Source organism: Microplitis mediator, chromosome 7, assembly GCF_029852145.1.
Source record: "Microplitis mediator isolate UGA2020A chromosome 7, iyMicMedi2.1, whole genome shotgun sequence".
Taxonomy (NCBI): Eukaryota; Metazoa; Arthropoda; class Insecta; order Hymenoptera; family Braconidae; genus Microplitis; species Microplitis mediator.
Genome location: NC_079975.1, coordinates 4,688,082 through 4,760,170, shown reverse-complemented (window position 1 = coordinate 4,760,170; position 72,089 = coordinate 4,688,082). Strand labels below are relative to the sequence as shown.

Below are 72,089 nucleotides of genomic sequence, written 5' to 3'. Positions count from 1 at the left end.
TAAACTCGACTTGATTCAACTAAAAAGCGATGATTCCATTAAAAGTTATACAACTTATGTGTATTTATTTAACAAGAAAGGGTTATTGGAAATTACATTCGCGCATAATTTACCACGAGGCAACTATAGTCTATATTTAAAGTATAATCGTGGTGAAAACTCACCTAATGCTACACTCCACGAGTGAGTAATTTTTTATGTAAATAATTGTTTGTCACATAGTTTATAAATAAAACTTCAATTGCTTAATTAATTTCCATTACACACTCAAGATGGTTAGCGCTCACAAATTTCGATGACAATAATTTTGATGAAACCAATAATCACGCAATTAGAATATGGATCAGAAAAAACGCTCTGGGACATGGGAAATACTTGATGGAAAATATTGAAAATTTAATGAAAGCTTTTAAAAATTATACTGGTATCTCGTACAATGAAAACAAACATGTAAAATTTGATTTTATTGTACTGCCCAAAAGTCACATGTCCAAACGTAGCGACGGAGACTTTATTTATGTCGAGTAAAATTTTTATTTTTTTATCAATACACGGAAAGAAAATTATGGAAAATGTTCCCATAATTTTGTGAAATATTTTTTCTATACCATCATAAGAATTACAACCATAAATTATAAGAGCAGTTCCTATAATTATAGAAATGTTTCCCATATTTATAGGAATAGATCCCATAATTATAGGAATGATACCCATAACGTTATAGGAATGGTTCCTCAAATTATAGGAATGGTCCCTATAATTTATAGGAATATTTACTATAATATTATGGTAATCATTCCCATAATATATAGGGAATATTCCTATAAATTATAGAAACCATTCCCATAAATTATAGGAACCATTTCCATAACATTATAGGAATGGTTTCTATAATAGTATGAGAACTATTCCTATAAAATTATAAAGCTTTATTCGAATCTCTCCATATCATGAGAGAAATTTCTACACTATTTTGCAAAAAAAATTTTATAATATTATGGGAATGGTTCCCATAACATTATGGGAAAAGTTCCCATAATATTATAGGAATAGTTTCTATACCATTATGGGAACAGTTTCCATAATAGTACGGTAACAGTTCCCATACCATTATGGGAATGGTTCCCATAACATTATAGGAATGGTTACCATAGTATTATGGGATTGGTTCCCATATTGGTATAGGAACTATTCCCATACCATTATAGGAATGGTTCCCATAATGGTATAGGAATTGTACCCATACTATTATAGGGATGGTTCCCATAATATATGGGTACAGTTCCCATATCATTATGGAAACTATTCCCATAATGCATAGCAAAACTTCCCATAATTTTCTTTCCGTGTAGAGCGAAAAGAATGAGAACGTGAAAAAAAATAATCCAGTGAACCTTAAAAAAAATTCTAAAAGTATATGTGGCTTGCAATAGTACACAAATTTATCCGAGCTCAGTTATAAATATAGGTGATACTTTGTAGGGCTCACTTTGATTTTTTTTTTTTTATGTTTTCGGCAAAGGCCACTAGTTATTGATATTGAATAGGAAATAAATTTATTTTATAGTGAAGAATTATTTGTTGATGAAGAATACATGGCCACAGATGGTAATGAAAAATTGTTCCGCGACATAACAGAATTAATGATCAATCAAGCATTCGAATACTTTAAACCCAATCTATTTTGTCCATACGGACGACTAACGTTTCAATTAAGAGAATATCTTAAGTATTGCATAATAACTAAGGTAAAGTACAATTATCAGTGACATACATATAATCACCCTTAGCTGTTTCAATAAGTCACAGAATTAGTATCTTGTAACAAGAGGTGGGAGACTTTCATACAAATATTAATCATTATTTATTGCCGGTCATTCGATTTGAACTGATTAGAATAAATATCAATCGTATTTGAATAATAATCAATAAAACATAAAATATAGGCTATCATTTCATGGCATTTAATGGATGACTATGTTCGCTACCAAAGATATCGTATATTTGAAAATGATTACCTGTACAGTCATTTAAATGAATACGTTTTATTCGACAATTATCCAAACGGTAGGTAAACAAAAAACTTCGTTTTAAATAGTTATTATAAGTAACCGAGTTCATAATGATGACCATCACTGCAGGCGGTTTAATAATACGTATGGTGATACATGTAGTGGGGGAAGAAAATTTTATTGATGCATTGCAAGAGGATCTCAAAAGAAGGTATCTACGATAGCAAATTTATATGCAGTTCAATTATGTTCATTCTTAAATTTGTGTAACTCTAGAAAGAGTATTCAGAATACTGATTTATTTTCAAATTTGATTGACATTCCGCTTAAGAAAGTGTTTGACAGTTGGGTCAATATGAAAGGATATCCTGTGATAACAGTAAACAGAGATTACAACAGTAACAAAGCGATTATAAGGCAATCACGTTTTTTGAGAAAAAGAAATGAAAAACAGTCAACTAAGTACTGGATACCAATGAATTTTGCGAGTGAAAATGATGCCGATTTTAATAATACTACTGTTACTGATTGGTTTGATCCTGAAACGGCATCGGTCGAAATTTCAGCACCCCCTCGAGATAAATGGCTCATAGCCAATAAACAACAGTTCGGTATGTAAGAGATAATAATGCGTGTATAGATCGAATGTGAAATTGTTTTTTTTCTTTAGGCTACTATCGCGTTAATTACGATGAGGAAAATTGGAAACTAATTATTCAGTACCTCAAATCGAATAATTATCATAAAATTCATGTGCTCAATCGTGCACAGCTCATCGACGACGCATTCGTTTTGGCCGAATTTGGATACCTGAATTTCAATATCGCTTTTGATTTAGCGAGATATCTCATATTAGAAACAGAATACGTTCCATGGGCTACGTTTTGGGAAAAAATGTTCCGTTTGTTTCAATACTCCTCGATATCTAGTTCTCAATATTATGAAATATTCACGGTGCGCATAAGTAATAAACTTTATTTTTTCTACTATTTTCTTATTAATCATGAACAGGTTACAAATCTTGTACATCACGAACTATTTTATTTATTATTCTGTTCCTATGAATTTAAGTAGCAATTTCTTTATATTATATAAGAATATTGCATCAAGTTGTCGTAACAGTAATTATGAAATAAATATTCTTTGTAGAACATGATTTTTGAGGTATCTGAAAGCTTAGAAAAAACTATCTTGTCCGATGAAGTATCAACCGATAATGATCGGATGAAAAGACTTCAAAAAATATCATTTATAAAGTGGACTTGCTTCTATGGATCGAAATTATGCAGAAGCTATGCACTCACTAAACTCGAAAATTGGCTCACTGACCCAGTTCAACATCCGTCAGTTCAATATCTTTATCTCATATCCATATAGATTGATTTAAAAATGTCAATAAGTCTTTTGTTTCTGTTTTTCCATGCAGACTTTTGCCGGATATCCGGCGAGAAATGCTTTGCGCTGGAATTCGAGGTGCCGATAAAGATACATGGAATAAATTACTAAGCAAGTTTTTAATTAACAGAGACAATGACGTTTTGTTGGCACTCATGTGTTCATCAGACAATCAACTGTTGCGAAAATTAATGACAATGTTTGTAAAGGGTGAATTTATTGTCAGAAATTCGTGGTTATTTTTCCTGGGAATTGCGCAGTACAGCACTAATGGTGTAGATGCTATTTTAGAATTTATCGACAACAATCAAGATTTACTCCATGAAAAGTAATTTCGACCACAAAATACATACTTAACCCATATATAGGGGAGAGCCGAGCCAAATTGATATCCAAAAAGTTCTCAATCGTATTTGCATAGTATCTTATTTTGCTCGTGCGCTTCTCTATACCCTGTATAGTAATTTTTTTTGTACATCCGTCAATCCACTTTTGTTCCAGCTCAATTTATAATGGCATTATGAACAACGTTTGCGTTGTAATCGAACAGTTTATCAGTAATGATGTTCAACTTGAAAAAGTAAGCACTGACACCTTATAAAATATGGTTCCATGCGTTTTGAGCACCTGACAAAATATCCCCGACAAAATATCTCTGGACAAAATATCCTCAGCTTTGTGTCAGTTTTTTTGGCTTTTTTCACTTTTTTTGCTTTCTTTTCATGAGGATATTTTGTCCGGAGATATTTTGTCGGGGATATTTTGTCGGGACGTTTTGTCAGGTGCTCAAAACGCCTGATACCATAAAATATAAGAAAAAAAAAAAAAGAAATTTATTGTTCTCATTATTTTCGCAGTTTCATCGAATATTGACTCATAATTTTGGCTCAATTGGAATTGCAAATTCTGCTTTGCATTTTGATACTGCCACAGATAAAGTACATCGTTCAAATAAGGTGTTTAATTTGATGAAATCTTAATACAAATCCATAGTCTAATAAATTTACAATAAATAAATAATAAAGTTTTATTTCTGTATCATTAATTGAAAAAAAATTAAAATTTTTACTGATAATAAATATGTAATAAATATAAATATAAAAATTTAAAAAAATTCTAGTATGTGTTTTTATTTTTAACGAACTAATTTTTCTTTTAATTTTAATCACTTAACAGTAGATTGATATTAACAAGCGGACTATGTAGTCATTATTTGTCAAGCGCAATTGCTTGATCATAATCTTAAGGTGGACACATTAACGATGAGTGCTAAAGACATTGAGTTTTACGGATAATCATTTAGTGCTCATGTACTTTATTGAACACATATCTAGTTATCATCTCGATTAAATTAACATCATACAAAATCAACACACCCGAGTATTGTTTTTTTCATAACAGAGAAATTTGTTAATGCGTACATTGATAGTGAACCAATGACAGATTAATGGTGTAGAAGTAGATGAATTATTAGTCAAAAAACGTTAAAAATTTTGATATTGTCCCGCATTTTATTAAAGACAATTAACTTATAAAATTTTTTTTAGAGGGGCGCACTTTGACCCGCGTTTTAAGTTTTTATGGCTGGTTTTCACGTACTTGGGATTTATTAATTGCCTGTAGCATTTTTTTTTTCTCTTAAAATTAGTATCTAAAACTTTATGATGTCATTCAGATATAACATAAGTGAATGTGGTGGGATTTTATTGGACAAATTTTTCATATAAATATGGCGGTACTCGAAATGGAGACACAGTAATAGTAGCGATAGCTGATGAAAGTCTTCAATTGTTCATTATTGTGAGTATTAATAATAATTTTTTTTTTTTAATTATTTTATCATTAAAAATTTAATTATTATAAAAAAAATTAATGTAATTCTATAAAAGTTTCGGAATTAAATTCATAGATTGGATAATAATAGAATTAAGATATAAAAACAAATTATTCAATTCGACAGCACATTATAACATATTTATGTGGTTGTTTTTATCATGATCGAGATAAAATGTAACTACCTTTTAAAGTTAATGTTCATTAATTACTACAGTTTAATGAAACTACGCAGCATCGTCACTATTCAACTTTGGACGACGAATTAATTTTTTAATTTAACTACAGCATTTTTAAAATTTTATTTTATCATTTAATATTTGATTACTCTAGAAAGACAATCGAGATGTTAATTTTGAAACAAAGCGCGGGAGTCATGATAACAATACTAATATGTGGAATATTGATTCCGTCAGCCGTATTTTCTGATTCGGTAGGGACTCAAATTTGTTCAGTTTATAAAAAGGTTGATATTAATAATACCAATAATGCACTCAATTCTATTTCTGAACCAACATCACATGTTTTTTCGGCAAACGGTGAGCTCTCAATGGATATTGAAATAAAACATGAATGTGATACATTAATATTTAACACGGAAAATCTTGATAAACTCAACTTGATTCAACTAAAAAGCGTTGATTCCATTAAAAGTTATACAACTTATGTGTATTTAATTAACAAGAAAGGGTTATTGGAAATTACATTCGCGCATAATTTACCACGAGGCAACTATAGTCTATATTTAAAGTATAATCGTGATGAAAACTCACCTAATGTTACACTCCACGAGTGAGTAATTTTTTATGTAAATAATTGTTTGTCACATAGTTTATAAATAAAACTTCAATTGCTTAATTAATTTCCATTACACACTCAAGATGGATAGCGCTCACAAATTTCGATGACAATAATTTGGATAAAACCAATAATCACGCAATTAGAATATGGATCAGAAAAAACGCTCTGGGACATGGGAAATACTTGATGGAAAATATTGAAAATTTAATGAAAGCTTTTAAAAATTATACTGGTATCTCGTACAATGAAAACAAACATGTAAAATTTGATTTTGTTGTACTGCCCAACTTTCAAACGTCGAAATATAATGGTGGAGACTTCATTTATGTCGAGTAATATTTTTATTTTTTATTATTAATCAAGGAAACATCGGTACATGAGTACCGAAAACTATTCGGACTTAATTTTTTTGCGCGGTTCTATTCAATATGTTATACCGCTGATATAAACGCATGTTGCCATAGAGCAATTTGATGTCATATTGTTTAAATACATATAAAAATAGTTTTATAGCTTCCAATTTTTTTTTTTTTAATATTCTTCATACTGTTGTCAATAAAAATTTCAAGAAAACGTTATAAGATAAGAAGAATTAAGATTCGTGAAGTAGAGAGAACAGTGCAGAGTGAGTCAGAGAGAAACAGCGATATTACTTAAAAAATGGGTGACGAAGCCAGTGAGCGCGTGTGATAAATGACTGAAAAACAATATTAACATATACCATTTTTATTATAATTTGATAATTTTTTTAACTAGTATGAAGACTATAAAAAAAAATATTTATCATATCTTATCATAATTTTTAATATATTTTCAATGCATCGAAACTATTCTGCATTCGTCATTTTATATACCTTGAAAAATTCATATCTCTTTATATATTAAACTTATCGTGAAATCGTAAAAAGTTATAGGCTTTGTTTTATTTGAATTTAATCATTAAATATATAAAAAAAAAAATTTCCAGTCTGAAAATAACATCATGCAATTGAAGAGAATCGCACATAATTTGGAAGTCGAATATTTGGCACTCATGGTCTGATACCTCCTCGCCTATATATATAAATATAGCGAAAAAAATGAGAAAGTGGAAGGAAAATCCAGTAGACCTTAAAAAATATCTAACAAGTCTATTTGACTTACAATAATACATATATTTACCTAAATTTTGAATGTATTGATGACTGATTAATTTCTAAGGGTCACTTTACTCCACTTTCTTTTTTTTCAACATATGCCAGAAAATATTGATGTTAAACAAGAAATCCATTTGTTTTATAGTGAGGAATTATTTGTTGAAGAGGAATACACTGCAACTGTTGGCAATGAAAAATTTTTCCGCGGCATAGCAAAATTAATGATTAATTATGCATTCGAAAACTATAATCCTAGTATATTTCGTGAATACGGATTATTGACAGTTACTCTTAAAGAATATCTGAGCTACCATATAACCGATGAGGTATAGTAAAATAATCAGAGATACATATATAATTAAACAGTTACGCTCATAGTGTAAATTACGTTATCAAAAATTAGTTTTTGTTACATTACATCTACGTCAATTATGCATATATAAATATACACGACACTTACAAGTATATTGCATCGGGTGGGAGACAGCGTAGCTCGTAGTGGGGGTAAACAATTTAGAAGTTCTAATTAATGGAATTTGACTGTATAAATCTGATTTTTTTTTCTGGGTGGTATTCCTAAAGAAATCATTTACAGTATTCGAAAATTTTTTACACGGAAAAAAAATTGCGGTTCTGCCAACAAGAATATTGTCTCTGATTAGAAAATACGATTAATGACGATTAAAAATGTTTTAATCGTCATGAATCGTCAATTGATGATTAATAGTATATTGTGTGACAAGGGATGAAACAAGACGATTTCAGACTAGGGTGAGGTTGGCTGCCCGAGCCGCAGGTGAGGGCTGACATCACCCTAGTCTGAAATCGTGTTTTATCCTGGATCACACACTATATTTTTCATGATTACCTGCATCGGAACTTGAAGATTCAGTGTCAGCAGCCAGTCAGAAACAAGTTAATTTCAAGCCGATAATGCGTAGAACTGTTAGAGAATGAGAAATATGTGATGTACAGCCACTTATTAAATAGTAAATAAGACAAAAATATTATTTTCACTCATTTTTCAGTACTTTTATTTGGTTGATTAAAACTGTCACTTAAAAAATGAAATGAGTAAACTCAAGTGACAAGTAAACAAATGAGAGTAATAAGGCTGCAAATGAACATTAAATATAACTACACTGTAAAAAGAGCGGTGTTAAAAATGGACTCATTTTAACTCCGCCCGGTGTTAAAAATACCGGTGTTAAATCGGGGTAACCGGTGTAAAATCGGAGTAAAAGCAGGGTAACCGGTGTAAAAACGGAGTAATATCGGTGTAAAAGCAGGGTAAACTGCGTCCGCTTGGAGTATTAACTTTAAAGATTATAAAATACAAAAAATGTCAGTTCTTTATGAAAATTAATAAAAAATATCATTTATTAACAAGTATAGTGATCGAGTAAGTAAAAATATTCACAAAGTAAAATATTTTAACACCGGTAAAGAATATCTACACCAGCGGTGGCGTTATTTTAACACCGGTCTAGAATATTTACACCGGTGGCGGCGTAATTTTAACACCGGTACAGAATATTTACACCGGTGGCGGCGTTATTTTCATACCGCTTTCGGGGGTAAATTTAACACCGATAATTTTAACACCTACACCGTTTGGACTTACCCCGGTGATTTTTTACAGTTTAACACCGGGCAAAAACAATTGTGTTTCTTCCCAAGGGAAGAAACATGCATTTTTCTGCCCGTTGTATGAAGGTATTTTTGAATTAAGAATTCGCTAGCAATTGTTTGCAGCATTGGCTTGAAATTAGCTTGTTTCGACGGGCTGTAGAGACACTGAAACTTCAAGTTTCGATGCTGGTATCATGAAAAGATGATTAAAAACGATTAAATTTTTATGTGGGACCAGAAATTGCGATATTATTTTACGATCAAAGACGATTAAAAATTTCAAATCGTCATGAATCGTCTTTAATCGTAAAATAACATTGCAATTTTTGGTCCCACATGAAGATTAAAAACGATTCATGACGGTTTGAAATTCTAATAGTGATTAATCGTTTTTAATCGTAAAATAATAAATCGTCTTTTGACGATTAGAGACGATTAAATGTGAAAAACTATGACGATTAAATTTTTAATCGTCACAAATCGTATTTTCTAATCCGGGGTAGTAAAACATTGATGATTGTAGTTGGCATTACTACATGTGAGTTTGAGGTTACTTCAAGTTAGAGTTGGCATTTCCTTACTCCAACTTGTAGTAACCTCAACTACAGATGCTGTTGTAGCAACTACAATTTTTTGTCCGTGTAATTATATAATATCTTAATAAAATACAGGCTTTGAAAACATGGAACTTAATGGATGTATATGCTTATCGTCAACGATTCGGTATCTTTGAAGATGATTATCTTTATAGCCGCAGGAAATACCAGGGTGCAAATTTTTATCCGAAACGTATGTTAAATCTATCATTGTTAAATTTTTAATGAATGTCAAAAAATAAATACTCAATTGTAACAATGATCTAAAATATAGGTGGTTTCTTGATTCGAATGCTCGAACATGTAGTTGGTGAAAACAATTTCAAGAATGCCGTTCAAAGTTACTTACAAAACAGGTATACATATATATCAGATAGAATGGAGAGAGATCGGCTACTAAGGCAGTATCTAAATTTCTAAAATAGATATGAAATTAAGTTCATGTGTATTATTTCATTAGTATAATTATGATTTTTCTTTTTTTTTTTTTATTTATTTAAAGTCGCATCAACCAGGCGGTCGTTAGCGGCTAAATTATGATTTTGAACTATTTCCTATTCCATTAATAAAGTTAAATATTTAGTTACTTTCTCTACTTGTAGTCAATAAATGATAGTATTACTAAAATTAGTGCTCTGAATAACAGCCTGACTCTTCTCACTCTGACCATATTGTATTATATATTTTTGTGCAAAAATAAATTACTGATCTATGTTTTTATTTTATATTACGAAATGGATCTAGTGAAGAGATTCGAAACACAAATGTTTTCGTTAAAATAATTAATATGGCTAACGGCAAAAAGGAAATTGTGGATAACGGTTTTAAAAGTTGGTTTACCAAAATAAAAATGGCCATATTAACAGTAAATAGAGATTACAACAGTAGCAAAGCGATAATAACGCAGTCGCAGGTTTTGGAAAGAAAGGATACAGATGTAGCAGCTAAATACTGGTTACCAATGAATTTCGCAAGTGAAAGTGATGCTGATTTTATTAATACGACTGTTACTGGTTGGTTTGATCCTGAAACGGCATCAATTGAAATTTCAGCACCCCCTCGAGATAAGTGGCTCATAGCCAATAAACAACAGTTCGGTATGTAATTCGGTCTGTAAGAGATGATAATGCGTCTATAGATCGAATGTGAAATTGATTTTTTTCTTTAGGCTACTATCGTGTTAATTACGATGAGGAAAATTGGAAACTAATTATTCAGTACCTCAAATCGAATAATTATCATAAAATTCATGTGCTCAATCGTGCACAGCTCATCGACGACGCATTTGTTTTAGCTGAATTTGGATACCTGAATTACAAAATCGCTTTTGATTTAGCGAAATATCTCACATTAGAAACAGAATACGTTCCGTGGGCTACGTTTTGGGAAAAAATGTTCCGTTTGTTTCAATTCTCCTCGATATCTAATTCACAATATTATGAAAGCTTTAAGGTAGACATAAGAAATAAACTTTATTTTTTCTACTATTTTCTTGTTAATCATGAACAGGTTACAAATCTTGTACATCACGAACTGTTTTATTTATTATTCTGTTCCTTTGAATTCAAGTGCCAATTTTTTTTTTCATATAAGATATTGCATCAAAAGTTGTCGTAACAGTGATAATAAAATAAAACTCTTTGTAGAAATCGATTTTGGAGTTATCTGAAAGCTTAGAAAGAACTATCTTGTCCGATGAAGTATCAACCGATAAAGATCCGATGAATTTTTTGAAAAGACTTCAAAAAATATCATTTATAAAATGGACTTGCTTCTATGGATCGGAATTATGCAGAAGCTATGCACTCACTAAACTCGAAAATTGGCTCACTGACCCAGTTCAACATCCGTCAGTTCAATATCTTTATCTCATATCCATATAGATTGATTTAAAAATGTCAATAAATTTTTTGTTTCTGTTTTTCCATGCAGACTTTTGCCGGATATCCGGCGAGAAATGCTTTGTGCTGGAATTCGTGGTGCCGATAAAGATACATGGAATAAATTACTAAGCAAGTTTTTAATTAACAAAGACGATGACGTTTTGTTGGCACTCATGTGTTCATCAGACTATCAACTGTTGCAAAAATTAATGACAATGTTTGTAAAGGGTGAATTAATTGACAAAAATCCGTGGTTATTTTTCGTGGGAATTGCGCAGTACAGCACTAATGGTGTAGATGCTATTTTAAAATTCATCGATAATAATCAAGATTTAATCCACAAAACGTAATTATATATGCAAAAAAAAAATAATGAAATATATATTTCTATACGTTAATTTAATAAATTAAACCTTATTAATTTCCTTTATTACAGCAACAACCCACTCAACCTGGTAGACGATATTTCCGTTGTCATTGAGGAGTTCATCAAAAACGATGATCAACTTGAGAAAGTAAGTATTCAATGATTATTTCACGCCTCGGAAGCGAAGCGGAGAGGTTGTGCTTTATAAGCGACCTGTCAAGGTCACACGATTTCCACTCATTAAAGTGCATATATTTTTTTTCTATTACTCTTACACATTATGAAAAGCACATCAATATAAAGCTGAAACACTAATAAATAATGCTGATACTTTTTTTAATTTGTCTAATATGTATTAATATAAAAAAAAGTTCATTAAAAAAAATTTATCGTGGACGTCCATTAGTCTGTGGTTCAAAAAAACGGCGTGGTACGGATATCTCGAGAACGACTTGACGAAACTACTTAATTTTTTTTTCAAAATTTTCAGAAATAAGCAAAGAAGGTTCCTTTCGAAAATCACTACTGTAGGCCTTCTCGTTTTTTTAAAAATAAATCATTACGGTTAAAACCGGCAATCTTACATGTAAACAAACACACACTGCCGCCATTTTTCATTAGGAATGTTCTCCTTATTTATTTTTTTTTTACTTTTATTACCGTATATTTACCATGGAAATTTCTATGGGAAAAGAGCGGGATATTCAATTTTATTCGAAATTTAACTTTTAAAAAAAAACATAACATGAGCGTTCGAGGCGTGCACTTTTGGATTTTCCAAATTTTTTATCAATTTAGAATAACGATTTTAATTTTATTTTTTTTTCTAGTTCGAACAGATGTTAAACAACTACGCGGATTATATTACCGCAGAGAGTGCTCATATGCATCGAGATACCGCTTTATACAGAGTAGAACATGCGAATCACATAGTCCACTCATTTAAAGCTTAATTTTTGGTGCATTGATATATCATTTTCAAGCAATTTATGTTCATATAAAATGTACATCAATACAATAAACAGTAAACAAAAAACTCCATGTTTTTAATGTTCAAATCATTCAATCTTCCTGTAATCTAATTGATGATTTAATGATGCGTTGATAAGATGATCAATTTTTTCTTGCCTCGCTGAAACAATAGTTCTCAATTATAAAAAAACGTTAATTAATAGATATTATAAATGTGTTTAAAATAAAGTGTATCATTATCGTTTCGATGATTATAAATTTGTCGAATCATTCTCAGAAATTTCTTATATCTTCAATTTTTTAATTTGAGTTAAACGACTCATTCTTTAAGTCTGTGATAAATAATAAAAATGATATCATCGAATTTTTTATAAAAGTTAAATTATAAATTGATTCTTTCTTATAATTGGTTTTTAATGATTTTGATATCATTTTTAATTATAGATTTTTTTTTTATATTTTATTTATCTATTGGAATTGTGATGACTTGGAAAGTAAAGTCGTTTATATATATATATGAAATAGTCCGAGTAAATGAGTCATGGTAGGGCACCAATTAGATTTGAAACAAAAAATAAAACGACAGAAATAAATTTAACTGACGAATCAAAAATCAATTTTTATGATTTTATTTGAATGGCGTCTCGATTTTTTTTCAACTTTATTTCAAAATACTATAATATAATAAAGTTTTGTATTTTTTTTGTCAAACTGCTCATGTTCTAAACAAATGAATTTAATTTTCATTCAAATCAACCCAGACGTTAAAAAAACAAATTTTGATATTAATTTTTTTTTATTCCAACGAAATTAATACTTGGGATAGAGACTTTAAATTTTTAGGATTCCAATTTTTAAATTGTTTTTGCATAATATAAAAATGTATTCAGCTGTGATCAACACCCGATGAAAAAAGATTTTGTCTAATCATTATATGATCATGCATAATTGTCTATATATGATCAGATCCAAAAATTGGCCAGGTCTGATCATACATAACTTGATCTGTTTATATATGAACAGATATGATTATATATAACCAAGCATGAACGAATATAGTCATTTTTAGAATCTCATTTAGAACATCTGTAAATTATTAATTAAGTAATTTAATTAGGATTTATTGTCTTTATCAATATAAATGTCGGTTACAATTAAATAATAAAGAAAAATTATTATCCGTTGACTACTATTTTACTACGAGGCCACCCGTCCAATGAATGTCCCATGCCGATACTGCTTAACTTTAGTTATCGATGGATTGTAGTCTGATCCTCTAGTTTGTTCTACACTTATAATTAAGAAAAGTTTATGGCATTACTTAACTCAAATAATTAAATTGATACTTTATACTTTTAAATTGCTGCCGAAACCTTTGAACATTTTTTAAGTATTGGGGATTTAAGTTTGATTGATAGTTGGCAGAATAAAAATTTAATAACTTTGATATTAAAAAATTGTCATATTATTTTATATATATATATAATTGGCGACGATACTTTAGGATTAGATTGTAATAATCACTGCCTAAGTCGCCAATTACCAAAGAGTGAAACGTTGTGAGAGAGGATGAGAAGAGGAGAGATTGAAAAAGGTATTTGTGGGGAGAGAGGCGTTTCGTCTAAGTATACGATAGCTGAGACTCCTCAGTTAGGTGTGTCTATCGTATACCCCACCTAAGACGCCGTGTTGGAAGTTACATGTTGGAAAATGTTATATATTGAAATAGGTGTAGGGACGAGATACTGCGAGAGGCGCGAGTTGTAGATGCCATCTCGCGGAATGAAGCCGAACCACCACATATATATTTATTGGAACTATATACTTAATTAAATGTTTATAGGTTTCATATCAATAGTCTGATTAGATTTAATCATACATGGACATATATAACTACATATAAGTTTATATCAGTCATGTCTGATCAGATCCAATCATATATATTAATTTATGCACGACTATACATGAATTTATATTAGCCATGTCTGATCAGATCTAATCATGTATAGACTTATATATGATTATATATGGGGTTATAACAGCCAGGTACGATCATATCTAATTATACATAGACTCATGTATGATCAGATCTAATTATATATAGACTTATATATAATCAGATCTGATCATATATAGACTTATATATGGGCTTATAACAGCTAGGTATGATCAGATCTAATTATGTATGGGGTCATATATAATTATATATAACTTTATATATGATTATATATAATCATATATGATCATATATATGAACATATATAATCATATATGATTAGACAAAATCTTTTTTCATCGGGATATTTTGGCAAAAGTATGGATTAGTAGAATATCTTCATTATTATCAATGCTGACCGCTGAATCAATAGAGCTCTTCAACAAAATATGAAAATTGAAAAATAAATAAATACTGTTCACTGTCTTAGTGTTTACGTTAAATCATTTATTATATTTGCAACACATATACATATTGTATTAACATCATACATACATCTTTTAATTGTTACATCTATGATCTCTTTTTTATATTTATATATTGTTTTGCTGACATCTATTATCAATGTTATTCATGTTAACTTCATTTATATTTACTATATATTTTTGCAGATTTTCGATAGTATTATTTTGCGATATGTTGTAGAGATATGGAAATAGTAGTTTGTATATCGAGTCTGATTGCATGTAAGATGCGAGTTGTAAGGACTGTCAACACCCCGAGCATATTATATGGAATTTTATTAGATATATACATTAGTTTTTCTAAGAAATATATTTTCCACGAAAATTAATTTATATATATCTCGTAGAATCGAGTAGACTCGAAAAGTACGCCAATGAGTTCCTATAGGCAGCAGGTTATCGGCCGCCGGTAATAGGCTTTGAAAATATGATGAAAAATTTTGTCGTAAGATGACGCGATGAGTCACTTTGATATTTTTCGCACGCTTGCTGTAGTGGATACAACTAAAAAATAATATTTTGAACACGGCTGACGTCATAAAGTAAGAGATCAGGTACAGCCGAACTCCATTACACATACATTAATAGTAAATGAGACGCCAAAGTATCTTTTTAAGAATATTGTAAAACTGAACGATAAGCACTGTCATAATACTAGAAGCGGAATTTCGATCGATATTACATCGACAAGGACACATTCTGCTGCAAAAAGTATAGCCTACAAAGGCTTTAATTATTATAATAAACTCCCAAATTGTCTTAAATTGGAGAACAGAATGTCTCATTTCAAAAGATTGTTAAAAATTTTTATAGAGAGGAGTATTGACGCTAAAAATTTAATACTGTGTAATTTTATGTAGAAATGCACGGAAAGAAATTTTCTTTAAAAATTACCGTTAAATTCACTGTTATCGTGGGACGAATGGCACAACCTAAACATTTGTCGGTAAGTGAGATAATTTTTAACTTTTTTTCAACAAATTTTACCGTAGTCTACTGTAAATTTTATTCGGTTTTCGGTAAGTTTTATGAAGTCTACCACAAAATAAATAAATTTTTTAGTAATTTTTATTTCAAAAATGGTAATAAATAAAAGCGCTGCATTATGTCCCACGGTTACAGTGAATTTAACGGTAATTTTTAAAGAACATTTCTTTCCATGGGTAAAATAGCTGCTGCTAAACAAATAAATTATTATTATTATTATTATTATTATTATTATATCGGAACTTCCCCTCAACCTCGATCCCCACTAGGAGCTACGCTGTCTCCCACCTGATGTTATACGTTCGTATGGCTCTTTATATATTCGTCTATGCATCATTCATTTGATGTAAGAGCGCATGCGTCATAGTTTACTTTTTAAGGGAAAAAAGGCATCCGTTAACTCGGAAATTCCAACAAATTTCGCTTTTCCGTAGACTAACTATCCCAGATAATGGAGATCGACTGGATTTTCATCACTTGCTGTTATATATAATATTTTTAGCTGCTGCCAATAGGCGATTAGTGACGGACATTTTGAGTTCGTTAAAAAAAATGTTAATCAATACTATATTTTTGTGCGCAATAACTTTTGTTATCAATTAATCGTCATTATTATCTGTTAATTATCAAATGAGATCAGACAATTAATTGTTTTTTATTATGTTTGTTTAGAAATATCTGCAAAAATATATTTTACAATTTAAAATAACACACTCTTGTAGTCGTTTTCTTTTTTTATTTAACCAATAATTCATTTACTATTTTCTATCCGTTAATTTTTTAATCACTCTCATAAACTCTCGTCCTGCAAGAGTGTACATTTTGTTTTAAATTTATTAAATAATTTTCTTTGTTTCATTATTGACACAAGTACACATATTTTTGTTAACTGCATACTACATAATTATAAACTATAATAATTATAAATTTATAAATTTATTGTCCTTTGACTATTCAATATATTTATGATCCTTTTTTTTTTATTCCATTACATTATTTTTCATTACTTAAATAATTTATTATTCATATCGAAATGAAAATAATTCTTAATTATTGCCATTAAGAATTATAAAATTTATTTTTTAACTTAACCTTGAGCCAGAGGTTAAGAACTGAAATAAAAAATACGGTTAATACAATTAATCAAATAATTAATCGATACTTTACATTAGTAATTTTAATTCCACACTGGTTATTAATCATATATTTTTTTTTTCTAAATTTCAAGCAATTACATCACACAATATATTTATATTTATTTAAAGCTGATGTATATTCATCACAGTAATATATATCTATGCTTTTTACTCTACTGTAATCATAATAAATTACTATTTTTTTTTTCTTTGTTTCATTAAATATGTAATTAAAGTATTCCACAAAACATCAATTTATCAATTTTTATTCTTTTTTTTCGAAGCAAGTTAATTTCAGTCCAATGCCGCAAAATATCGAATATAGGGTAGAAGTACCATTTGTGGCCACTACTCCATTTTTGGGCATTTAATACTTTATTTTAAATAATTTAAATGTATTAAAAAAAAATTTCATCGTAATAGTGTGATAAAAATATATTCAAACACATTTAAAAAAATTAATTATGTTTTTGTGTATTTTGCAAATTATTTTATTCAAAATTTCTAAGTGGCCAAAACTGGCCCTAAAGTGACCAAAACGGTACTTCTACCCTATGTCTTACGCCAATAATAGTAGTTTATCGATCGAGTGCGATCGTACTAGATAAATACATTAGTTTTTGTGACAGATATTTGAAATTTACTACATTTAGTGCATATAAATGGCAGGTTATAAATCCGCGTTTATTTATTTGGTAAGATTGTTTTGAGTATTTGTTGAAAATTAGAGAGATGTCGGTGGACGAATTAAAATGATGATCAATTTGGTCACAAGATGGCTCGTTAAGTTACTTCGATATTTTTTGGTCGTTTGCTATCGCACATGTAACCAAAAAATATTTTTTGATCCGATGATGACGTCACTAATCGAACGATTAGGTATCTTTTTTACCAGCTGTATCTTATCTAATATTTTTAGCTGCCGTCTATAGGCGCTAAATGTCGTACATTTCAAGTGTCTGTCACAAAAATCCGTTTTTTGCAACTCATGGTAAAAAAGCACGTCTCTGATTGGTTAAAAATGACGCTACAAAGAATAAATATCGTGAAGAATGTCCACATTATTCGTGAAAAATATGACAAATCTACACTTTATATATATATATATTAGACTGGGCCAAAAAAATTGACTATTTTTTTTTTTCATAGCTATATCGAAAATATTGTTCAGAATGACAAAAAAAAAATTTCATGAAAGTTTGAGCCCTTAAAATTAGTTTTAAGAGGTCTATCATCGCAATTTTTAATTTTAATTCATAATTTGATGTTTTACGTCAGAACTGCTAAAACATTCGATTTAAAAAAATTCATTTCCTATTATTCTTATGTAAAATTAAATTCCCTACAAAAAAGGTCTGATTAAAAATTTTCGTCAGACAAGCCGTTTCCGATTAATTAAGCTTAACAAATTGATATATTTTTTCGATTTAACATTTTTACTTTTGAATTTTGTAACTGACAAATCAATAAATATCTAATAAAGACCATGACAGATTTTCAAAAGAAATTTAAGGCTCTACAAAAAAGGCCTCTTAACATATTTTGCTAAATTCACTCCTTCGAAAGTTATTTACGTTATTGAAATCGTTTTGACTCAAATTCAACCTTGAATAACTTTCGAAGGAGTGAATTTAGCAAAAAATGTTAAGAGGCCTTTTTTGTAGAGCATTAAATTTCCTTTAAGAATCTGTCATGATCTTTTTTAGATATTTCTTGATTTGTCAGTTACAAAATTCAAAAGTAAAAATGTTAAATCGAAAAAATATATCAATTTATTAAGCTCAATTAATCGGAAACGGCTTGTCTGACGAAAATTTTTAATCAGACCTTTTTTGTAGGGAATTTAATTTTACATAAGAATAATTGGAAATGAATTTTTTTTACTCGAATGTTTTAGCAGTTCTGACGTAAAACATCAAATTATGAATTAAAATTAAAAATTGCGATGATAGACCTCTTAAAATTAATATTAAGGACTCAAACTTTCATGAAATTTTTTTTTTGTCATCCTGAATAATATTTTCGATATAGCTATGAAAAAAAAAAATAGTCAATTTTTTTGGCCCAGTCTAATATATATATATATATATATATATATATATATATATATATATATATATATATATATATATATATATATAGATGTACTATTTATTAGTCATTAAATGATCCAACAGAACACCCAATCAATAGCCGTCTCGAGTTAAGACAACGGAAAGTCCCAGACTATAGAAAATTATCTTACTGTATTTAATTATAATGTACAATTCACTATATGAACCTTGACTTGAAACTCTACTTTTTTTTTGCTGAATATCAATATATTGAAAACAATAAAAATACTTTTGAATTATTATAAAAATCAATTAAATCATATTTCATTGTTACTATTATTATTTAACAATCTTTTGCATCAGAAATAATGCAGGAATTAATTTTATATTAATAAGATTGAATATTATTTTAGGTTAATTAAAAGATTGAGTTTAACGTAGTGTCCTTTTTTACCAATAAAAGACATTCTTTCTTACCATTCGATGCAAAACCTATTGTAACGGATTGAGTGGAAGGTGCTTTCGACACTCGTCTGTTGGCAACACTCGCCTAACGGCTCGTGAACCAATCACACTCGTTGTTGAAAGCACCTTCCACTCAATGCGTTAACATACTATTTTCTGTGTAGTTTCTGCTTAATTATAAATTGCGAATCACAATTTACGCTTACACTAATAGTTGATGACACCATTGGTCTTAAATTAACTTGTTTCTGATTGGATGCTGGCACTGAAACTTTAAGTTCCAATGGAGGTAATCATGAAAAATGTAGTGGGTAACTCCGGATAAAACACGATTTCAGACTGCGAGTGATGTCAGCCAACTTCATTGTGGTCTGAAATCGTTTTGTTTTATCCCTAGTCACACAATATACTATTTAATCTCTTGTTCCATAACAGACTATTTTTAACAAAAATTGAAATTATCATATTTACCATCATATTAAACTATTTAATCATTCGTCATAACGAACGAACCCGATATAAATTTATTATATGTAACTCAATATTTTGCTTCTTAACAATATAAAAATTAATGTCTCATAAATACTTAATTAATTTTACTTTTGCTTATAATCTAAATATCTACAACTACTTTCTGATTGTACACATAAATTCAAATGCACGATGCATATAAATATCAATCACATTTATTTATTTAATACAAACTCCACAATTTTATATTTCTATATATACCAATATCTATATATATTTTATTTGATATATATTTATAATTTTTTTTGGATTATCATAACGAATTCTTATCTACTTAAATCTATACTCATATATAGTCAATATCTAAGTGTATTTATTATTCATTTCAATTATTATATATTTTAATAGATAATATACTTTATTCTTCATCGAGTTTTATTTTTCTCAGTCAGAAAATACTCGGGTTTTTTACTTATAAATGTATCCTAAAGCTGTACCAAGTTTACTCAGGCATAAAGATTTTTTTTTTTTTTAACAAATAATAATAATAACATATAATATACAGTAAGTGTATAAACTTCTCTATTATATAACATGTAGTTCAATGAAATATTATTTATTGTCCCATAAAATTTGATTTTCTGATTCGAAAATTAAAAAAAAAAAAAAAAAAAAAATGACGGTAACTTAGTTATGATTTTTCAAATCTTATGTAACATAGGACATATATATATATACATGTATATAAATATATATTAATTAATTAATAATCAAAGTAACGAATTATTATTCATTTTAAATTTCCTAAATGAAAAAAAAAAATAAAATAAAATAATAAATATGAATAAATAATAATATTTTATAAAACTGACTTTCATTAATTACTCGAAGTAGTTTTAAAAATTATAATTTTAATAACAATAGTTATTAGCTCATTATTTATTTACTTAATAATATGAACTTCGTTATTTATTACTGTGGGTAAATTCATTATTATTATATATTTTTAAAACTCTTCCATTATTGTAATATATAATTTGACTTGTTATTAACATTGACTTGACAGGAGTGATTACATTATTATTATTATTATTATTATTATTATTATTATTATTATTATTATTATTATTATTATTATTATTATTATTATTATTATTATTATTATTATTATTATTATTATTATTATTATTATTATTATTATTATTATTATTATTATTATTATTATTATTATTATTATTATTATTATTATTATTATTATTATTATTATTATTATTATTATTATTATTATTATTATTATTATTATTATTATTATTATTATTATTATTATTATTATTATTATTATTATTGTTATTATTATTTTTTTTTTTTTGCTAGAAGTCTATTTAAAATTATCATTATTATACTTTTATTATTTATTATAATATGCACTGTAACTATCATGTATGTAATTTACAATAACAATTACTTAGTAATTAGTAATTATAGCATCTAGTTTGTGCGCAAGATTTCATTACATTTCAAAATAAAAGTCAAGCATTTATAAACATAAATTAAAAAAAAAAAAACTAATCGTTTTCCATCACAAATAAATTGTATATAAATTAAGTATTTCTGATGCTATATAACTCAAAATTTAGCGTGAAAAATTAATGTTTCAGTTAAATTGAACGTACGTACAGAAATAAATTATGTTCAATATACATTAAATAATTATTTGATTACCTCTATAGCTCCTCTTTAACTTATTAATTACTTTATCACCTATCATTATTCTTATACATTATTCTTAATTATAACTTATGATACTTATTGTCCATCTTGGAACATTTCCTTAATATTAAGTATTGTCTGTTCACACAGTATTGTCGGTTATTATTATTATTATTTCTATAATATAATAATTAAGTATATCAACTTATTTTTTAAAAATTAATTGTTGTCTGGATACTAAGGAAGACGATTTAGAGGAGGGAGGGCCAAAACGGGGTACTTAAGAAATACCAAGTTTTCGAGGACTCAAATACACTAAATCTTTTTTTTTAATAATATTCAAAGTATATAAGTAGAAAAAAATTCCATTTACCGTGAAAAAAAAAAATTTGTAATTTTTGCGGGCAAAATGGGGTACCCCCTAAAAAAAGTAAAAAAAAAAATCCTGGATTTCAAATGAAGTTGATTGAGTTAATTTTTTTATAAGTAATTTACATGAAGAAAGATTATATTTTACATGGTTACTGGATACAAAAGAAGAAAAACAAATTTTTAATAGTTTTTGTTAGGGGTGTGCGAATATCATTCGAATAGAATTGAATTGAATAGTAACATTCGATTCGAAATTCGAATCGAATACTCGAATAATTCGAATAGTTCAAATAATTGTCTTGTGCTCTTAAATTAATCGACTTCGATGGAAAAGTTGTCTTGTTCGGGTGTATTTGACTCAATTTCAATATTTTTCTCATAGAACTCATCACTTGAATAATAAAAATTTTATTGTAAGAAAAGTGTCATCCGGTCATATCCGGAATGAAAAGGTAAATTTCGTATGTTGATTCGAAAATTCTACATAAATTAAATAAAACATGCTACACGGCAAAATTTTTCTAAATTTCCATGTCAGACAGTCTGCAAGATCTCTTAGAAATTCGAATTACGAAAATTGGACCGAAACCAATAACTTCCCGAATTTTCGAAAATTTACAATTTTTTTAGCGGGAAGTCAAAAATGTTGATAATTACGACGAATACGAATTCTTCTTTAATTTAATAATTAGTTTATTATTTGGTTTGAATTCATATTATTCGAAAAATTCGAATGATTCGAACTATTCGAATAATTCGAAGTACTTGAATTATTCGAACATTTCGAATCATTCGAATTATTCGATTCGAAATTCGAATCAAATAATTCGATTCGATTCGAGACGAATAATTCGTAAATTCGAATATTCGCACACCCCTAGTTTTTATCATAAAACAAAAGTCATAAATATTTTTCAACGGACAATTACATTTACAAAAGTGATTTTCAAATGTTTAAAATCTATTTAAAATATAAAATTTTTTTTTTATTAAATTTTGGAGGCATCCCGTTTTGCCTACCCTACTCCCTTTTGCCCCTTCCCTACCCCTATATTTATTTTGTCATTCATTGTCGAAGCGTAAGCAAGATAAAATTATATAAAATATTAATCTCAATTAATAACAAGAGTAAAAAATAATTTCATAAAGTTTCAATTTTCTTAAGTGTTAATTTAAATACCAACAATACTATAACGGTTTTTTTTTTATCATAAAAATTCTAATATCGGTCAACTGTAAAAGTATATATTCATTTATAAAAATTTTAAAAAACTATTATTAGTTTTTATTATCATCAGTTTATACAGCAAAAAAAATTATAGTGCGAATTAAAAAAGTGCAGGTGCGTTTTTTCATATCCCTAGAATTCAGTCAACATTTACTTATTATTTATTATTCATATATATAGATATATTTTTTATTGTCAAATATATTTTTTATTTACTATTCATATCATGTTATATATTTTATTACTATGCAAAAATAATATATTTTCAGTAAAAAGCATTAAAATAATCAAGTTCAAAAATTTTTTATTGCCAAACTTTTGATCAAAACAATAATTTTTTAAATTATTGTAATTTTTCTAAGCCCGAATTATCGATTGTAAGCCTAACAGATTAAAGCTGTTTTTACTTCTTATATTCAAATCTCATTACATATTTTTTTAAATGATTATTATTATATACAGTAATACTTTTCAAAAATTTTATGTACAAACTTTTTACTCGCATAAATTATTTTAATATGGTAACTTTTTTTTTAAATTTTGTTATCATTCTTTATTTTATCCAGAACAAAATCAGATATATTGTTTTTAATTACGATCTAAATTTAATAAAGAACATAAAGGCTGAAATTTTCTATAAAGAAAATGGTAAGATATTAAATATGCTACAGCCCAACCTCGTTATAAGACTTTTCCTTTCCATTCGGTAAAAACTGTCCAGACCCCCCTTCCCCCGCAATTGCCTTATTTAAATTTTGCTGCCAGTTCTCCTTATGAGACTATCGATATTTAAAGTATCTAAAAATGTGAAAAAAAGTATCCAACGAGAAAGTAATAGAAAAAATGAAAAATTTTTAGAGTACACTCATTAATAATAAATTTCTTTCATATTTATTAAATTATATAACAAATATCTTTCTTTTACGAAACGAAACATCGTGAGTCTTATAGCGAGGTTAGGGCGCAAACCACTGTCAATCATAATAGTGGAGGAATCCGAACTCTGAGAATTTTTTCTTCTAGACTTATAACGAGGTTGGGCGACTGAATGTCTTGAAGTTACTGGATAACTAATACCGAGCTGTAAATTTTGAAATACAGTAGAATCTCTCTCTGTATTTGACTCGTCCTTTCGTCCCCACTACAGTAACACTATTGTCTCTTATGCGCAGGTCTGTGCGGCTAAATGCGCAGTGTGCAAAAACAGTTTCTATGATGTTATCTGTATATAACCTCAATTACTAAATAGAATGTTGTATTGTGCAATAAAAAATGTCAAATAATTCAGAAAATTGTAAGGTAAGTTTAAATGTTATATATCTTTAAAGTAAGTGATTAAAATTTATTAGATTAATAGAACTTAATGTTTGTATTCATAGCCCAAGAACATTCAAATCTACCCGCCACTAATTTTTTTTTCTGATTGGCCGAATGAAAAGTCGTGGTGGGAGACAGGATCGTCAAATATAGAGAGAGAATTTGGTCAAATACAGAGAGTGGTCAAATATAGAGAGATTCTACTGTAACCACAAGGACCTTTCATTTAATCATGTATTTTTATTTATAGATGAGTCTGCAAAAGAATAGGCTTTTCTCCCACTACTTAGATATGATGAAGTCTATGACTTTGCACTAACGCGCATGCGCAGTAATGACAATTGTAGAAAAATGGTGGGAGAAAAGCCTATTCTTTTGCAAACTCAACTATAGAGATAGAGAATATTAAAGTCCACCGTAGCCTTATAAATTGCATGGCAACACCGCAAGAGAAAGGTCTAGCGTTCGAATCCAGGACTCGGCGCTGGGTTAAAACGACTGATAGCGGGTAAAAAATATATGATACGATAAAAAGTTAGTGAAGCTATACCTGGAAATAATATACTATTGTAGTTGATATTAGAATTCGGACAAAAAAAAACTGATTTTGTTCGATTATTAAAATAATTTTTGTCTTGTAAATTTTTAATGCTTCGGTACTCACAAATAATAATGGAATTTAATATTTTGTAATTAACAAATAGAATGGATAAAAATATTATAGCTATGAAATATATTTTGTCATATATTTAACTTTTGAACTAAATATAAACAAAATTAAAATTTTTGTACGTTTAGTTTTGTTTTAATATTATTTATAAAACATATTTAGAAACCGTAAAAAGTTTATTATTAAATTAAACTGAAATTCCACTGTCATAAACATAAAAAAAAATATGTATATTCAAATATGTATGTTTATTTGAAACGATTCTAAAATGTAAAAATAGACAATATAGATTATACTATAAATTTATCATTCAAAGATAAAAATTTAATTTAAATTTTTTAATTAATTTTTTATATCAAAGTATTATTTTATTTTCTTAATTTTTTTTCAGTTATCCATTTAATTGAGTACTGACAAACTTTTCTTTTAATTAATTTATTTATTTGTACAATGAGAATCGTTTCAATTGCTTAATTAAAAAAAAAAAAAAATTCTAAGTCACTTTGTGACGACCTACAATTAATAATATAGAAATCGTTCATATATTTATTTATTTTTTAATGCATTTCATGCATTTGTTTATTGAAATCATCATTATTATTATTGTTATTGTTTTTGTTTCATTTAATTTTACCAAAAGTATTCATCATTTTATTATTTAAATTCATAGAAAATAATTTTATACTATTATATTTTTATATATTAATGTATAGATATACTTTTTTTTTAATAATAATATTTTAGTATGTAAATAATGTTCAATATTTTTTTTTTCTATCAATAGTTATTATTATTATTATTTAATCTTTACTATGTTTCAAAATATTTCATTGTCATCTCAAAGCCAAAATAAAAAACATTATTTTGGCCGTTAATTATTTTATAGTTCAATCATCAATTTTTCTTTATCAATAAATTGCAATATAATTTTGATTAATCCATGTATTAATCACTCTTAAAAATATTCCAAAATATTATTATTTAAAAATATTTATCTTATTGTCATAGTTATCATTGTTGTTTATTTATCAATGATTCCTTCATTTTTTTAAATTATTTCGATATATTTTTTTATCAATCGCGAATGATATTCATTTTTTATAGCGGCAGTATCGATGATTAGATAATTTATATATTCAACTACTAATTATTTTATTGTCCAATTTATGTAAATAAAAGTATTTTTTATTAGTTTAGTATTTAATTTTTTTTTTTTTTACTATTAAGTAATTAATCTACGTAATTTTTATTTGAATATTTAGCTATTTCTTCACGTATCCAGGGTACGTATTTAGGTACATAAGCATAAACACCAGGTAAACGTGGATGAGCGCATTTTATTCCCCAACTAACGATTCCACCTACAAACCAACGTTCCTCATCGTCCTCTGATTGACAAAGAAGTGGTCCACCAGAATCACCCTTTACCAATACACATAAATTGTTAATTTATCATCTTCATATATAAATATCCATATAATTATACAGTCAAGTCGCGTTATGAAGTCCTCCCAGAGAGTAAGTCACCGTCGGTTTTTACCCCCACTATTAGAAAACAAGTCTGATTTCACGCCGTTACTACAAATTAACATTACAAATGAGTAATTAACATTATCAATGCAATCCCTGTTAATATTTAATGCAATATATTTAACAATGTAATTGTTACAAACCGAAAATTTCCGACAATTCCCGACAGCGATTTACTTTCTGAGAGGACTTAATATTTCATGCACACACACACGCTTGTAAAGTAGGGAAATAAAAGGGTGAGTTACGGCGGTCAACTGCTGAACAAAAGTGGATGTACAGGAATTCGAATTATATTCCCCTACAGCCCGTAAGCGGGTTCATAACGCGACTAGACTGTAATTATTATTAAACTGTAAACTTTGATTTGTATGCATTTGGACTACGTATGAAAAAAAATCAACCCTTAATTTCTTTGAAGCTAGTGCTCGTACATCCTTAAAGAAAGCTAGTAGTAGAGGTCTAGTAGTCTAGCATTTACTATGATCCGACAGTTTTTTTCAAAAATTTCAATACCTTTTTTTTGTTTTCTACGAGTAATAATTTTTTAAACAAATGCTATTTTTTAATTAAAATTGTATTTAAAAAAAAATTCTAGACAGTAAGGACGGTGTCCATCTTATCAACGGAACTAACGACGGAAATTTTTAAAATTTACTTTGATAGCCAGACTTCCTGATCAGAAAGTTGGTGTACATTAGTTGCGACCAACTTGACGACAACTTCCAGCTTTTGTAGCTGTTGACTACAAGTTGTCACCAACTTTCCCAGAAAGTTGACGACAATCTACTGCTGCAATTTTCCAACAATTTTCTGAGAAAATTGAAGGCAAATTTCCATCAACTTTCTCAGCAAGATGCCATCAATTTATGAAAATGCCCACTTGGTGACAAGTTGCTGTACAAAGTTGTCGTCAACTTGCTGCCAACTTGGCTATTAGGGTATAAAAGTTATTTACTCTAGAGTATTAAAAAACTGACTTACCTGACAAGCATCTTTCTTACCCTCCGGATAACCCGCACAAATCATACCATCGGTAACATTCAATTCTTTATGCTCCAGCCAAGCATTACACAGGTCTCTTTCTAAAACAGGTACTTTAACTTCATTGACCGCTGGCTCGTACTGCGAATCTAGACTCGATAAATAAAGATAACAAAGTTGTAAATAATTTCTGAATCATACTAATAAAAAAATTCTTTTTTCCAAAATTTACCATCGGTATCCTCCTTTTTACCCCAGCCGATAACAGTACAAATAGTACCAGGTGCCAGTTCAATATTTGCTTTCGGCAAGCAAACAGGCCTCAAATGCTCATGAAAACCAACGCGTTTGCTCAATTGAAATAGTGCGACATCATTATCATGCGCAACACCCAAATTATAATTTGGATGGGGTACAACTCTCTTAACTTTTAATTTTTCTCCAAAATATGAATGCGCGTGACGTCGCGTTATTCCCAATTGTATCGTCCAATCAGACAAATTTGAATGACTGAAACTAATTTATTGCAAATAAAGTATTTCATATACAATTAATAATATAATAAGATAAGAAATATGTAATATAGAAACTAACTTTCCAACACAATGTGAAGCTGTCAGTACCCATTGATCGGAAATAAGTACACCAGCGCAATAAAAAATTTCTTCGGGGCCGCCTAATAGGGCCGCTAAAAATGGCCAATCACCAGGCGCTGATTCAACGCCTCCGACAATTCGTGATTTAACTTTGAGATTACCGTAATGGTATCTACGTCGTCCGCACGCTATATCATCATTATATAGTACAGAAATAATATATTTTATATAGATAATAATATATATGAATATTTGTATAAATAAAAACTAACCGTATTCAGAACAAGATAAATCGACTGTTGGATAATCATCTTGATCGGTACATGATTGCAATTCTTTTAAAAGATTCCGTTCACTTTTTTGTGCTAATCTCCAGCGCTGAGACGTGTCGATTAGTGGTTCATTTACCGATATATTATTATTCTTCATTATGAGATATGATGAATCTACAACTCTTTAAATTATTTAAATACAAAATTTATTGCTATTTATTGTAAGGGATGGAGGGGGGAGGGGGGTAATAATCCTGCTAATAAATTTTTTAGAAATTGTACAAGAAAACAAAACAGACAATGACTTTTTTTTTTTAACTTCCCGCTAAGAAAATTGCAAATTTTCAAAAAAGGGAAGTTATTAGTTTCGGTCCGATTTTCGAAAATCGAGTTTTCATCAGATGTCGACGTTTTGAGGTCCTAGGAAACTATTCTGACTATTCCCGGGTGGACGTCCGTGTGTGTGTGTGTGTGTGTGTGTGTGTGTGTGTGTGTGTGTGTGTGTGTGTGTGTGTGTGTGAACTTTTTTTTGTCCGACGATATCGTTGGAACGGATGAACCGATTTGAACGTACTTGGTGGCGATCGAAAGAGCTCACCAAAACTTAGTCTTGATTAGATTTTGGGGTAAATCGGTCATGTAGTTTACAAGTTATATAAAGAATAAGAATTAAAAATTTTTTTTTATTTTAGTTTTTTATTGATTTCTCAGAAACGACTTATACGATCAACTTCAAAATCTAATCAGCTCTAGAACTCAATAAAACACGTCGATTGCCACCTCAATCATCAAAATCAGATAATTCGTTCGAAAGTTATCGCGGGAGAAAGAAATGGTAAAAAACAGTTTTTTGCGAATATCTTCGAAACAACTGAACCAAACAATTTCAAAATTTTATCAGCTCTAGAACTCAATAAAATACGCCGATTGCCACTGCAACCATCAAAATCGGTCAATTCATTCCTGAGATATCGTGGGAGAAAGAAATGCTAATATCGGTTTTTTTTTAAAACAATGGCACACTAAAGTATTTTCGAGCTCGAAGAGCTCGAAAATGTATCCACAACAATGTTTTCGAGCTTGAGGAGCTCAAAAACAGTGGGAAGTTTTGGGGCTGGCCCGCAGGTTCAACCGATAGACAGATTTTTTTTTAACTTTTCAGTAAAAATGATTTTTGAAGATAAAAATATCAAATTTTCTCTCGTTTCGGAATTTTGAAAATCACTTGAAATTTCATGAAAATTTTTATTATCAAATTTTTCAGGAAATTTATAGCATAAAAATGTTAGAAAAAATGTTGAAAATAATATCTCAATTATAAATGAAAAGTAATTGGGTAATTTATCCATTAAAATTATATAATAATAATTGTAATAAGTACATTTAATTTAATTTCAATAAATGGTAAACGGGCGTTGGAAACGAAACTTTTGATTTCACATCTCGCAAACCACATGAAGTATTCATCTCATCCGAAATTAAATTTTATACAGATATATATGTAACTCAAAGATACCTAGTAAATATGGTACATAGATAGAACTCTAGCGAATATTGTAGGTATTTACTGTTGGCTGAATCAGATTAAATACGAATGCAATTAAAACAAATTCCCTTACGTATGTTCTTGTTTACTTAGTAAAATACTTCAAATGGCACAAAAAACAATATTTTTAAAAGATTTTAGATTTTTCATATTTATTACTCACCAGAAGTCAATCATATCAAATGAAATACTAGTATTTAAATATAACAAATATGATAAAAGTATCTTTGAACACATTTTTAAAATTAATTATGTCATTGGATCTTTTACAAATTAATGTATTTAAATTTTTCAAGTGTCCAAAGCTGCACGGAAAAAAATGAACTATATAAATTGAGAACGTCAAGTAATATAATGATAAAGTGATCAGTAAATACTATCATTCTTAATAGTAATTTATTCATTTACGATTGAAACGTGAATAATTACAGGATAAGTATGAAAAATTATTGTCTATGCAAGAAAAATTACCATTTGAACTTTAAAAATCGTAACTGATACTTAAAAAATTGACGACACGTATTATAGAATTTATTGTTTAGAATGTTAAAATTTCCCACATTGTAAAAAATTTTTTGGACCCGGTGTCGTGTAAATGTCACAGTGTAAAAATTTTGGTGTGAAAATATTAATGTGATTAAAATACTAATTAATATCTAAATAAAATTAATGTACACTGTAAAAAGAGCGGTGTTAAAAATGGACTCATTTTAACTCCGCCCGGTGTTAAAATAAAATTACACCGGTGTAGGAGGAGTAATTCACCGGTGTTAAAAATACCGGTGTTAAATCAGGGTAACCGGTGTAAAAGCGGAGTAAAATCGGTGTAAAAGCGGAGTAAAATCGGTGTAAAAGCGGAGTAAAATCGGTGTAAAAGCGGGGTAACCGGTGTAAAAACGGAGTAATATCGGTGTAAAAGCGGGGTAACCAGTGTAAAAGCGGAGTAATACCGGTGTAAAAGCTGGGTAAACTGCGTCCGCTTGGAGTCTTAACTTTAAAGATTATAAAACACAAAAAATGTCAGTTCTCTATGAAAATTAATAAAGAATATTATTTATTAACAAGTACAGTGATCGAGTAAGTAAAAATATTCACAAAGTAAAATATTTTAACACCGGTAAAGAATATCTACACCGGCGGCGGCGTTATTTTAACACCGGTCTAGAATATTTACACCGGCAGCGGCGTTATTTTAACACCGGAGAATTTTTTTTAACACCGGTACAGAATATTTACACCGGCGGCGGCGTTATTTTCACACCGCTTTCGGGGGTAAATTTAACACCGATAATTTTAACACCTACACCGCTTGGACTTACCCCGGTGATTTTTTACAGTGTAGTTATTGATTAAGTAGTTAAAAATATGCAATGATCGTTTGCTGCTCATTAATAAAAATTACAACGACTAACACGGAGTGGTGTAAAAAAGTAGATTACACCGTGTTAGAATCACATGGATGAAAAATTTACACCGAGAGAATTTTACACCGCTATTTCACACTACATGTCCGTGTGAAGTTTTCCGGGTCCATTTTTACACCGAAATTTTTTACAGTGCAAATTGACACCCGGGTTCCGAGTTATAATTTCAAACACTAATTTTTAAAGTTTAATTTTTTCCGTGTGGCTCTAAAGTGGCCAAAAACTGTATCTTTACCCTACGTCAACATAATCGCAAAACTTATCGAACATATTTGTTTTTTGTGCACATATATGTTATATATGTGACATAAGATTTTGACATATATATTTTCCCATACGGGCGTATGAACAAAATGTTACACTGAACGTCACAAAAGTTAATCATATAATCTGAAAAGCTATGTAATATGAATGGATATATTGTAGGCAACTTTTCAAAGTTTCGATTTGAGGTAAGCCACCGTGATATTGCTGTAGCCTTATCCATCTATCATATGCTACTTTATGCTTGGAAGCATCTATATTACGTTATTGGAGCTTTGATACGGTGTCAAAACTGACGGGATGCATAAACTATCGGTAACAATGAATTTCAGTATTGATTATTATCGTTATCGTTGATCATCGTCTCATTAATAATAATATGAGAATGATAAAGTGCAGTTATTAATAATTGGTAACAAGTAATTAGCCGTTGAAATAATAGGCATTATCTAAAAATAATAATTAATTACCAAAATAACCGGCGGTAAAAATAACGTAGACAATAAATGTAATCGTATTACCCTTTTTCGGGCATCATGTGTTGTGCGATTGTATAAATAAAATATGTATATACGTATGCTCGCAATTGTTCGAGCAGTTTTTCCCAATTACCATTTATATAGACCATTTTTCCTGTGGTTTATTGTTATCATGAATTATTTTTGTACAGTAAATTTAACCAGGTACTAAAATAAATTCATTATTTTAAAATCTGGTGGATTTGGATAACACGAAAATTGATATCGAAGAGAGCTGATTATTATTAAAAAAATAATTAATTTTGTAAGCCTTGTTCAGAATCAACGTCACAGGTAACCAAAAAAAAACATTATCGAAATTTTTGTTTGCTCAAACTTTTTCTACGAATCGCTTTCAAGATTAATTGAGAAAATTTCAAGGATAGAAATTATTTTGAATTAATTTCATATTTTTTCCTCAACCTCAACCGATGGATTTGAAATTTCATATCTTTGTTTACCGCTTATTGAAAGAAACGATTTAAAACGATTAAAAAAAAAAAATACTATTTAATGCTTTTGAACACTTTGAATACTTTTATATTAATTCCTATGGGCTCTTACATTAATCCATACTTTTCCATATCCCATACGAAAAAATATATATCCGGGAATCTATGCCGGCAAAATAGCACACATATGACAATGCCAAAGATATAAGCCGGATATATACTATTTTGTCGGAATATACTTTTTTTTCGTGTGGGATGGATCCCTATGGGTTCCCATGCAATTCCACATGGATTTTTATGATAGTGTATATTTATTTTATGTTTTCTTTTTAATTGATTACAATTCAAGCCATTGAATAAGGTACCCGCGGGTAATAAGGCCTAAGTGACAGATGTGATATTTAAAATAACCGCCTCTGCTAAAGGCTACTCTAGTAGAAAGGGTCTTCCATACACTGTAAAAAATCACCGGGGTAAGTCCAAGCGGTGTAGGTGTTAAAATTATCGGTGTTAAATTTAACCCCGAAAGCGGTGTTAAAATAACGCCGCCACCGGTGTAAATATTCTAGACCGGTGTTAAAATAACGCCGCCGCCGGTGTAGATATTCTTTACCGGTGTTAAAATATTTTATTTTGTGAATATTTTTACTTACTCGATCACTATACTTGTTAATAAATGATATTTTTTACTAATTTTCATAAACCCGAGTCGAAATTTAAATCGTAGATTGAACGTACTAGACGTTGAAAACGTAAATTCAACCCTTGAAGACGTAAATAGCCGTGAAACGTATTTTAGACGTAGTTGACGTACGAAAACGTGAATAATCGTGTAAATAATCTTTCAAAACTGGTAATAAAACAATTAAACTATATCGGAAACATTTTTTGTCTACAAGCTTCTAGGTGGTCTGTAAGACCCAAAAAAGCTCGAGAAACTGGGCATCAGTAGAGTTATCTTCTGTAAGGCCCAAAATATTTTTCTACAGCTGCAACAAATTTTTATTTCTTTTTTGGCTGCTAGACATGTCTTTTGGCAATAAAATGTTTCCGATACAGTTTTATTGCAAGTTTTGAAAGGTCTATCTACGATTTACGATTACGCAAGTCTTTGTTACGTTTTCGTACGTCAACTACGTCTTCAAAGGTTGAATTTAAGTTTTCAACGTCTAGTACGTTCAATCTACGATTTAAATTATGACTCGGGAAGAACTGACATTTTTTGTGTTTTATAATCTTTAAAGTTAATACTCCAAGCGGACGCAATTTACCCCGCTTTTACACCGGTATTTTTAACACCGGTGTATTACTCCTCCTACACCGGTGTAACTTCATTTTTACACTGGGCGGAGTTAAAACGAGTCCATTTTTAACACCGCTCTTTTTACAGTGTAGAGATATTACGACAAGTTTATAGAGTCCCGATACCACGTTCTCTGTCTTCTATATTTCATCATCCGTCATACGATGTCGTAGCGCAGAAGAAATTATAAAAAACAATCTAGTCTTCTGACTCTTAAAAAGGCTACTGATAGTTTCGAGTGCTGTTGAACAAAACAATCGAGTCTTCTGTCTTTAAAAAAGTATTGTTGCTAAATTTAAGTGATGATTCATCTCTAATACCAATTTTATTAAGTATAATTAAACTATTCCAGTTTGTTTAACCCGTAGGCCTTATTACCCTACCGTAGTAAAATAAGGCCTATTCGTATGATTTTTGTAAAAGTTCAATTTTTTGTTTGTTTGTAGTATAAATTACCATTACTTCATTATATTTTATGACTAATGTATTGAAATAAAGATTAATGATACATTTCGATAATTAAATGCAATATTTTCGATTTTATTCAAAATCTCCCTTAGCTAGGCTTTATTTCCCGCCGGTACCTTATAAGAAATAAATAATAATATTATAAGACATTTAATCAAAAATACTTACGAATATCCTAAAAGATTGCAAATAGATTGAGCTAGTGATGATTGCCAACGAGCTATGCAAGCAGGAATAAATGTACTATTTTTGACATTATAAACTTGTAGACGTCCTTTACCCTTGTCTCCATTCATCTCGCTCAGTCGAACTGAAACGATAAATATAAAATAAAGAAACATTTTTTTATCATTTATCATTTTATTGCTCAGCTATTTTATTTATCAAATGAAGTTACTCTGACCCATTTCAACCCATGTAACTTTACAGCTACTGCATTAAAAAACAATAATTTCCTTAAAAAAAAAAATATATAATCCACATTCAAATAAAATCCACTGAAAAACGAGAAAAATCGCGAATACAAAATGAAAAAACTATAAAATTAATCCAAGTTTTGAACACAATGAAGATTTAATCTATTGATGACTTTTTGTTAAAAAAAAAATAAACTGAAGCGCTTAAACTTTTTTTCTGATAACTTCTGAAGATAATGAGTGAGAGATTAATCTTTTAAATTTAATGGAACAAAGTCAGCTTGCAAAAAAAAATTACTATTTTTTTGCCCTAAATTAAAAATGTTTTTTTTTCATTTCAATTAATCGAATATATTTTAAAATTATTAATTAATTAAACTGACAGTTTATTAAATTTTTAGAGTAATAAAAAATTGATAATTTTTTTTTTTTTTAAGTATAAATATACAAAATATATTTACTGCAATTTCTCTCATCCTGTCCCCAAGGACAATCCATTACACCGTCGCAAACATGTGAATCTGCCATACATCTTCTTTCGCCGCAGTGAAGTGTTGGCTTGTCAATCATATCATACATTGACAATTTATTATTATTATTATTATTATTATTATTATTGTTATTACTACTGCTAGTGCCAAGGACAGAAGAATATTGCAAGGTAATGGTAGTGGTTGTAGTAATAGTAGTAGAGAGAGAAGAGGTAGAAAGTTCACAATCCCCGCATCCAATCTCGTCAGTGCGATCGGCGCAATCCACGTGCCCGTCGCACTTCCAATCGAGCGGAATGCATCTGGTACCGTCGCATTGAAAACCACTGATGCAAACTGCAACGAGAAAATCAAATAATGTATTTAATAGAGAGAGAGAGAGAGAGTTGTAGTCCTGTGAAACTGGAAATATTCATTCAATCGTAATGCCAATGATAAAATTTCATCATCTATTTTTAATTTTAAGCAATGACGGTTCTATATACGTTGAAATTTTGGTAACTTTACTTTTATTTACTGTCAGTGAAAAAGAGTCTTTTTTAGGTTTTAAATTGGTTCCAGAGTTTATTAGCTTTTTTTTTTATTTGTTGAACTTTTTTTCTGTATGACCACTCGCTAGTCATTTAGTTTGACAGGTTTATTTCGAGATTCTATTTATGAGATAACAGTACAATTTAACTTGACGTTCGGTTGAGAAGAAAAATAGAACACTAAAGAGGGACAAGACGTTATATTTATATAATCGATCAATTTATTTGTGTTACATGCCTACTTACATCCTTATTAAATTAGTACATATAGAAAAGATCCGGGTAAAATGAGACACTCGAAAATTTTGGTACAAAATTGTTTTTCAAAGCAGTTTTAAAATGCATTCAACGATACCCCATCAAAAAAATCCATTTGGGAACCCAGCCTAGATTACTATGTGGGTTTCCACATGGCGTTTCCGGATGGATTCCCATATGGGTTCCTATGGCAATCTATACCATGTCAAAACCATATGGAAATCCAGCCTAGATTCCTGTGGGTTTCCACATGGTGTTATCGGATGGATTCCCATATGGGTTCCTATGGGAATCTATACCATGTCAAAACCATATGGAAATCCAGCCTAGATTCCTGTGGGTTTCCACATGGCGTTATCGGATGGATTCCCATATGGGTTCCTATGGGAATCTATACCATGTCAAATCCATATGGAAATCCAGCCTAGATTCCTATGTGGGTTTCCACATGGCGTTATCGGATGGATTCCTATGGGAATCTATACCATGTCAAATCCATATGGGAATCCAGTCTAGATTTCTATGGGTTTCTACATGGCGTTTTCGGATAGATTTCCATATGGTTTCCTATAGGAATCCAGCATAGATCCCGATATAGATTTTCACGCCATACGAAAAATGATATATCCGCATATATCCGAGCAAATCTGCATATATGAGACATATATTTGTGTGTTGCATATATGCAACATATTCCAGATTTGCCCGAATATATCCGGATATATATTTTTTTCGTATGGGACATGGGTTCCTATGGGAATCCAGCCTAGATTCCTGTGGGTTTCCACACGGCGTTTTTGGATGGATTCCCATATGATTTCCCATAGGAATCCAACATAGATCTCAATATAGATTCAAATGGGTTCCTATGGGAATCCACTCGATGCCGAATCCTTACGGGAATCAAGTATGGATTCCCATGTGGATTTCTATCTCGATTTCCCATAGGAATCTGCACTATGACAAAATGGGAATCCCGGTACCTCTTACATGAATTCTTAAATAAATCCATACCCTTCTATATTAATTCCTATGGGTTCCCATGCAATCCCTCATAGATTTTTTGATGGATTACAACAAAAAAATGAAGACATTAAAAATGAAATTCTAAAAAAAACAATTTCAAAAAACTGGACGATCTGAATTATTAAAAATTAATTTTGAAAAAAATTAGTGATGATTTTCTATCCCTAGATAAAAATAGTTAAAAAATTTTTGTTAGAAAAAAATTTCCTTCAATAAAACATAAAAGAAATAAAAATCTAAATAATTTTGATTATAAAAGAAATTGAAAATTAAATTAAATCTTACGGATAATAGACTTTTAGATTAAACAAATTTAATAAATTTAAAAAGTTAATTTAATGATTAAAAACAGTTAAAAATAAATTATAACATTGGATGGCACGTACATTTGTAGATATTTATTGTCTTTAAAGAATGTAATAAATAAACAAGATAAGCTTGCAAGATCCCATGTCTTAATCGCCGTTTTTTGTTGCAAAACAATTTTATTGCTTACCGTAGAATAACGTGACTGTTGAAATGTCAAATAAATATTTACAATTGATGGTGATGACTCATGACACTGCAGTTATGATAATTTAAATCAACAACAATGTATATAATTAATTATTCAGTAATTGATACTAGTGTGTTACAAATCAATATAATTTATTAATAAATGCATATTATAAATGCACAAATTTGTATGATAATAATACAAATAATTAGTTTACTTTGTTCAGGATATCGATCTCCAAAGTTGCGGCTATAAAGTTCAACATTGAAGGATTAAATTTTATAAATTATAATCAATAGCAAAGGGAAGTTCTGACTTTGATAATATATATGTACGATTTCCTACTACAGTTCCGATAATTCTACCCACATCACCGTTAATATATTCACATATGTATATATGCATGCATATATATATATGTGTGTGTACGTGTGTTCATTTAATCAATCGGAAATCGGATTAAAGTCTTGATAATGGAAATGTGGGAATAAAAAAAATTAAATTTTAATTGATGGTTAAAAATAGCATAATATTATCGCATTGATAATCTTAATGATGTTTTAATTACTGAGCTTATTTAAATCAAGAAAAAAAAATTGTTTGTTGTTTTCAACTTTTGATCTCAGGTCAAAAAAAAATTATTTAAATTTGACTTGAATTTAAGTCAATTAAGTCAAAACTGAGTCAAATTTTATGTTTTTTACCTCAATGGATACTGAGTAGGTCAAGTAGTCGAAAGCAAATCAAAAATACATTTGGTTTTAACTTGCCTTTGGCTAACTTGACCTACGTAGTAAGAAAGGAGGGGGCAAAGTGAGCCCCTTAAAATTTAGAAATTTCGAAAAATATAGAGGCAAAGTGGGCCCCTCAAAATTTTCTATACGTCAATAAATTTGGACAGATAATAAGCTTATCGAAATTTCTTATATAATGAGAGTAAAATAGACCACTAAAACTGTTCATTAAATAAAATTTATTAAGAAAGTTAAAGACAATAAAATTACGTTTTAAAATAAAATTTTTTGGAGGGTCCACTTTGTCCCAAATTTTGGATTTTTTAAAGGACGCTGCATAATGGAGTGAAAATAAGTATCAAGGGTCTAAAAAGAAGTAAACGCGTAAAAAAAATTAACGATGTTATAATTATTTTCTTTAAGGGGCCCACTTTGCCCCCCTCTCCCCTATCCATTTAAGTAAAAAAACATCAAATTTGACTCGGTTTTGGCTCAGTTGAATTAAATTCAAATCAAAAAATTAATTCTCAAGTTATTTCTTTGACCCGGGATATAAATGAATTATTAAGTTACTTGTAATAATAAAATGTAATTTTTTTGGATGATGATAATTATGTAGGTCAATTATTTGAAGTAATCGTAATATAATTTACGGTATTTTAATCAGTGAGAATAATGAAAAAGAAAACGTGAGATATCTGAAATCGAATTTAATTTAAATTCGTGAAAGAATTTCAATCAACATCACGTTGACAATGATATTATCATTATTATTATTATTTTTTATTGAAGGACATAAGTATATAAAGCGAGGATTCATTTGGAATAGCAAGAGTGAAAAAGTCTTAAGTTAAGTTGAAGACTATTTTTTTCATTGCCTTAAAAACTTTGAAACTTTGGTGAGTGAGATATTTTTAATTACATCAATTATTTGCTAGTTACTGTATAGATAAAACTTTTTTTTTTTTTTTTTATAATTAACATAAATTTACGTGCAGTAAAATCATTCCCGGTTACTTTATATTATTCAATATTCAAAATAATTATGAATATAAAATATATACATATATATTTTACCAAAATTTTGAGAAACTTAATTTTGCTCGACTACTATATACAACTTCACTGTAAGAATGCTATCAAAATTTATTCTACAGAAACCATAAACGTCAGTTTTTGATAAAATATATAAGTTTTCTATCACATACTAAATCTTAACTTGCCCAATTTTTTTTTTTTAACTAATTGTTACCTATTGCAATAAATAGAGATCACTCTCAATAGATTTCTGAAGATCTCCATGGGGCAAAACGTTTTTTTTATCAAATTTTTAAAAAAATTTTCTAAGCCAAAATTTGAAATTTTTATATTTTGATAATTTTCTTTTTGAACTTCGGTAAAAAAATTTAATTTATGCCAATTCAAGTGAAATGCAGGATTTAGGTCCCTGTTAATTTAAAATTAAAATTTTTTTCGGGCGTATTCATTATATATATTTATTATAAATATATAACAGTTTGATATTAAGGTCTAATATTACTAATTAAACAACAATAGTGTGTCGGAGTCAATTTTCATAATTAAAAATCACTTGACTTGGCCGAGATTCGAACCCTGACCTCCCGCGTGCGAATCCAGTCCTTAGTCTGCCGGTCTAATGTCTCTTTTTAATAATCAAACAAATTTAACACTATAAATTGATTTGTTTCAGAATTTTCATTGAAGAAAATAAAAATGACCTGGAGTAGAATTTTCGTAATAATAAACTTGTTTATAATTATTGAAGTGCAATCATATGTACACAATAGATATTCCGATAAACTTGTATGCAATGATTTGATAGTACAACGCGTATGTTATTATACGTGTGTACCGGGGGCAAGATGGATAGATAATCAATGCCGTCCAATTTGCTCTGATGCTGAAATTTGGAGTAATGGCGCATGCGAACCAAAATGTTCTTTCGGGTATCGTTGGCTTGACGGAAATTGTCAGCCGTTATGTTCATACGGTACCAAATGGATCAACGGACTTTGTCAAGTGCCAGTAGAAGAACCTAGCGGGTGCTCGTCTGGTATCGACTATATTTTTGGCAAATGCCGCAATAGTTGTTCCAATAATCAGTGTCGACCGAGATGTCCTGAAGGGGAAGTTTTTGTTGACAATGAATGTAAGTCCAAGTGTTATAATGGCTACCGTTGGATTAATAATCAATGCCGACCAAAATGTTCAACTTTTGTTCAAGACTTTTTAGTAAGACGGATTACAACTGATTGTTGGGATTAATTATTATCAGAAATAAATTTATGGAAAAATATTATTGTAAATTGAAATTGAATTTTTTGTATTAATAACAAAATAATAAAAAATATTTTATATTAGAAAACATTTTCTTATTTTTTATATCAAAGATGAAATGAATATGAATATTATGGTTCCATGACAAATGATCCCAGACAACTGATCCCCGACAATTAATCATACGATAATTGATCCCACTGACAAATTCATGAAATAATTAATTATTAATTAATTACTGTGACATGAGTAATTAAAATTCACTGTAGTAAATATGAAAAGTTAAATTATGTAAATTAGTTGTTGATAAAAATCAATTGACGATCAATTGTTTATGGGATCAGATGTCGGTGGGATCAATTTGTAGGGATCACTTGTCGTAGTATAAAATTGTTGGGATCAGTTGAAGGCACACCGAATATTATATTTACTGACCTGGTTTTTTGGCTCTTTCTGCAGCATCGATGACCTCTTGATGACCAACACAAACATCGGGGTCAGAATTTTCAGGAAAAAAATCACAAGCTAAATAATCCGGTATTTTTAATCCAAAAACGGTTAAAAAAAATCCGCAACGTCTTGTCATTTCTATAATCAACAAAAATATAAACACAAATAAATCAATTTTTTTTTATTTTAGTGACTTGTACTGAGATTAATTTTTGTTTTTCATTATAAAAATGAATTTTAAATTATGGAAATACTTATAGTTTACCATTACAAAGACTACGGCATGGCCGCACAACTTGACCACGTGATCCGCATTTCGGAACAAAGACATTACATAGAAATAATGCGGCAAGCTCGTAACACCTGACATCAACTACTGCTTCATAATTTTCCAACTCATGCTGTGCGTCACGTTGCTGAAAGTTACCCATGTAGTTTGGAAAAACAGTAAAGTTGTATGGTACCTACAATATATTTTAACCTTATACATTATTTTATTCAACGCGATTTTGTGCGCGTACTTATTAAATATTTCCTTTCAATTTAGTTAAAACTTTACACAAACGCCTTCTTAAACTAATTCATTATACTCTAACATTGTTTATTATTTTATTAATATAATAAATTATAATTATTCGCACAACACGATAGGAATTTTACTCTAGTTTGTCATACTTTTTAGTAACGTTATTAATCGAGAATTTCAAACCCAGACAAAATATGAAATGCGAAAAGTTTTAGTAGAACAAATATTTTTCTAGGAATATTTTTGAATTGTCATCTATTATCCTAACAATTGTTTCTGGTTACGCGCACTTGGGAATGAATTTGAAATTTTTTTTTTCTAAGCTATTTTCGAAAAATTTTATTTTTGAGACAACGAAAGAGTAATTATATTATTTTTGGTGGGCGTTAAAAATTTATTTCATTTTCTTGAAATATAAAAGACCATTTATTTTTTTCTTTACGTCCCCATTTCGTTCTCCCCTGAAATTACGACAGGGGAATTTAATTTTTATTCCGAATCTAAGTGACTTTTGGGTAATGAGATGTGAAATGATCGAAAATAAAATACTGAAGATAAAATACCTCTGAGTGGAATCGAATCACCGACCTTGTATTATCAAGACAAATGCTCTTAACGTTGAGTTACAGCGGTCATGTGTCTATTACGTCTATTACTTGGAGAACTTTTCATTTATATTGTAAAGACTCATGCCAATGATAATGTCAATATTCTTTTAATTTACTTCGTTTATTCTATTTATAGTGTAATTGTAATTTCAAAATGTTTTACTGAAACTCATCCAATATCGCTTCGTAACTTTAATTTTCCTACGAGGAATGTGCGCACTTAGCCCAAAGAAATTAGTCAGTTTTACCCAGTTTGGCTGTGCCAACTGGAAATTGATCGAAAAATTATGATTTCTTGAAATTTCGATACCAAGTAGGATAATATGAAATTCTAACAACACGGAAAAAAAATTATGGCAGCGGTTCCCATAATTTTGTAAAATTTTTTCCTATACCATCATAGGAATTACGACCATAAATTATGGGAGCGGTTCCTATAATTATAGAAATGTTTCCCATAATTATAGGAATAGTTCCTATAATTATGGGAATGGTACCCATAACACTATAGGAATGATTCCTATAATTATAGGAATGGTTCCTATAATTATAGGAATGGTTCCTATAATTTATAGGAATACTTTCTATACTATTATGGGAATCATTCCTATAATTTATGGGAATGGTTCCTATAATAGTATGGGAACTATTTCCATAATATTATGGGAATGATTCCCATAATGCAATTGGAATGGTTCCTATACCATTATGGGAATCATTCCCATAATATTATGGGAATAGTTCCCATACTATTATAGGAACCATTCCTATAATATTATGGAAATGGTTCCCACATTATCATGGAAAAATTATTTTAAAGAAGTGTGGTAATCACTTCTACAATACACAGAAATATTTTTAAACATAAAAACAAAAATTTAAACATTGCAAAAAAAATCGTATTTGGCAAAAAAACATTAAAATTTTTAACAAGAATTTTTTGTCAGCACAAAACATTCAAGAAAATTCAAATTTTGGGAAATTTCTACACTATTGTGCAAAAAAAAATTTTATGATATTATAGGGATGGTTCCCATAACATTATGGGAATAGTTCCCATAATATTATAGGAATAGTTCCTATACCAATATGGGAACCACCCCTATAGTAGTATAGGTATTATTCCCATACCATTATGGGAACCATTCCCATAATGCATAGCAAAACTTCCCATAATTTTCTTTCCGTGAAGTATCTAATGGCGGTCTTAATTTGTTTATAAATAATAGGCAAACAAAAAAAACGTAAATTAAAAATTAAATATCTCTGAAACTATCAATCTGGTGGGTTAAGTTTTCACATAAAATTTGTAGAGGTTAATAAAATCTACAATTTTGCTTGTGGGTAAATCCCCGTCAGACTGACCCGTCGAAGTTTTATAAAAAAATTGAGCTAGCAAGCTGAAAAATCAACCGATTTCATTTTTTCTTTTTTCCACATATTTGTGGTGATAAAAGGAACATTTTTCAAAATTTTTGTCCCAAAAATTTGATTTTTAAAAATCAAAAAACCGCTTTTTCTTTGGAAGCCAATATCTCCGAAACTAAATTTACTACAGCACTCGCACCCATCCTAAAAAATCTAGAATTTAATTGCGAAAAACTTGGCTATTTTGAAAAAAATTAATTTTTGATTGAGGTCAAATAATAGAGAGTTGAACGCGAGCGGATTTTCGATAAAGCGAGCGCGTTTGCTACCCGGACTGATGGTAGAGGAGGAACTCAACAGTAGTGCTCAACTGATATTTATTTACAAATAAACCAGTAATAAGGTTAGAACAGTTGTACCGTGCTTAGGGAGCCGATAACATTGTTCACCATATATGATATTTTCATGCGGGATGGGAATACGGTTAAATTTGTAAATAATTATTAGTAATACTCGAACCTAAATCATGTTAATTAAAAATTTAAACAGGATTACGTAATCCTTAAATTTTATTTCGATTCTTCGAGCTTCTAATTTCTAAAATCAAAGATATATATAGATATACTGTTAAGCTTTTATTGAATTTTTTAACTACTTAAATCATCAACAATGTACTATAAAGAATATTATAGCAATCTATCATCCACAAAGAGGTACTTTAATACCCAGTATGCAGTTTTAATAAAAAAAAAAAATTTTTGCTTGAAATAAATCTCAAAATGAATTATAAAAAATTTATCATAAAAAGTCGGGGTTCCCAAGCATTAAAAAAATGATTTTTTTTCTTCGCCAGTTCTTACAATCTGTTGAATATTTAAAAATATATTTAAATCAAAGCCTTCCTGCTCTCCTACTCTTTTCCTGACCTGAGATTTTAAATTCAACGTTTTTTTTTTTTTTTTTTATTTTAATCCTGGTGTGACATAAATTTGTATTAACACCGCAGGAGGATAGCAGGACATTTTGCAGCTCTCGCAATATTGTCACTCGAGCTAAAGGCGATTACAATTAATTGTAATGATACTGACGGATCGATGCAACAACTTGTTGGTTATTTCGTTTTGTATTTTTAAAGCAAAAGGGGAATTCTGAACTGATCCGATTAAATTTATTTTACATAATTAGTCCGATCATTATTCCTTTAATTGTTTTTTTTTTTTTACGTTCTGATAGTTAGATTATTAATGAATAAGATGATAATAATAATGAGGATGATGATAATAATAGTACGTTTGAATGAGCAATTAAAGGGCCTATAGAAATTGAGGAAGTTTGATTGTTCTATTTCGAATTCCAAACTGGACGAATGATGAAACGATAAATGTGATCATTAGTACTGTAAATTGAATTGCGCGCCTCTTGAAATACTAAAGCACACAATTGATAATAGAGATACCAAATTATTCTACAGTTACAGTTAATTGCCCCAGTATAATTAAATTAAATTTACATTAATACAATTTTTCTAGAACAGTATAAAGTTCAATTTTTGTGGAGACAACGTAAATTTTTTCGTTTAAATATATGGTAATTTTTTTACGTTAAATTACATCGTCTCTTATGAATTTAAAATAACTCTACGGGAAAAAAGAGTCAATGTCTCGTACGTGCTAAAATCTCGGAACGCGTGCAACTAATGCTCATGACGGAGTGGAAAACAAATAAAAAAAAAAAATTACTCCGTCGCTGTTGCGTCGTTGTTTAAATTCCGGCGTGAAAAATGTCAGCCTCGAATTTTCATTTAAAAACTTTTTTATTATTATTTTTCTTTCAGTCTTTAAAACCGTAAAAACTATTTATTTTACCGGTTTTCTGTTCACTGAAGCGTAAAAAAATCATCCTATTTTTTTTTATTTTTATTTGTTTAATTTACTTGGTAAAATTTTTTATACTAAAATCAATTGAGTAAAATAATTGTAATTTTAAATATTTTAATCAATATTTGTAATATAAATATTTGAAAAACTTACCTTGTGATAGAGACAAAAAGTAACGATAACTGGAAGACAAATACCGGGAGCTGGGTTTTTTGGTTCTGCTAAAAATGTTTGTCTAGGGGGGTAAATTACTGCAGGTATTTTAATTGTTTCATTGACAAATTTAATGTCACCTTGTGGATTTACTGTAAAATGAAAATAATTCATTCCTCGTTAGAATTTATAAGTTTTTTTTTTTAAATTGTCAGGATTCAAATATTACTCTAACAAAAAAAATCCATATGGGAATCCAGCCTCGAGTTCTATGTGGGTTCCTACATGGCGTTTTCGAATGGATTTCCATATGGTTTCTTATAGGAATCCAGCATAGATCCTGATATAGATTTTCACACATGGGTTCCTATGGGAATCTATACCATGTCGAATACATATAGAAATCCAGCCTAGATTCCTATGGGTTTCCACATGGCGTTTGTGGATGGATTGCCATATGGTTTCCTATAGGAATCCAGCATAGATCCCGATATAGATTTTCACATGGATTCCTATGGAAATCCACTCGATGCCAAATCTATATGGAAATCGTATGGAATCCCATGTGTATTTTAACCTCGATTTCCCATGAGAATCTGCACCATGTAAAAATGGGAATCCAGGTACCGAGTTTCCCATATGGAAATCCAGATACCCATGGATTCTTATGTAAATCCATACTCGTATATTAAATTCTATGGATTCTTACATAAATTCATACTTTCCCATATGGATTCCTATGGGGCCTCATGCAATCCCACATGGATTTTTTTGATAAGGTAAACAGTTCATACTAAAGTATAATTTGTAGCAAAACTATAGACTTTAGAGAAAAATGTTGCAATAAAAAATTGTAGGAAATTAAATTTTCTACAAAAAAGGTTTCAACGGTTATTAACGTACTCCTGATTATTTTCAAGATATCGATAAAATTAACAAGAGATTAATTAATCTAAAAAGATGTTACACTTTATTGCAGTACTTTGAGTTGAAATTACGTCGAAATAATCAGAGATACATAAAAACCACATAAGTACTTTTTTATAGAGAATTTAATAAGCTTTCAAATTGTTGCTATACATTTTTGTCGTATCTGTATTAGTATAGTCAGAATTTTGATTTATTTACAATAACTTAAATATTAATATGAAAGTTGGTAATAAAAAAAAAAGTGTAGATATATTTTTGAAAAAATTAAATAGACACTCAGTATAGCGTGCAAAAGTACTGCAAGTAATTGATAATAATCATCATGCGTATTTAATATTTTCAGGTCAAATATTTAAACCATTTCGATAAATATTTTGAAAAAATTTCAAATAGCCTCGGAACTTATATTCTACCCTAAGATTTAGTATTATATTTAAATGATTTATGATTATTCGCGAATATTTTACATAATATATCAAATACCTGTCGAAATAAATTTATGAATAGTGTAATTTTCATCATTGTTATATAAAGTTATTTGATGCTGCTATTTTAGTACCAGAGAATTTATTTTATAAATTCATAAAATTTTAAAACTAATTTATACAAAAGTATGTCACGGTGAGAAGACCGTGTGAAATGGAGTACCCAGCAAATTTATGCGAACATCTTTTTTAAAATGTTTTTATGCCATAATTCGTTATTCATTCAATAATTATTTTACTGATTTGAAGCCGAGTGAAAATCTGATTGAGTAGAGCCGCAATTACTCGCTCTAAATAGATCCATAATACCCTCGAAAATTAATTCAAAAACTTTAAAAGCAAAATAAAAATTTACAAATGTGTTGATAAAATAAAATACTGATTAAAAAAAAATTACAGGTTAAATTAACTTGAATTATCATTGGCCTTGACCTAAGTAATAATAAATAACGACAAAAAAAACTTACCTTTAAAATACACTAAGAAGCCTCCGGTGATAGCGATAAGAGCAAGTACATTAATTAAGATTTGAGCAATACGAAAGCGTAATCTTCCTCTGGATACATAATGACTACTAGGTCTTCTCATGTCTCGTATTATCTTTAACAAAAAAATTTTCAAGTATTTTTAATTATTCACTAGTGATGTGATAATTGAATTACACATGAGAAATAATTAATATTAAGTGAAAATGTCGATGAGTTATATTTTAAATATATGATAAATTAATTAGGAAAATTTATAGAGTGGTGATTTGAAGACCAAAGGTTTCCTTAGTTAATTAAATCGTCGACAGAACGATGCTATATATATATATATGTATATGTGCATTGGTAAATGGCTCTATATATATGAAGGAGAGACAATTAATGCACGACAAATGAAATTTTCTTACCCTGTGATGTAATGACATATTACTTCCACTATGAAACCTGACGATTGTTTGTAAGCTTGCTGGTGTACTCATTGATTTCGTTATCGGACTACCTGGTGGTTCGGGTTCTGTGGTCGAAATTCTACCTATTTTTTTTTTTTTTTTAACATTTCAATACAATTATTATTGGATATTAGTAATAAAAATTATTGTTATTATTAATGTAGACTAAGTTTGTAATAAATGAAGTTAAACTTCTTCTCAACATCCCTAATTTTTCTGACCCTCCCTCATACAAAGATTGTCAAAGTCATAAGAAAAAATAATAAATTACCCGATAAAATATAATATTTTCTATAAAATTTGTTCACTGCACTGTAAAAAATTGGGAGTGAATTCGGATTGATTACGGATTTTATTTCAATTAAATTTCGCTCCATTACTTAGATGTGCGAAGGTTAAAAAAAAATACTACTGCATTTACTCCGATTCGGAGTTGTTATATTAAAAGAAACTCCCCTTCGGAGTAATTTTCACTTCGAGGGGAATAAATAAAAAAAAGTCATCCGCTCCGCATTCATTTCTGATTTACTCCGCGTTCATTCAACTAATTTTTTACATGGTGTATACTGTGTAAAAAAATTTTTACTTATAATAAATTTAGATGTAAATATCATCATGAAACTCAGATTGTGACACAAATATGACTTTCGTTATAAATTTGTATCAACAACTTTACACTGTAAAAAATCCGGAGTGAAATTAAATCCGAATTCACTCCAGATTCACTCCGCCACTCGGAGTTCCGGAGTTTTGAAAAAAATCACTCCGCATGCGGAGTGAATTGGGAGTTTTTTTTTAGCGGAGTGATTGCGGAGTGACGCGGATTTTATTTCACTCCCAATTCACTCCGGTCCGAAGTTTTAATACTTAAATAAATTTATATAAAACTGCTAAACTATGTGTAAGTGTGTGTGTGTCGAGTGTGTGTTTGCGTGCATATGTGTGTTTGGGTGTGTGCAGGTGTTTGTGTGCGTGTCTACAAATGTGTACGTGCGTGCAAATGTGTGCATGTGTGCAAATTTGTGCGTGCGTGTGTGGGCGAGTGCGCGTGTGTGCGTATCAGCTGATCAATTATGTAATACGCGAATTTTTACTTCGATTTTATTGAGTGGAATTATATTTTATTAATAATATTTTTAAAACTCCCCTCCGGAGTGAATTTCACTCCGAGGGAAGTGAATAATTAAAAATTCATTTACTCCGCATTCACTCCGGATTTAATCCGCATTCACTCCACGAATTTTTTACAATGTAGTCATTATAAAATTATGACTCAATCAAATTTTAATCCGTGATCTGAAGTTCATTCATTTAATTTTGCAATCGGAACTGATTTACGTAAATCAAGTACTTGATAGAAGAAACTTATTGGTGATTTCTGAGTCGATATATTTTACAAAATGTTTAATTATAGTAAAAATTCAGTCAAGTTTCTATCGAAGTCATCCCAAGTCCAATTCAAAGGCGCGATGAATTAATTTAAAAATTTATACGGCCGTACAAGACGAAAAGTTTGAACAAATTCATGATGAAAGTCATATTTGTGTCACGATCTGAGTTTCGTGATGAAATCTGAATCGAGATCTAAATTCATTAGGAACAAAAATTCTTTTTACACGTGATGTTATGAATTTTCAGTTAAATAATAATAATTAATTATGAGTAATTATGAAATAAATAATTAAAAGACGTACCTTGAATTTTACTAAAAATATGTTTATGAGGCAGAAGAGGAGCTTCCATTGTTTTGCTGGTATAACTAGGTGAGCTTGTTTGACTGAAGCTGTCTGACGACACATTGCTGTCTTGTCTAATGCTTGTTGGTTTATTATTATTACTATTATTATTGTTGGGTAAAGGATTCTGACAGATAGAACTAAGGGGCGGGGGTAAATTCGTTTGAGTGGCCTTTGGCAATTTCTCTAATCGTTCAACCACTCGTTCTTTACGTAAATTACTCTGTAATATATTACGTGCTCTCTCCATATCGGAATTATACTTTCCCTTGGCAAGTTGCTGCTTTTGAATTTCACGTTCACCTTGAAGACGCTTTTCCAAGTTCCTCGATGCAGCTTGCAAAGCTTCAAACTTAGATCTCTTCTCAAAGTCCTGGTGGTTTTCCTCCTGATCGTGTTCGAACTTTGAACGTCGCGGTCTATTATTGGACAGACATAAGTTCGTTCAAGTGAACTTTCACAAAAAATTACGTGTTATATTTAATGGATTTTATGATGTCATATATTTATAAATACAAAATTTATTTTTAAAAGTTAACATTTGCATCAACTAATTTAATTTAAATGTATGAAAAATTTTATTTACTTTAATTAGGGAAAGAATAAAAAAAACCTAATTTCGAATAAAATAAATTTTAATAAAAATTTAAATATAAATTTCGTGTACCGAATTTTCATAATACGATGTAATGAGAAGAAGTAATTCTATAGTATATATTTATTAAATGTATGAAATAATAAAAAATTATTACAGCAATAAAAAGAAAATTCAATTACGTATAAAAATAAATAACGATTATTATCTTTTTATTTATCAATTAAAATGATTAACAACAAAAATAAAATTGTTTTAAAAGACGAGCGAGTTTTAAAAACATATATATTATCTTTCATAAAAATAAAATGAGATTTCCGAGGTCTAGGCGAATAAGGCAGCCTCGAAAAAGTTTCCAGTTAAATTTATGAGACTCCGTAATTTTGTACTATTGAAAAGTTTGAACTGCATGCAAGAAACTTTATGCAGCAAAATATATAGGCCTTACGTCTATATATTTATTGCTTATACACCAAAATATACTCGGGCAATTTATTATAAATAATTGAGTGATAAAAATGAATAAGAAAATTATTTAAAGGAAAATAAAAAAAAAAAAAAAGAATTTAAATTACCTTGAGTTTCTAGAAAAGCCATTATTGAGCCTGGGTTGATTAGCTTGGGCGGTTGTAGAGCGAGCAATTTCAGCGGCGATGATGATCTCCTCGTGAAGCCTCTTATCGAGATCACGAGCGGCTTTCTGAAGCTCTTCAAAGCTTGACTTAAAGGTTACCACCTCGCAAGCCTCTGGTAAAAATCCCCCACCATTTTTATCAAACCCTGGAGCGCCGAAGTCACGAGTCTCAGCAGTTTCCAAGTCCCCAACAGCTGCTGGATGCTTTGATACCGACTGATGCTGATGCACATTATTACACTCTACTCTACTTTCTGATATAGATGATGTTGATTCAAGGTCAATGAGTTTTTCATTATCAATGTCCTCGTACTGCTTCTGCTGTTGCCTCCACATTAATTGCAACGGACGATCAGACACTAAAGTCTCCAGTTTATTGGCATCAAGACTGTACTTTCTTCCTTGTAATTTGCGCCGATTTTCCGTTATAAATATCGGCTTTTCATTTTTTTTACGAACTGGTATTGGTGGTGGAGTTTTTTGTAATATCTATCAATAATATTATTATCACTATTACTATATATATAAAAAAAACTTATGGATTTATTAAATCCTCAATTCTACAGATTTGATACTCAATAAAGTTTTTTATTACTTTTATTTCAGTGAACTCAACAATTGACGAACTAAAGTACATATTTTTGCATACTTTAATCTCGCGTTTGACCTTTGGATGAGTGGTAGTAAATTGTCACAGTGTTAGTCTCATATATATCCATGTACGTCATTTTATACGTTATTTAAATTTTTTTTTGGCTGTTTTTTAAATACTTAGAGATTTTGCTCATAATCAAAGGAACTTGCATGTAAATTATATACATATATATATGTTGTGACTTATAATATTAGTTTCCGTGGTAATCAATTATGTCTTGAAAAAATTTAGTCAATACATGAAATGAAAGGAACAATTTTCAAAAAATATAAATTATTGTAAATGACAAACAAAAAAAAATATTTATATTTTTATACCCATAATTTATTGTAATATTAATTTATCCGAGTGTAAAATCGTAGAACTGCTAAATCATGAAGAAATATCAAAATATAATATTAATCCTATGTATATGTATATATATATTTAGCTCAGTACAAGATTAAATGAAGCAGAATTTAAATTGACAAGTTGTGCAGATTCATACTCGAGAGTATGATACTTATTTTCTCAAGTAAAACAGAAAGTAGAGGATGAAATGAAAAAAAAAAAATAAATAAAAAGAAATGAGAGTGGATGCAGTTAGAAAACTATTTCGTTCCAGTTATTGGATCGTGCATAACGTACCGCAGGAGTTTCGGAATGACGTCGTGGTAATGGTGGCTGAGGGTGATTTCCGCTGACCAACACGAGTGAACCACATGCCGGAAGTGCCATACTATTCGTTCGAATTTGCCTTAATACAAAAAAGTTATTTTGTTATGACATATAAATATAAGAAACAATAAATCGGCAAATGCGCAGGTGTTATCACACCTTTTTTCTTTGGTCAAATTTTACTGTGGCTCTCCCGTGTAAAAAAAATTGTTTAAAAAAGGTTAAAAAAATGTTTACTAGTCTAAACTTCAAAACGTGACACAACGACGAATTTTTTTTTAACGTTTTTTAAACTTTTGAAAATTCCGGGGAAAAATCTTAAATTTCCTAATATTATTAAGATAAGATAAAACGAAAAATGGTCAAAAATAGTTCAAAATCCGTTTTTTCTGAACGAATTGTGTACTGAAAAATGTTAATTTGTATTATCAAGTCAATTTTTTTTTCTGTGCATTTTTAGAAGTTTGAAAATCGTTTGAAAAAAGGTCGTCATTGTGTCAAGTTTTGAAGTTTAGAATAGTCAACACTTTTTTAACCTTTTTTCAACAATTTTTTTTACACGGGCTGGCTTCAAAAGTTTTTTATTTTTATTTTTTTCAAGCGGTTTTGAATTGATGCCTTAGTTAATTTTCAAAACTTTTGAAACCCTGGTTAAGCTCAAAAAAATTAATGGAAAATATGAAAATTGAATTCGTTACGAAGGTTTGAAAATTGGGAAATATTAATGGCCCATTTTAAATACTTAGTAAAATAACTTGTCTAAGCTTCTTATCAGTTTATTATTGAGGTTGAGTAATTCATTTTATGACAAGATAAATTAATTCCCAGGGTATACTTAATCTAAACTGCTAATTTATTTTTATTATTTTTGAAATTTATTATGGGCTTAGCTCGTTCTTGAACAAAAATAAAATAAGAGTAAGTTTATTAAAATATTATGAAAACTTGATTTTTATTTAAAAAATTTAATAAATTTTTTGACAATTAATTTTATATTGAAAAATATAAGGACATAAGCTTTTGTGTAATAATAAAAATAATAATGAATTATGAGGATAATTACTTTTTATTTACCTCGATTGACAAGTAGGATTTATATCAATCTCTCTGTTATCCATCCTCGACATTTCGCTCGCTGTCAATATTTTAAAAAAATATTTTATTCCAGAGATTAATTTGAAAAAAAATAAAATTAATTTTTTTTTGTTACATGGATTTAATAAATACATCGATTGGGATAACGAGAAAATGAACGAATGATTAATCGAACTGGTGGAAACTGTAAAGTTAAATATTTAAAATTCTATATAATATTAATCTAGATCGTTTATCATCGGCAGTAAAATCTATTGGTGTAGAATTTTTTATTGTAGAAAAAAAATATTAAACATAAAAATCATTAATTCTAAATTTACAAACTAAAAAAAAAGGTTCTGTCAAAATAAATTTGTCTGACTCAAATTAAGTTTTTCTACTGATTGGTAATTTAAATTCAACTGCTACTTTATTTTCTATAAATTTTTTTCGCAACTGTTAAGATTTAAAATAAAAAAAAATTCTAAAAAAGGGGCAAAATGACCAACTCAAAATTTTAATATTTCACAAAATTTAAATCACATAAAAAAATTAGTGACTTTTAAACAAAAAGTTTAGAATGGCCATTTTACCCTTAGTAATCAAAGTGTCTTATTTTCGATATCAAAACTCAGTGAAAATTTTGAAACAAAAAATTAAAATTTTTTCAAAAGTCTCAGCTTGCCCCGTTTTTCCTGCACGAAAAAAAACTGATAAAAATTTAAAGTTTATGTTACACGTGCAGTCAAATGAAATTATTGAATAGTAAATTATTATTCCCGACTACAGACCTAAATGCAAAGTTTACCTAGCACGAGGTTATTAACACGATTGATGTATGTTGAAACATAATGTCCTTTGAGTGCAGCCAACTGTTGTCAATAGAGAGAATAGCATACACTATTCTCATTAGCAAGAGAAACTCATGCACTAATTATCACTGCTAATGTACACGCTGAAAAAGAAATGGTAATACTTGCTATCTTAACGAAGTAACTTTTATGTTAACTTTTCCTATCGGAGATGGTGAGCATTCTTATCTAGATAGTTACCCTTCTTATCCGTGATGATAATCATTACTATCTTAGAAGGCAAAATCAAAAATTTTTCAGACATAAGAAATATTACTATCTAGATGGTAACTATTACTATCGGCAATAGTAGGGGAGGGTGGGGCAGAGCGGCCCCCCTAAGCCAATTATTACTTTTTGTGGCTTTCAACCATAAGATCACGTTACTTTTGTCCTATTTCGAACAAATTTATGTACATTTTGCCAAAATTCTGAAAAAAAAATTTTTTTTTGTAGGGCAGAGCGGCCCCCCTCCAAAAAATGATAAAAAGTTTTTTTTTTTTTTCGTTTTTTTTTTTTAATTGTTTTCATCATTAAGGATGTATTTCTTTCTCTTGACAACTATTTTTGGTTTTATATTACTCGAAAAAAATTTTTTTAGGTGTAATAAATCGTTCACTCTCGATTACCGTAATTACTAATTGTTATTTAATAAAAAAAAAAAACCATTCTATAGTTTTACTTTATTTCAAAAATTTATCAACTAATGAAAAAAAATTTTTTTTTTATATATTTTTAGTGACCAAATTTGCTTCTTACATAGAGAAACGGCCGAAAAATATGAAAAAATAATTTTATCGGAAGTTTCGGCTGGTCTATTTTGCCCCAGGTGTTATGCGTAGGGCTAGAAATGTGGAATTATAATCATTTTTTTTTAATTTGACGATAAAAATATGAAAAAATCACTTTTTCAAAATTTTGGGCTTGTCCATTTTGCCCCAAATATCATGCGTAGGGCTAAAAATGCGCAAACATATCGGATTTATAGTAATTAGGCGAAAAAAAAAAAAAATTTTTTTTGATCAAAATTTCAGGGGGGCCGCTCTGCCCCACCCCCCCCTAAATATTACTACAGGGTGGCCACAAGAAATGTTTTCGAAATTCCCTGATGCTTTCCGGTTTTCTAGTAAAGTTTTTACATTTTTCCCTGATTTAGAAATTTTATTCGTATCATTTAGATATTCAAAGTTTGTATTATATTTTCATTTTTAAAAATTAAATTTGATAATTAAATCACGCGAGAAACCAGAAAAAAGGGCCATAAAATATATTAATATTGCCTACTTTTAATTTAAATAAATTCAAAATACACTGGTTCCAAAAATTAAGGGATATTAAAAAAATTTCAAATTTTTTAGTAATTTTAAACAGTTTGTAACTCGAAGGAAAATGGTCGTACAATAAAAACAAAAAGTCAAACTGTAGCTTCAGGTGTCTAGTTTTCTGATCTGGGTCTTCAAATTTTTTTATTATGAACGGTTCCGGAGCAATCAAAATTATCGAAAAAATAATAATCAAATTAAAAAAAAAAGTATCAAACTAAATAATTTCTTAATACTTTTAATTAATTAAATTTATGCCGCATGTATAATAATTATTTTATGGAATATTCTTTGTCGAATTGTTAGTACGAGTACTGATTTTTACAAAATTATTAAGACTCTTTGTAAAGAGATTAAATCATATTCTATTGTTGATTTTATAATCATCACTAAAATTGAATATGGATTTATAGATATTTAGAACCTCTATTCATCAAGTTAATTAGTTTTAATTGATCATTAAAAATTTTTAACACAAAGCATTTTTCTACCATCAAATGTAAATTATGCAATTTTCAATTTAATGAACAGGACAATGGGATAATTCAAAAAGTTTTACAGTCCTATAGAGAAATTGATAATTTATCAAAGCTTTTTTTTTTTAATTTGGGAACTTCCCAAAAAAATGTGTGTTTAATTAAAAATTTTAATGACGCATCAAAGCGATCGTGAGTATTTCTAGTGAACATATATGTCTATATATATCAGTAAGTATTGAATAACATAATTGTATAGGACGTATAGAATGTAAATATAAATATATCCATTGTTTATACATATGACGATAACATATTGGTCTGGTGGTCGAATTACATGTATATATAAAAATATGAATGTGGACAATTAAATCGACCGCAAACTTGATATGCATTATTACTATTTGGTAAATCATGTTAATTCAATTAATTTAATAAACAAGTATTTCAAATATTTACCGCTACTTTGTAAGCCAGTTAATTCAATTTGTTTTCCGCATATCCGTTTATTAATTCCTTCTATCATTTATTACAATTATTAAATTTCATTTCATTTTAAGATCAATTTCTACTGTTATCAAATTGTAATCTCTTATAGTAATTGGTGATAATCCGAAAAGTGATAAGTAATTTTTTGCTGGTATAGGAATCGTTTAATTAAAATCTGTTGCAATGAATTATATTTTATGGTACATTAATTTTTTTTTAGAATTTCTTTCCTCGGTACTGAGTTACGTCACGTTATTGCGTATAACCTTAAATTATACGGGAAAAAAAATGATAAATTGTCCTCCAGAAAATATGAGATAATTCAGGAAAATTTTAAATACTAACGTCTCTTTAATCCCTTACTTTACATTTTGACGATATAAAATTAATGATTAATTTTTTTTTTATTTTCTTAACAACAGAAAAAATTAAACCCTTGGGAATTTGGAGTTAGAAATATTAGGGAATAAGAATAGAGATTATCGTTATGAGAAAAAAAATCTGATAAAATATAACATTCAATAGACATTGAAATAACAAAAGATCAGTAAAATATATCTAAAATCCAAAAGAATCGCTGAAAAGATATTCTTATAATGATTTCATACAATTCGTAATTCCTATCGTTTTTTCCCGCTCGTTTTATCTACAAATCTTGTGAAGATTAAATGGCATTTCATTTCAAATGTATATAAACTGTTTTTTTATTTTTCCGAAATTGAGATAAAAATAATATTTTTATCAAGTAATACCGATATAATATATTTCTGTCTATGGAAAAAACAAAAATTGTAAAATTGACAGGATGAAAAATCTAGTAGGAAAAAAAAAAGTGTGACATTGAAAATATCATTGAATCGTTTCCACATTTTCATATCACAGTAAATCAAATGAATATTCAAGAGCTACATAAATCATACCTATGAAATTATTTTAAACCATGTTCATCACAAATCTATCTATATATATTTGTATACATACATAATAATTTTTTTGCATCGATAAATTCAATTTTGATGTTTTCATAAATCACTATATATAGTATATATACAAAATATTTAAATCGACAAATGTTGATATTCTATTGATTAAACAATCTATATATATATATATATATATATATATATATATATATATATATATATATATATATATATATATATATATATATATATATATATATATATATATATATATATATATATATTACACAGTAAAAAATATTGTGTAAAATCAACACAGTTTGTGTGTTAAAAACGGTTGACACAAAATTTGTGTTGAAATTTCGACACAAACTTTGTGTAACCCCTTTTTAACACAAAGATTATGTTGAAATATCGCCACAAGAGGGCGCAAAGAATTCCACAGTAATACCCAAAATGTATTAATAAAGAGTGTATAACACATTTTTAATGTTACAAAATAAAGTGACACAAACTTTGTGTTAGTTTAACACACTACAATTTTTAACACAAACCGTTTTCGACACAAATACACAATATTTTTTACTGTGTAGGGTGGTCGTTAAAAATTCAATTTTCTCAGACGCCCCATAAAAAGCTTCTTTTTAGTGAAAAAATACCTGGGGAATTTGGTTTTTTTTTTTTAAGTAAAAAGAACACGTGCCGCAGGACGATCAAAGTTTATTTTTCGATGCAATTGCGGTTTTTTTTAAATATCTCATGAAATATGCAGATTAAAGGAAAAAATCATAGGAACAATTTTGTAGGAAATTGAATTCTCGACAAAAAAGGTCCTGTTCATTTTTTTTATAAAATGTGTATTTATGAAGATATTTTAAAAAAACTTTTTTAGATCTTATCAATTGAGCGTTTTAAGGATAACGAATGTCAAAAATGACGTTTTTCCTTAAATATAGACAACTTCGTAACTCGTAACATATTAATCATTAATCCTTGTTATAGTTTCTATATACTTAGAAAAATTTTATTTTCAAAATTTGTAATCCTCAAAATGCCCAATTCATCAGATCTAAAAAATGTTTTTTGAATATATCTTCATAAATACACATTTTATAAAAAAAATGAAAATCACCTTTTTTGTCAAGAATTCAATTTCCTACAAAATTGTTCTTAAGATTTTTTCCTTTAATCTGCATATTTAATGAGATATTAAAAAAAAAACGCGATTGCATCGAAAAATAAACTTTGATCGTCCTGCGGCACGTGTTCTTTTTACTTAAAACGAAAAAACCAAATTTCCCGGGTATTTTTTCACTAAAAAGAAGCTTTTTATGGGGCGCCTGAGAAAATTTAATTTTGAACGACCACCCTAATATATATATATATTAGGGTGCTTCAAAAAAAAACTTTAATTTTTTTTTTCGCTCTTACCCCCTAAAACGTTAGTGGTTGCTGAGAAAAAAAATCTCCCAAAAGATGGGCTCTCTAGGTCAACTCTAAGAGGTCGCTATTTTAATTTTAATTTCCCATCTGATTAACATGAAAAAATTTATTTTTTCATTCAAAGTGTAATTACTCGTACGCTGCTCAATATTTCTTAAATTTATATACGGACCTTTAAAGCTGAGTCCTCAAGCTTTCCAAAACCCTATGACAAGTTATAATTACCATTATTCAAATGTCGATCGAAGCTATCTGAGAAGTATCGATTTTGTATTTCAAAATGAAATTGTTAATTTTCGATTTTTTTTTTTGCTAGCTTCAATTGGGGATAATTATGACTTGTCATAGGGTTTTGGAAAGCTTGAGAAATCAACTTTGAAGATCTATGTATAAACTTGAAAAATATTGAGCGGCTTACGAGTAATTACACTTTGAATAAAAAAATAAATTTTTACATGTTAATCAGATGGGAAATTAAAATTAAATTAGCGACCTCTTAGAGTTGAGCCAAAGAGCCCATCTTTTGGGAAAATTTTTTTCTCGGCAACCACTAACGTTTTAGGGGGTAAGAGCAAAAAAAAAATTAAAGTTTTTTTTTGAAGCACCCTAATATATATATGTCTATATATACCAGCTCACTTAATTCATTGCAATTATTTAATAAGAGTAATTCGAAATGGATAAAAAAATTTTTTTCTCACCTCCGGGCGGAAAGCGTCAACTTTCGTCCCGCTGTGCAAAACGAAGTTGCCGCTTTCCGCCTCCGTCGAGGAGAAAAATAGTATACACTCCTCGGGAAGTAAATAAGAAAGCCTCAGATCACATGTTTGTTGACCTCGGCTTCGCCTCGGCCAACAATTACATGCGATCTGAGACATTTCTTACTTTACTTCCCTAGGTGTGTAATATACTATTTTTCATTTCAATTTACTAAAAAGAATAATTACAACAATGAACGTTGGGAAAAATGATAAGAGTGATATAATGATCGACTTTCGGATGAAACGGTCTTTTAGGATGATATAATAGTTGTCATAGCTTACAAAGGATGACAGGGTACAAGTAAAGAGTTTGCTTTTCACTTCATCGACTTTTGCTTTCAGGTTAATACATTTTCTAAAGCATCTTACTTTATCATTATATATATTTATATATATATACAGAAAAAAAACTCAACTTCATCAAGAATTTTTTTTTTTTTTTTTGAATACTTGTTTTAAGTCATATTTTTTTTCTAATTCAAGAAAACGATTGCTAGCATGAAAAACGAGAAAATTTTTTATTTACGCATTTTGATATCTTAGTTGAAGAAAATTTATTTTTTCATCAAATTCATAATGACTTGAACGAAATAATTTTATTATTAGACCAATGACGCGATATTTTTGTCCTAATTATATTATTCCCTTGATTTGCGACACTAGCTGCACTTTATCGCACTGAACATGTACTTTTTTTTTAAAATAAAAAATTCATGCCAAAGTTACTTAATATTTTGATATTTCAATTAAACTTTCAAAAAACACTAATCTCGGACGGAATGAAACTCGCATCCTTCGAGTTACACGTCCGGGATATTGGATCCAAAAATTGTAACTATAAATTCTATGACAACGGTATAGGAATCGCTCTCCTCTCTATGGGTTCAACAGTCAAATGGGGGTACTTAAAAACCAGGAGACTGATTTTCTTGGATTGAGTTCCTACCACTCCTGTTTCAAGTTGTTAATACAGTTGGAAAATAAATTTGAGGTTCTTTGAGGAAAATAAATTTTGTTTTCAATTAAGAAAAATTATACTTGGGTCAAGGATTCAAGTTTATCATTGCAAGGAATTTTTTCTTAATCAAGAATATCAATCGTAAGAAAACGATATTCTTGGGTCAAATAAATTATTCTTGATTCAAGTTTGTTTTTTGTTCTATATATATATCAGTATATATTTTACTGGAGATGTACATTCATTAAATTTAGTTATGATTAAGGACAAGGATTTTGCCTTATCTTGGAAATGAATGGTTCAAATGTTTAATATTATGGCGAAAATATTGGTCTTATAAAAAAAATTTTTATACAAAAGTTGTAGGAAATTTTATTTTCTAGAGAAAGTGTCTCTTATGATTTTTTTATACGACCAATATTTTCACCGCAATTTCAAAATTAAGATTTTCATAGTTAACAAAAATTTAAATAATTCATTATGAATCTCAATTTTGGAATTACGGTGAAAATATTGATCGTATAAAAAAATCATAAGAGACATTTTCTCTAGAAAATAAAATTTCCTACAACTTTTATTTGAAAAATTTTTTTATACGGCCAATATTTTCACCACAATTTCAAAATTAAGATTTTCATAGTTAACAAAAATTTAAATAATTCATTATGAATCTCAATTTTTGAATTACGGTGAAAATATTGATCGTATAAAAAAATCATAAGAGACATTTTCTCTAGAAAATAAAATTTCCTACAACTTTTATTTAAAAAATTTTTTTATACGACCAATATTTCCACTGTAATTCCAAAATTTGTAACCATTAATTATTAATTGTTATTTGTAAATGAAAGCAAAAATCCTGGTCCTAGTTATGATTAATCCTTCAGTACATTTGACTTAAAAAAGAGAACTTAATACCAATAACGTTCAAAAAAATAAAGTTTTTTTCCAACGTATAATGATGTAGAAAGTTGTGTCGAAGTAGTACAAGTACACCCGCGTTTTTACAATCAACTATTTCAACAGCACGTATATGTACTCGTGTGCATATAAAAGTAAGATAGAAAAACCGTGATGCCTTCATTTTATTCCGGAAGAGACGACAGATTCTTTTGGATGACTCCCGGATCACTCGGGAATGAAAGTATAAAAAAATTTAAAAACTATTGAAAAGAAATAAAATAAAAGTAAAGCAAAGAAAAAAATTTGTGATAAAAGCGACAAACGCGCACGACAAAGACTTCACCAAAGAGATTGGCCAGGGGGTTTAAAAAAAATTTATTCCTTTTACATCTTGTAGGAAACTTTCAAAGAACTTTATCTGACACAAAAAATACTCCAAGAGGATTTTTTTTTAGTATCCTATCTTTGAATTCTATAGTATACAAAAAATATGTTGGTAAATTTTTTTTTTATCCACAAAAATTTTTATAAAAAAAATTATGTACAAATTGACACTTTGCATTACCAGGTTTAGTAAAAAAAAAAAAAATTGTAATTTGTTTGGACAAAAAAATTAAAAATAATTAATTAGGACTAAGTAATTATTGGAATTGTTAAAAAAATGTGAAAATACTTACAATAGAATGTAACTCCGTGTGATGACAAAATAAAAAAACAACCAGAAAAAAAAATGAAATGGTTGTAAAAAATTTTTGAAAAACACAAAAAAATAGACAATTAAAATTTCATTTTAAATTTTACCATAGTCGGTAATTGAATTAAGTAATTGCCACTTGAAAAGTTCACAATCATTGATCTTTAAATAATCCATACAATTAAAATAATTACATTTAATAAATTATTAAATTAATATTAAAAAATATGGATTCGATTTTAGTATATACTTTAAAAAATTTTAAATACTCATTAGCGTAAATAATTAATGACATCAATAGCTAATTAGCAATTAATTAAAAAAAAAAAATAATGAGTGTAAATATTTTAAAATACCGATTCGCGATCACACGTGGATGAACGTGTGTACTACGTGCGTAGGTGGTAGCGTACTACTGAGCCGCTCGACGACGGGCTGTCGACGTTATCGTACAGCGACGGTAACGGCGACCCAGCCTCCCCTTGAGCCCCTGGTATCTACATCCCTCATTTGAGTCCCTTGCGCAGGGCACCTAGGACAACTATATCTCAACTAAACTCAACTCACACTCTACACAGCATACTTCATTCCCCCCTTTTAAATTTAAAACCATCTCCGAACCACTTTACATACTCTCTGTGTCTTATAAATTAACATTCTGAATAAATTCAATTGTTGAAAAAATTTTTAAATTGTTAGTTTTAGTTTCTTTAATTTACGGGAATTAAATTTATTGTTTGGAATAAAAGATGCCAGTTTGGTGATGAAAATAAAATTGTGAAATATGCTGGAATTATTTATAATTTACATATTTTATATTTTTTACGTAATTGGAATTAAGATTATAAATCTTTGAGGGGATTAAACGCGGAGTTGTTCTATTATAGATCAAATTAAAATGGAGGTCATTTTTTATTACTTTGATCGGGATATTAAAATTTTCTTGTGAAGGTTAATTTATATCCGTGAATTTTTTAAATGGAACTTTTTTTCAACAATTTTTTGCCTTTCGCTGGTCGCGCATTATATGATACCCCTCCCCCTTTTTTAAATAAATAATTATTGAAGTAGCGGCAAGTACACTGCGCGTCCAATTTCACTTTATTTTGGCAAAGATTTAATTTTGACAAAGAAAAATTTGAACAATTAAACAGAATTTTTTAAAAATATTTTGGATGGACCAAAGCCAATTGGGAACTTAAAATATCAATGCATCAACTGATTGCACAGCTTGAACATTTAAAAATTAATAAATTAAATAATTAATACACGACACTTAGATCATGAATACAAACTAACATCCCTGGTTAAAAATACTGATTGAAAAGAATTAAAAATGATGAAATCCGAATTCTTTTCAATAATTTCAATTCTTTTGTTTGTACACGGAAAAAAATTAATCGTGAATGCAACATGATGCAGTCTTGGTAAATAAACATGATGAAATCATGTTGCATTCACATGATTTGTCATGTTTCGGCTACATGACAATATGTGGCAGCAACATGATTATCATGTAGCCGAAACATGACAAATCATGTGAATGCAACATGATTATCTCATGTTACCGCAACATGATTATCATGTAGCCGAAACATGACAAATCATGTGAATGCAACATGATTTTCTCATGTTACCGCAACATGACTATCATGTAACCGAAACATGACAAATCATGTGAATGCAACATGATTTCATCATGTTTATTTACCAAGACTGCATCATGTTGCATTCACGATTAATTTTTTTCCGTGTATATATAGATATACAGTTTGCATGGAGTGGCCGCTTCTCAATTCTTTTCAATCAGTATTTTTAACCAGGGATTTGATCATTTTTCTTGTATTAAATGTTATACTTTTCGTTTTAATAGACATTGAAAAATATTTAATTGCGGAGCTTTTGTGTATTAATGATAAAATAAACTCTATAAATATTTTAAATGAACTTCCACAATAGAAACAATTGAAAGAGAATGGTATTATAATTATAATATAAAACAAGAGCTGAATTCAAAGACTACATTGAAGACTCACCCAAAGAATCCGGATATAATAGGTAATGATAATGAATTAAAAGCTGTTGTGCACAGGCTAAATACATTAATTATATTCAAGTGCAAAAATTTATGTTTTATTTGTTTTGAGTCTTTTATTCCTCTATGAAAAAATAATCATAATAAACGACTGGTTAAAAGATGTGTGATGATCTGTCGACTAATAATTTTTATGGAAATTTTGTCCGTAATTTCACTCAGGAGATTATTTTGTTTTTATTCTAAATGTGTAGGATCAAGGATTTAAATTACTGTATGTCACTAATTGAGTCCATGTTTAATGAAAATAATTACACTTGAAACACTGGTTTATCGAGTGATATTATTATATTAATATAACCAAATCGGTAGTTATTATATTTTAATTGATACTCATGAATTTGTTTTTTACTAATGATTAATTATATTTTGTTTCCGTTTATGAACACTTATATCAATCAATTATTAATTGCTATGCATTACTCATTAGTATTTATTGAAAATATTGTTCCGATATTAATTAGTGAGATAATAATATTTATTTTATTTTAAATTTTTCAAAATTTATTCAGGCTGAATATTGAACTGGGATGGAAATATTGATGCCAATTATAAAATTTCTCAAATAAATAAGATTTAATTGTTACACTGTAAAAAGAGCGGTGTTAAAAATGGACTCATTTTAACCCCGCCCGGTGTTAAAATAAAATTACACCGGTGTAGGAGGAGTAATTCACCGGTGTTAAAAATACCGGTGTTAAATCAGGGTAACCGGTGTAAAATTGGAGTAAAATCGGTGTAAAAGTGGGGTAACCGGTGTAAAAGTGGGGTAAATTGCGTTCGCTTAGAGTATTAACTTTAAAGATTATAAAATACAAAAAATGTCAGTTCTTTATGAAAATTAATAAAAAATATCATTTATTAACAAGTATAGTGATCGAGTAAGTAAAAATATTTACAAAGTAAAATATTTTAACACCGGTAAAGAATATCTACACCGGCGGCGGCGTTATTTTAACACCGGTCTAGAATATTCACACCGGCAGCGGCGTTATTTTAACACCGGTACAGAACATTTACACCGGTGGCGGCGTTATTTTCACACCGCTTTCGGTGTTGAAATTTAACACCGCCGATTTTAACACCTACACCGTTTGGACTTACCCCGGTGATTTTTTACAGTGTAGCCATTTTTTTATTTTTCTACTGTATAGGGTAGAGGTTCCGTTTTTGGCCACTTTGGACATTTCAAAAATTCAAATAAAATCATTTGTAAAATACACAATGATAATTTGTTTTTAAACATGTGTTCAAAAATTCTATTCTACTATTAAAATAGAAATTTCGTTCTATACTTTTTCATTAACAGGGGTTCGTACTTCTCCCTCTATTACACTTAAGTCCACGAACGGTACTATCTTTGTTGCACTTGTGCAGTAAATGGAAACTTTGGCCGAGTTTTTCTCTTAAACAAATGAATATTGTCAAACAATTTAAGCGCACCTCGCTAGATTGGACAGTATTGCATCAATGTAAGGTCTGTATTTTGTATTTAGAGATTTAGTTTCTGAAAAAAAATCAGCTGAAAATATCTGATAACCCCTGTTTGAAAATAAAGTATTGTGTCCAAAAATGGAGCAATGGCCACAAATGGCACTTCTACCCTACATGGGCATATTAAATTATTTTTAAAAAAATGTTTTAAGATTCTTTTCAATCACTTTGAGCTGTCCAAAAATGATCGACAGAGTAACAAATTTCAATTTTAAAACTTCAGCACTACAGTACTCTATTTTGCCAGGAATTTTATTATTTATATATACATATATATATGGATGCTATCCGACTTTATATAACAGTTTCTAATATAATACACTACTCACTCGTTATAAAGTACTAAATATATGTACTTACAAAACTTATAGTAACTTTATGAATCATCAGTATAGTCTAGTACACTGATACTAGATTATTACGAGTTCAAGAGTATTATTTTATAAGCTATTTCGTGCCAGTGATAAAAGTAGATAAGATAATCTAAGTAAAGTAAAAATCCTTGAAAAGAAAAGTTAATTATAAATTTTTTTTCAATGCCCGCATTATCTTTCTACTTTCCACCCTTACAAAGGATGTTTGTGTTCCATATAATAGGGCTATTTTTTTGTTCACATGAGACCAGAAAATGAAATGAAAAAAAATAACAGTAGGGACAATAGATAAAGTGTAGTAGATTTTAAGAATTTCCTAAGCCCTTTATATGAAGACGTGTGGCATGTAGCTTGAAATTCCGGATTGAGGGTGGGTGGTGTCTTTTACGTGCCAATCGGATGGACAAGCAACTTAGTAAACCCTGCAATAACCTAAGGATACACAATAATCCCCGAGAAACTTACACTCACACACTCAAACACTTTTTCAAAAGAGTTGATAACTCGGGTTGTATTTCTTTCAATCCCTTACGGAATATCCCGCGGAATATTTTTTTTTTCGTGTAGAAAGTGTGACCCCATCTCGTTTCCTTCCACGTGACAAAATCCAACACTGGCCGACAGCCAGATAATGCAAGAAAAGCACTTTAAAAGCTCCTAGGATTTAACAGGGATTACCCAAGTTGTTGATTAATAAAATAATTGTTTATTGTTTATTATTTATTAATTAAAAAAAAAAATAAACACCAATTAAATTTATAATTTAATTTTTTCGTTGATTAAATTTCATTAAATTAAAATTTGCTTATACTGTCAAGAATATTTAATTTAGTCGTTTATGAAAAATATTATAGTGAACTTTTAATTGTTTTAATTACAAATATATTAAGCGCAATAGACGAAGAAGAAAAAAAAATTATCTTTTTAATATTTTCCTTAAAGTTTAATCTTATATAAATTTTATTTTCGACGTAAGCTTGAGAAGAAAAAAAACTAACTGAATTATAACTTGCACATAAAGTTACTCTCGACAAAAGTTTACATAATAAGAGAGTAAAAGCATGAAAACAGGAAGTAAAAGAAAAAAAGTCACGTCAAAGTGACGAGGAAAGAGGATTTATAATAAAATATTTTTTAAAATTATGAAACGTTTCTTGTGAGTTTAAGGGACGACATTTAAATCTTTGAAGAATGAAGAGACGAAAAATCAAGACAAATAAAAATTTTTAATTTATTTACTTGATATTCTTTGCAGAAAATGGGAAATATTTTTTGCTTATAATTGATAATAATAAATAAAAATATGACATTAAGTAATTGATTGACAAGAATGGTTATTTCAGAAATAAGAGTAATAACCTCGAACTTTTATTTGGCTAGACTTTTTGGCGCCTGGCAATAGTTACAGAGGGTGAAACTGACTGGTCCCTTAGTCATCCTGCAATGCTTCTATTCGCTTTTCAACTGGAAAAGCTATGCTCTGTATAAATGGTTTGGCTTCTATTGCCACTGCTGCTACTGCTGTTACTGCTTTAGCTATATGACTATTACTTCTCCTGTTGGCTGTCGGAGTAGTTACTGTAGTTATTGCTATTTTGCGACAAACATCGATCCGCTCCCACAAGCTACCACAAACCAAATCCTAAACTACTGATGTGACTATACGGACTATACTACTATACTACGTTTCTCAATATTTGTAACTCTGCTATACATACTATACTCATATATTCATATATATATATTCTCTCGAACGACTAGTCGTCCGGCCTGATAACAAGCCCGTCACATTTCATTATGTAATACCGCGATATCGCTGACACAAATTCCATTTGAACGACGATTGCAAGCCGGAAATTCAGATCGGCCGTTATATATTTGTAGATACATATATATTGATACATGTTTTGAGGTACTGACATTATTAATCAACCAATGGGTATTTTATTTTTAAACTATTCTGAGCCAAAGAATTTTTAAAATTCAGTTTATTTTTATTGTTACTTTTTTTATTTTTATAAAATACCTGAGTCGAAATTCAAGCCGTAAATTGAACTTACTGGACTTTAAAAATGTAAATTCAAATTTTGATGACGTAAAGAGCCGTAAAAACGTATTTAAGATAGAGTTGACGTACAAAAACGTAAATAAGACTGCGTATCATGGATACAACTTTTCAAAACTTGCAATAAAAAAATTAAACTACACGGTAAGAAATGCATAGCGTTCAACACCATGCTGGTATGGTCTCAAGACAGATACTAAAATAGTATGTGAAATATTCCAAGACAGTATTGTAACGAGTCCCAGAAGTATGGCGTTATTTACTATACTGTATAGTACTGGAGCTATTGTATTGCTCACACGTATGCATACACTGAAAAAAATTTTCTTTAAAAATTACCGTTATATTCACGGTAATCGTGGGACGAATGGCATGACCCAATCATTTGTCGGTGTAAGTGAGATAATTTTTAACTTTTTTTCAACAAATTTTACTGTAGTCTACTGTAAATTTTATTCGGTTTTCGGAAAATTTTATGAAGTCTACCACAAAATGAATAAATTTTTCCGTAATTTTTATTTCAAAAATGGTAATAAATAAAAGCGCCGCATTATGTCCCACGATTACAATGAATTTAACGGTAATTTTTAAAGAAAATTTCTTTCCGTGTAGCAGACACGGCGAAACAGCATGGCCCTGAGACCCATACTACAATGCCGAGAGCACAATGCTACTAGTTTTTCCCGCCATAATTTCTGGCGTGTCAATCAATGTATACTATCGTATTCCCGCCAAAACTATACAGATGTAGATAGACTAGATTTATCGGCCAAAAGCAATGTGGATACGGCAATGCAGTATGGGCCTGACGGCCATACTGATATCGCGGCATCCGCGACAACTATTGCCAATGTTACTATTCCCGAAATGGTCGAATCATCTATGCATACAATTTTATAACCTATAAAAATCTTCGATACCATACAGTATGGTGTTCACGCCCATACTAGCATAGTGATATCCGTCAAATATTTCTTACCGTGTACATCATAAAGATTTCATTGTTTAAAAAAAAATGTCTAACAGCCAGAAGACGAGAAATAATAATTTTCTTTTTTGGGTCTTACACACTACCTAGTAGCTTGGAGACCAAAATACAAATTTTCAACAGCTGTAGAAAAATATTTTGGGCCTTGTGAGACAGTATTCTACTGATGACTGATTTATTGTGCTCTGTTGGGTCTTATAGTCTACCTAGAAGCTTGAAGACGAAATAAAAATTTTCAGCAGCTTTTGAAAGATATTTTGGAATTAATATCATTGAAAATTTTTAAATAAGAAAATCAAATGAAATTTGAAAATATTTATCAAAAAAAAAACGATTGAAAAGAAATCATAAATTTATAAAAAATTTCTTGTAGGTGACATGAAGAATAAGAGTATTAATTATGTATTTTTATTGATGGAAGAATTGAGTTACTTGCAACGTGTATTGAATACAGTGGATATATATCCGTTGGTAGACGTGATAGATATATGTATAGGAGGTGATTCGTGCCTTGAAGTTGTAAGTCGATGCAATAAAATATCCTTTCTTATTTGTATGCTAAGCAACGATTAAAGCGCCTACTTCTTATCCTTCTTATTTTTATTTAGTTTTTTCTTCTATTTATTCGACACTGTATTTACACACAACTAAACTTTTTCTCTGTAAGCTCTCAAGTACTTTCGAAATCACCAACTTATTGAGCAACAAATTTCTCATTTGTACTTGAAAAAAAAAAATTGACTGAAAAAATTTTCAAATATTTTTTCATCGTTTTTCCATCCGGTAAAAATTAAAAGTGGACTAATAAAAGTGATAAAATAAATTTTTGGGCAAAATGTTTATAGACGATGATGATAAAATGAAACAGTTGGCACAAGTTATCATGTAACCATTAATGGTTTAACTGTTGCAATTATACTTAAAACGTTTATACTGCTTCTCTTTCACTATATATATATATATATATATAGATGTAATACGAGCTTTATGTTGTACGTGAAAGTACAGTTGCAGTAACTTGCTAAAGCAAATGGTTTTGTCTCGTAAATTAACGTCGTCATAAGCTCGTATTGTAGTAAATTTTTCACGCAATAAAAAACCAATATATGAACCTACTAGTCATTTTTCTTTCAAATTTATTGAGACTACAATTTTACGTGGTTTAATTTCTTTCCAAATAAGTAAATATTTATTTTGTAAATTATTAAACAATCAACTAACAAAATAATAATTGATAATTTTAAAGTATAGGCCATTTCTGATCTATATAAATGTTATTGACTTATACCAAACTACGTCACCAACTCTATTATTTGAAAAAAAATTTTTGATAATAATTTTGAGATTACAGTCGACTACCCGTCATAAGCCTGGTCTAGGGGACGTAGGGGAAATTTTTCTTGTAATTTCAGTCTTCCCACTACCGTGCGTTTAGTTTTGATCTCGACTACCCGTTATAAGCCTGTTTTATTTTATATCATTTTAAACGTCATATTTACATTTTGTTACATACGCGACTGTCCCGATTTTCCTGGTGCTGATGGCGCTAAAATAAATACTTATCTTTTCACACTAATAATAATTTAAATGCAGAAAATTATAATGATAACGGTATTGATTACAGTAATAATTAAAATAATAATTTTATTGATCAACTTAATGCTCAATAAAACTTTTCAATTGTAACAGAAGCTTTGGATGTAATTAATGATTACAATTATGAATAATAAATTATATTTTACTGAATAATGATTAAATTATTATCCGCGAAACATAAATAGTAAATTTTCATCATTAATTTGGATATTTTTTCCTATTGCTAGTTTATAATTTCGACAATTTTAACGGAGGCTTATAACGAGTTCTCTAGTACGAAACTCTTTAGAGTGATTAAGTGGGGAAGCTGTTTGGACTCAGTAACTCCGATTGAGGGGAAGAGGCATATGACGGGTAGTCGACTGTACATTTCAAAAATTGACAATAATGTAATATTAATGACTAACATTATTATTCATATATTTATAATAAAATTTTATCTACAAAAAAAAAATTTATTGTACAGAAGAGACAATTTATAATGCACGAAATTGTTATTTGTAAAGATATAAATATATGTAGTAAAGTAGTTTGAGATTAATAATTCACGGTAGAAAGCTTTTTATCCTTATATTCTTCATTCCGTTATCATCTCAGTTGTGGATGTAACTTGAAGGATGATATAACAGTATATATATGTACTGTGATGTTTTCATAAGATGACGATTTTTTTCTAGCCACCAAAATACGACATTGAAATATTTATGACCCTAATGTTTTGCTTACTTTTTTTTCTAGTCATTTTTTATTTCTATGACAAATTAAAGTAACGGAAAAAAAGATAAATTTGATTATAATAAATTCAACTTAATTTTGGTAAAACGCTTTAAGCTGCTCAGAGGAGTGAGTAAATAAAATACAAAGGATAA

At 29.1% G+C, this 72,089-nt stretch overlaps 2 protein-coding genes and 1 long non-coding RNA gene across 3 annotated transcripts; 2 read left to right on the top strand and 1 right to left on the bottom strand.

Annotated features, from left to right (window-relative positions):
• The first annotated feature begins 6,091 nt into the window (after window positions 1–6,091).
• Window positions 6,092–12,608, top strand: LOC130671032 (aminopeptidase N-like). Its single transcript, XM_057474710.1, has 9 exons — window positions 6,092–6,373; window positions 7,323–7,503; window positions 9,481–9,598; window positions 10,272–10,502; window positions 10,574–10,857; window positions 11,052–11,254; window positions 11,338–11,634; window positions 11,725–11,803; window positions 12,486–12,608. The coding sequence occupies exons 1-9, from the start codon at window positions 6,228–6,230 to the stop codon at window positions 12,606–12,608; spliced, it is 1,662 nt and encodes a 553-aa protein (XP_057330693.1). The 5' UTR covers window positions 6,092–6,227.
• Window positions 12,609–26,285: 13,677 nt separating this feature from the next.
• LOC130671610 (uncharacterized) lies at window positions 26,286–62,906 on the bottom strand. The gene is made up of 17 exons (XM_057475611.1): window positions 62,592–62,906; window positions 53,789–53,849; window positions 52,685–52,793; window positions 51,344–51,891; window positions 50,132–50,592; window positions 48,396–48,520; window positions 47,968–48,100; window positions 46,086–46,237; window positions 41,819–42,017; window positions 41,539–41,691; window positions 35,732–36,097; window positions 35,023–35,164; window positions 28,880–29,061; window positions 28,606–28,795; window positions 28,244–28,527; window positions 28,012–28,160; window positions 26,286–26,919 (listed from the first exon to the last, which is right to left on the bottom strand). Exons 2-17 carry the CDS (start codon window positions 53,839–53,841, stop codon window positions 26,728–26,730), a joined length of 3,438 nt encoding a protein of 1,145 aa, XP_057331594.1. The 5' UTR covers window positions 53,842–53,849; window positions 62,592–62,906; the 3' UTR covers window positions 26,286–26,727.
• LOC130671611 (uncharacterized) lies at window positions 39,587–41,195 on the top strand. Its single transcript, XR_008990538.1, has 2 exons — window positions 39,587–39,704; window positions 40,517–41,195. It is a non-coding gene; the product is annotated as an uncharacterized LOC130671611 (long non-coding RNA).
• Window positions 62,907–72,089: the final 9,183 nt, after the last annotated feature.

What these genes read in the sequence shown, in the direction of transcription:
- LOC130671032 (XM_057474710.1), top strand. Translation starts at nt 6,228, where the DNA reads ATGGAAAATATTGAAAATTTAATGAAAGCTTTTAAAAATTATACTGGT. An exon ending in AGCCAATAAACAACAGTTCG is followed by an intron (nt 10,503 to 10,573) that starts GTATGTAATTCG and finishes TTTTTTCTTTAG; the next exon opens with GCTACTATCGTGTTAATTAC. An exon ending in ACGATGATCAACTTGAGAAA is followed by an intron (nt 11,804 to 12,485) that starts GTAAGTATTCAA and finishes TTTTTTTTCTAG; the next exon opens with TTCGAACAGATGTTAAACAA.
- LOC130671610 (XM_057475611.1), bottom strand. Translation starts at nt 53,841, where the DNA reads ATGTCGAGGATGGATAACAGAGAGATTGATATAAATCCTACTTGTCAA. An exon ending in ATATGTCATTACATCACAGG is followed by an intron (nt 48,101 to 48,395) that starts GTAAGAAAATTT and finishes TTTTTGTTAAAG; the next exon opens with ATAATACGAGACATGAGAAG. An exon ending in CTTTTTGTCTCTATCACAAG is followed by an intron (nt 42,018 to 46,085) that starts GTAAGTTTTTCA and finishes AATATATTGTAG; the next exon opens with GTACCATACAACTTTACTGT.